Here is a 60,948-nt window from a genome sequence, read left to right as displayed (position 1 = left end):
AAACTAAAAAACAAGGAAAAAAAGCGCTGATAAAGGGAGGGGTACGAGAGCGCTTTCTAAAAAGCGCTGGTAAAGGGGGGTACGAGAGCGCTTTCTAAAAAGCGCTGGTAAAAGGGGGAGGGGTACGAGAGCGCTTTCTGAAAAGCGCTGGCGTAGGTCATTTAAATTTTTTTTTTAAAACAAATTAATTAAAAAATAAAAGAAAAGGGGACTAGGGTTATATAATGTGTCGATTGGATTTATGAAGTTCTTCTTCCTCTCAAACGACGAAGCGACGCGCTTCCTGAGCTCACCGGAAACGGCTTCGAAACGCCACCCTTCCTTCGTAACCTCCATCCCGTTTCCATCCTCAATATAGACCTCAACACAATCTCACTCTTCTCTCTAATTTGGTAACATCACAGAAAACCCTAACCTAAATCTGAAATTGAACAAAAATCTTGGAGCTAGTTCGGGGAATTCCGATGACGGTGAAGGGCTCAGTTCAGGTACTCTTCAATTCTTCATTCATCCCTTTTGTTTCTTTTCTTCTGAAACCTTTTGCAAATTAAAGAAGATGCTATTGGTTGGGTTTTGTCGTCGCCATGGTGTATGCTTCAGTTGTGCGGTTCGTTGAAGGTGCGGTTGTTACAGGTAGATGAGTTTATTGTTTGTTGATGCTGGTTTATAGGTTTATTTTGTGCTGGTTGTTGTGGTTCTGTAAATGATATGAAGGTTTATGGAAAACCATAATAAGTTTTGGTTTGGTATTGTCTCTGTGTTATTGTGTCTAATTTTTGGTGAATGTTCTTGATTTTGTGAAATGATTTTGCAGGTTTGTGTATGTTGAAGAAGGAGTTTATGGAGAGTTTTTGTATGGTTGCGTTCTTGTTGAGTTTTGTACAAGGATTTGAGGGAATGAGTTGGAGTTAAAGGACTAATTTTGTATATTCTACAGGTGAGGTTTATGTAGATTTTTTCTCTCCTTTGCTTGATTCTTAGTGCCATTTTTATAGAAGAAAGTGAGTGAACTTCTTGGATAAAAGCTGAAGGATAAAAGCAAACTTAACTATTAAGTTAAGTCGACATTATACTTACCCTGTGCTTGGCTACATTACTCCCTGTTATGCACTTTTTGTTGTTGAATGTATGTTGCATTGTATGCTTTATGTTAGTACTTCATAGTGAAAATTCAATTCTATTACATGTCAATATTCCTGATAGTTTTGTATCTACAATTTATTATTGATGATGCAGGTTGAATTTGGTGCAATTCTTGTTGGCTATAAAAACAGGGTGCAGCCAATGCAAATGTTAGGAGGATGATTGTGCTGCTGTTATGTACGGTGGATAGCTTAACTACTTGCTTAATAAAAAATTTATATGATGAGTTTATGCATTATTCTTGTTGTCTGAACTCGACTTATTCATGCTTAAAAGTGTGTATTCAATATGAAATTATGTAGTTTCTTTGACCCAACAACTTTGTTACTAGAAAATAAATACTTGTATTTTTTATTTTAGCAGAAAATAAGACATTAAAAGGCTTAACAACTTAAGGCTGCTTAGAAATTGGAGCTGCCAATTTTTGGAAGAAAAAAACGACCTAAACCAGTATACAGGTAATATCTTCTAGTTTGCCACTATAATTTGCAATGGCATTTTGAAAAAAAAAACATTCATTTATAGTTATGATTTCAAACATTCATTTACAGTTCTATATCATTATCTATATATTAAAGTGCATCTACTTGTCTTTTGGTTTCCTTGCTAGAATAATTTAGTATTATATGCCAGGTTTGAGAAACCAAAAAACGATCATTTATAGGAAAAGAATATTCTCTCTACATAGAAGGTAAAGAAATCACTGACAAACCACATTGAGCATGTCTAAACAAATCCCTTTGTGCTTTATTTTGATATTCTCTTTTGAGTAATAATATATATTTCCATCTGTTTGGTTCTTTTAAATCAAGAAATAAAATTTGTATGAAAATTTCTAGTCTTATAATCATGTTGGATGCTAAGTCTGTTAATGCTATTTATGTACCTTCAAGAAACATCATCCTTCATTTCTAGATTTTCTACACATAAGAGAAACTGAAAAAGACAGTTCTCATACAATCAATAAGCCTTTCATACTATTTGAATTTTTGATATAAATAACTCATTTAGTCAATATGTATTATACTCCGTTATTAACTTTATTTTTTTTCTTCTTCTTATTCTTATATGTATACATGCGATGGACAATTGAAGATATATTAGAAGTTGATTTGTGCATTGTTGGAAAGTCAATTATGGCCATCGAGGAGTCACGTTCGGCTGGAGAAAACTAGTTTTCTTAGTGAGCAAATCAGTATATATATATATATATATATATATATATATATATATATATATATATATATATATATATATATATATATATATATATATATATATATATATATATATATATATATATATATATTTGTATTGTATTTTGTGTTTTGAGAATTTAATTGTAAACTTAGCTTCTAGAGCACTTATAAAATTAGTGATGTTTTATTTGTATTTTGATAATAAATATATGCAATACTAATTCATAAAATGATTCATATTAAATGTATTTCTTTTAAATTTTTATTTGTTTAATATAATAAATGTATTTCTCACAATATTAGTGAGAATTTGAGATATGTCAAAATATTAAAAAAACGCAACATACGAAAGCGCTTTTGGAAAAGCGCTCTTATAGGGGGGTCTACCAGAGCGCTTTTTCCAGAAAAGCGCTCTTATAGGGGGGTCTACCAGAGCGCTTTTTCCAGAAAAGCGCTCTTATAGGGGGGTCTACCAGAGCGCTTTCAGAAGCGCTTTTGTTACCTACGCCAGCGGTGGCTTCCACAGCGCTTTTAAGCGCTTTTAAAGCCCAAAATAAGCGCTTTCGTAGGCCTTCCGTGTTGTAGTGTCATCCGATTAAATAAAGTGAATCGTTCTTGTTTGTTATTTTTCTTCTGTCCAGACCTTATTTCGGAAGTGCATTTCTGAATTCCTCCAAGGGGGGTGAATTCGGAGATGCACTTCCGAATACACCAATTTTCTGAAAAACAACTTTATTTCGGAGATGCATCTCCGCAATCAATATTTTTCATTAAAATATTCACCTTTTCGGAGATGCATTTCCGAAAACACCTTTTCAAAAAATAATTTATACTGTTTTATTTTCCAAAACGGTAAAATATTATATTTGTAAACTATATATTTAAAGAAAAATTAGCAAAACACAAATGCATGAATTAATTAAATAAAAAACAAAACAAAACAATTTTTTTTATATATATTTCAATTTCCATTATTTATTTATGTAATTTTTTTATTTCAAAAAAAATTATATTTCTCTAAACCAATTGTTTTATAAGCTAGTTTTTCATCCACTTCAAGTCCACCATGTGTCTTCTCACTCATAAGAATTTTGTATTATTAATCTTAAGAAAAACAATTCATATCTCATAAAATAGGCTGTAAATTTTTTATTAATGTTATTGTTATTAATAATAATTTTTCTCTCTTCAATTTTTTAAAAAGAATTGTAATTCATGATTCAATTCAGATTTTTTGTGTCAATACATATTATTTATTACTAATTTGTTTTGGAAAATTTATTTATTGTTTATTGAATTTAGAAACTAAGACTAATACTTTTAATTTGGCCTAATTTTTCAAATAAAAAATAATTCTTTTTTGAGGATATTTTATTCATATCCTTAAAAATTCAATTAATACTATAAAATAATTTTTAAATATAAAAGTTGAAAAATTTGGTCAAAAGACAATGTAATAATAATTAGAATATAATCAAATAATTAAAATGAATCCCCCTACTTTCTACTACTGTGCTGATGAGCACTCATTGTTTTATTTTTTAAAAAAATTAATTGAAATTAAGATAATTTATATGATTATTTAAAAGTATTATTTGATTGAATAAATTTAAATTAGGAAAAAGTATAAATATTATTCTTTTGGTTTGAAATATGTCAAAAAAAATTATTTTTTACTTAGTACTATCCATATTAATTTATTAAAATGTCAATATAATATATTAAAATAATATATTATTATACTTTTTTTAATTACTTTAATACTAGTCAATTATGAAAAAGTAGTAGGTTTTAATAATTAATAAAGGTATAATTTTATAAAAAGACTCACCATATATAAAAGTACAAATCACATAATACAAATGCAAATTCGTTTCAACTCATTCAGAGAACACAAACTAGTTGAATAGAAAAATGTTGAACAACAAAAATTCCTCTGAAAACATGGATCCCCCAGCAAATAGTGTAACTCCTCAAGTGCCAACACCATTGGTTGATAATGTTAATGATTATGAATACATTTATGTAACAGAAGAACTGTCTGCTTGTTACACTACTGAATGGGACGACATGTTTGAGAGTGCTAGAGCACCTATCTGTGATGATATGTCCTCCTATTTTTTCAATTCTCTTGAACCACAATTACCATTACACGTTCTCACACCACATGCGAGTCAAAACATTAGTGATTGTAACAACATAGATTCATCCGAATTTTTTGTTGATGAATCTTACGACAACCATGTCATGGTTGACATAGATTCATCCAAATTGGTTCTTGATGAATCTAATCTTTCTGTTGATGCTGCTGAAACTTCCAATGGAACAGTTCAGACTAAGGATTTGTCTGTCCAGGAGACAAACCTAGGCAGGCCGAAGAAGATGCGACGCGTGGCTGATGAATCTGATGATGTTGATGCATTATCATCACCATTAACGTCACAAGAGGTGAATCAAGCACCACAGCTTCCAAGTCCATTTGATCATGATATATAGTAATTTGTAATCGTGTATGTGAATTTTTTAAATCAGATGCTTATATTTATTGGTTAATTTCCTTTCATTTAAATGATATAGATTTATATATCTAGTATACATATATACATTTACTAGCAGTTGGAAGGAAGAATAAATTCAAATAATGTATCGGTATTCTTTGCCCTTTGTGTTCGGAGTTTTTTTATTTCAGAATTGTTTATCGAATTTGCATCTCAAATGATGATTTCATGGGTTTTAAAGTTGTGTTCTAATTATGTGTATACAAGTCATTACACATATTACCACCACCAATTAATTCACCAAAATAAAATTGAAATAAAATTTATTTGTTTGGACGCATTCCTTTTATTTTAATTTTTAAATCAATTTTTTTTCATTGTCAAAGATTTTAACAGTGGAAAAAAGTCACTCCGAGACATGATTTGAATTCCAGCACTAACAGTTTTATTTTTTATTCATTTTTAAATCATGTTTTCCCACATATGAGAATTCCAACAGTAGAAAAAACTTGCATTGGTCATGTGTTTGAATTTCAACACCATCAATTTTGTTTTTGTTTTTTATTTTTAAGACATCATGCTCCACGGTTGAGAATTCGAACTGTGATGAAAAGTGGCGTCTTCCTAATTTTTTTATTTTTAAATTATAAATAAATTACATTTTTAACCTGTTGAGAATTTCAACCATAGCGAAAAATCACTCAATTTTGTTTTTTCAAGATATACTGCCTCCAAACTTCATCTTTCATTTACAAAATTTTACTTTTTCATTAAAGCAAACTCGAAAACATCATTTCTTCCATTAACGAGTTTCTCCATCATCTCTTTCCAACTCGAACGAGACAAGAATTTAATATGGAATCAACTTAGCAATGTTAATTATTGTTGTTATTGCATCAGGTAAAATGTTTAATCTTGTTGTTGTTGAGATTTAATGTTTAACGATTCTAACGATTTTTTGTTTTTGTTGTTTTTTTGTTGAAATCATTACATTACTACGTAAAAGTCATATCATCAAAGTTGAAAAAGAGATACCATCACAGTTGACCAACCGTGGTGAGGTAGGGGTGACTATAAGTACGGTGTTTTCCATCACGGTTGTGTGACCGTAATTATAAACTAGGTAGCGTGCTAACTATCACAATGGTTACATTAAACAGCCGCAGTTAAATCATGAACGCTTAACATTTAATAACGGTTGTTCTTAACATTTAATAACGGTTGTTCTAAACAACCTTTATCGGACGAGCATAGTTAAGGGTGCAGGCCTAAAACTTTGGAACGTCCGCAAAAATATGAGGGCAAGGAATGCCCGTGGGCTTTGCACATTTTAGGCCTAAAAATGTAAAATTTTATGTAGATGTTAGTGCCCATAAATACCGATAAAAAATGGGATGGGACACAAAATTTTATGTAAATGTAAAATTTTATGTAAATGCCGACAAAAAATTTTATGTAAATGTTAATTTTTTTTTCTTACTAATAAGATATTAGTAGTATGAAAATTAGGTTCTAAGTTAAAATAATGACCCACAAAAATAATTAGGTTCTAAATTAAAATAATGATCCACAATTTTTTTTCTTACTAATAAGATATTAGTAGTATGAAAATTAGGTTCTGAGTTAAAATAATTTCACATGTGAACATTTCAGAAAGACGTGAAAATTTACTTTGTTCATTCAGAAAAGATATCATCTACCAGTGGTGAAAAGATTTTATTCAATTGTGCACTCCTTTCTTAGACTTTTTTCAACAGAGAAGATATCTGTGCGTCTGCACGGGTGAATTTATTTTAATTTTGACGTAATAATTATTTTAGATATACATATGAAAAACTCATTTTTATTGCGAAAGTACAATGAAAAATTATGAAATCAAAATATTACAACAAATAATATGATTATACAAAATATATAATGATAAACATGACAAATGATGTATTTAGATACATATGTTAGCTTAAATAGAATTACATAATTGTAAAATAAACAATTACTAAATAAACTCAATTGTATTAAATAATAATAAAAAACTTGTGACCCGTAAGAAAAAAAATTGACATTTGAAAATAAGAATTTTATTTTCAAATAAAGGTAATAATTTGATAGTGACCCGTAAGATAAAAAGTTAGTTGTTTGAATGACTATCAACTACCTAACTAAGAATATAACATACCACCAAACACCCTAATTTATCCTTATTGAAAAAAATAATTACTCTTACAAAAGCCCTTTATTGTAATTTACTAAATCAAAGTTTTATTCCTACCAATTACATTTCTCCATTCCTCCAAGTGGCACTCTCCTTCCAATTTTTCTATTAGATGCTTCCTAATATTCACTGGGTTTCACAGTTTAGTCTTTTAAGCGGGCAAATAATTTCCTCCATACATTTTGAATTTTGAATTTTGAAAATTATGTACTTGTCTCTCTCTTCCTCTCTTATCGTCTCTCTCTTTCCCTCCCACAACCCTAGCAAAAACCAGTACTTTCTCTTGCTTTCTGCCGTTGCCCCTTTTCTTTCCTCAAACTCTAAATCTACCGTCGCCCCCTTTTTCCTTGGTCTCAGTTTATCATTCCTTTGCTACTCTCAAAAGTATGTATTTTCCCTCTTTCTTTCTTCTCTGATTCTTGTGTTCTCTTGAGTTGCGAACTTCTGTTACTTTTGTTTCACTTTCATTCTAGCTTCAAATTCATTTTAAAAATTGAAATTGAAATGAAATTAACTATGTGAACCAACACCAACGTTTGTGTTTTGTTTGTGTTTGAGTTTGTTGTTTTGGATCTCTCAGCTATGAATCTCACTAACGATAAATGATCCATTTCTACGGTTACTACTGCAACTATTTCTATGAAATCCGGTGAAGGTTCCGATCAGTTTTCGGCGGGTCTGAGAGTTCTCGTCGTGGATGATGATCCCACGTGTCTGAAAATCCTCGAGAAGATGTTGAGGTCGTGTTATTATGAAGGTATTGAATTTGAATGAGAATTTATCTAACCGAATTTTCATTTTTTTCAACGATTAATTAGTTGGTTAGTTGAAAACCCATGAAAAAAGTAAACTTTATCTTCAATTGAAAAACCCTTAATCAAAATTCAAATAATCGATTTTTCTGTAGAATTGTTTTTTTATCAAACAAAATATGATGTATGGAACAATAGCACTAATCAAGAATTCTCAAGACTTTTTTTTTTCTCTTTGAATTTAATTGCTTTGAAATTGTTTTCTTACATCATGAATTGTATCAATAGCTTGTAGCTGGAGAAGTATTTTTTTTCAATTTCTTTTCCCCTTTTTTAAACTTGGTTTTGATTTTGAAGTACTGGTTTTTCATATTTGTTTTTGTTGTTATAGATATGATATTTTACAAATATGATTGTCTCATGAAGAAGAATTTTCATAATCTGGAGTATACAATTCTGATATTTTAAAATTATTGAAAAATTAAGTCTAGAAGTTTACATTGTATGTTAGATTTGAAATTTCACAACTATGATTCTTATTTTCGTTTGAGAAGTATGAAGTTTCTTATTGATGTTTATTGCGTTTATATATTATTGTTTTGGCTATTTTCTTGATCATATTTTGGTTTGAGAAGTATGAAGTTTCTTATTGATATTTCTTTGTGATGGAGCTTACACTTTTTCGTATTTGGTTTGATTGCTGATACGCTCCTAATATTTTTCAGGGTAATCTTTCCTGAAAATTGGAGATAGACAATGGTTCTTTTTCTGTCACGAGGATAGGAAATATCCTAACGGTGCAAGGTCTATTAGAGCAACAAGGCATGACTATTGGAAAGCTACAGGAAATGATCTTAATGTGATATTCAATTCTTGGCCAGTTGGAGTTAAAAAGACACTGGTATTATCTTTAACTACTATTTTTGTTAAAATTGTTGTTTCTGTTAGCCATCACCTTCATTATGTAATTAGGGAGAATAGCTAAGTAGGGAGAATAGCTTCCATCTTCATATGCATCTTTATGTTGGTTTAATCTTTGATTAATTACAACTAAGTAGGGTGTCACTTGGTTGAAATACTTTGATATTATTTTAAAAAAATATTAGCATTAGTGTTATTTAAAAACCAGTTGAATATTGAATTTTGAAATGCTATGCTTTTTATCATGCAGTTTCGTGCTATCATTGGCTGATGTGGATCCAAATCTCATGATGGAGGATTAAAGTATGGTGTGGACAAGCAATGACGTTGAAATTGTGCTTGAGCATCAAAATGAAAAGATTCCTTTGAGGTGGGTGAATATGATACGGATATCCACTACTTGCGAGTTGAAGATTGATGCATATTATTATTATTATAGACATTGTGGCATGTAGATGATAGAGGAAAGGTTGTAGTTTGTTTATGAGTGATTGCTAATTGCAAACATAATATGCTTATTGTAGACTCTATGGAGCATCTAGATTTTCTATACATAAACTCAACCAATTTTGTCCATTGAATCTTCATATCTTAATTCAAGACAATGACATATGTCTTCCCTTCTCCCTACACACAAAAAAAGACGCCACTGCATTCTGATTATGTTTTTAAATGTCTCTTTCTGTCTTTCTGTAGATATATTGTTGATGCAGTGAAACATAATTTCTTACATATCCGTTTCATTTAGTTCAGTCTGCTCCAAACACTGGTCACTTGTCATGCTGATTGTCTATCTGGATTTAATGTAATGACTAGAAGAACCAACTTCAAAGTCACTATGAATTATCTTGGGTTTCTGCATTATTTGTCTTTTATTTTTCTTGCGAAATTTGACATCATTCTTCATTATCTTGTTCGGCAGTTATGTTTCAGAAACACAGAGAAGGCATGTCGTCCCATTTCAAGCAGAACGTCATATATTGGCTGGCCTTGCCTCAGTGGTAGGTGGTTTAAGTGCACCATATGAGAAAGCTTCTCATGTACATGAAAGACATGTTGTGAATTGGCTTTGGGCAGCCGGTTATCACCCATTTGGACCATTTTCAAATATGTCTCATGTCAGTCAAATGCTCCTCGATGTTTCCTTTTTTGAATGTATTTATGAAGTTGAGTTTTTGGTTTTCAGGTGATTGAGAAATTGCAAAACCTTGTGAATTTGCAGGTTGCATAATACATAGGTTGCAGCATGTAAGTTTAGTCTTCACTAATGTGAGTTTCAATTAATACTATTATCATATGAATGACTACACCAATGTTGTTGTTAGTCTTCACTATAATTACAAATCTTCCTATGTTATTGTGGGCTCCGATTTACATGTTTGTCATACATTTACCTGTGTTATATCTATAACTTATGGTTATCTATTTTGGCTTATACACAATGCAGTGTTTTCGTCATTGCCGTTGGTTATCAATTGGCTTAGGGATAGAAAAGGTAATTCCGTTGGTTATCAATTGTAGCGAGTTTTCGTCATACAATGAGTTTGAAGGTGAGATTCCTGCAGAATTTGGTAACATGACAAATCTTTGATATCTTGATTTGGCTGTAGGAACTCTCAGTGGACAAATTCCACCCAAACTAGGTAAGCTCTAGAAACTCGCTACAATTTACTTATACCGAAACAAATTCACCGCGAAAATTCCACCTCAAACTGGCAACATTATGTCATTAGAATTTTTAGATTTCTCTGATAATCAGATCACGGTAGAAATACCCGAAGAACTTGCTAAGTTGGATAATTTGCAGCTTTTGAATTTAATAAACTAACTGGCCATATACCATAAAAGCTTGGTGAATTGAAAAACTTACAGGTTCTGGAATTATGGAAAAATTCTTTAAAAGGTTCTTTGCCAATGAACCTCGGAATAAATTCTCCTTTGCAGTGTTTAGACGTGTCGTCAATAGGAATTGTTTATATTATGCCTATTTCGGTTGGATTCGACAATAGGAATTGTTTACAAAGCAGAAATCCGTAAACCTCAGATAACAGTAGCAGTGAAGAAACTATGGAGGCCACTCAGAGACATAGAAATTGGGGAGATTGAGGCACAGGAATATTGTAAGACTACTAGGGTATGTTCACAATGAAAGAAATGTGAAAATGGTGTATGAGTACATGCCTAATGGAAATCTTGGAACAACACTGCATGGTGAAGAATCTGCAAGATTGCTTGTAGATTGAGTTCCAAGGTATAACCTAGCAGTTGTAGATTGGGTTTCAAGGTATAACATAGCAGTTACAGTTTTAAATTATGTTTAAGCATTTTTTCCTTTTGCTGTATCAAAGATATTTCTCTTATTAAAAACAATCTTTCATGGTGAGGGTATATTCTGGTCCGGCTTGACCGCCTTCATGATTTCTTACTTGTTTGCATTTTATGAGAAGTACATCAATGATTCTATAAGGCATTTATACTTAGTTCCATTATTAAAGTCTATAACTATACAGTTGTAACTGTATTATTTTAGTGTTTCATATAATTTGTCTTCATTTAGCAACTTCATATTACATCATAAAATATATTTGCAAACTTGTGGACCATATCATTTGCTTTTATGCCTAATAAAGCCTTTTCATAAACAATTTACCTTTTGTACAACACATTTACCTTTTGTGTAACACCAAACAATTTTCAATTCTACTGGGTTATGCAGTTCTAATTACAACTTCATTAATATAGCGATTGTATACAATATAAATTACCTTTATTTATTTATATGGTATTCATATCAAGTGTATCTTTTCTTTTATTTATAATTTGATATATTAATATAAGCTTTGATATATTGATGATATAATATAAACATCAATAGTCATAGCCTTCTAAAAATGAGATCTTAGAAACAATTTATAGCTTAATTTGTATTATACAATAAAATTTATTATTTCATATTTTATAATTGTATTTAAATAAATGCTAAATATTTGTTTTGGTTCCGTATCTCAAAAATCGGTCGCTACATTGGTAGCTAATATGACAAAAAGGACTAAAATGACACCTTTTGAAGAGTTAGGGACCAATATGAAACCTTTTGAAGTTAAGAGACTAAAATGAACCTCGAGACTAACATACGGGACCAAAAAGAGTATTTTGCCTAAATAAAATATATACTAATTAAAATTGAAAACTATTCATCTATGAAGGTTGTACGGGACACTATCACCACAATATCTTTTTATTTTAATCAATAAAGTATTATAAATATTTATAAGTAGTATAAATTCACTATTTTTACGGGACATTATCACCACAGTTCCTTTTTTATTTAAACAACAAAATAATATAAATATTTTGCCTTATCAATGATATTTGTAAATATTTATAGTTATTAGTCATACTTGTAAATATCTATAGTTATTAGACATATTAAATTTATCATGTTGGTGATTTAATAAATATTTCTTTTTAAATATTTTAAGTTATTAGTGGTTTTATAATAACAATTGTATATTATCAACAACCTAACATTATCGAATGACCTAAGATATGAATGATTATTGCATTTCCATTTTATTTATATAGCTACTATATATAAATTCATTTCATCTATATTATATTTTGTGAATCTTAAATTAATATTTCTCATTCGAATTTTTCAACTTTTTTTTTGCGTTTATAATACATTATTCATATTAAGATTTGACTTACCCGTGCGGACGCACGGGTCTTCTACTAGTGAGTCTATGTAGTATTATTCAATTTGATAAAATACATTTTTAATGATAATAAATAAAAAATATTGAATTATTACATTTTAAAATAAAGTAAGAGAGAATGGAGAAATGGTGGGGATATAATGAAGTAAGAGAGAGAATAGAGAAAAGTGAGAATGGATGGTAGAAGCTTTGATTGTACCAAGTGTTCAATACTCGTTGAAAAATAGAAAAGTGGTAGGGTGATTTTGTTAGTTACCATTTTGTCCAATTTGTAGTACAATTTTTTTTAGGAAAGGGCAATAATGGAAGTTTGGTCAATTTTCTAGTAAAGAATAGATAGTAGATAACATTTCAACATGATCTAGAAATTAATAATATGACAAATTAAGTTATATTAGAAGAACGACTTATCCACATTTCTCTCTTTAACAATTATATTTTATTTCAATGCTCTTAGTTCTTCAATCTCCCCTTCCTTCCCCTCTAGTTCAATTTGCAAAATATTATTTACTTTTCAAACAAAATTTGAGGTGGAGGAAGGGGCGAGTGAAAAACTAGAAGCATTAAACTAAGTTGTAACCGTTAAAGAGCAAAATGCAGACAATAGGCTGATTGCTGAAGAAATATTGGATAATGTGATAAGTGTAATTTATTTTCTAATATAGCTCAATATCTCATATTATAATTTTTTAATTCAACCCGAAAAGTTGTATATCCAGTAAGGGGTTGGAAAAACATTCAAACCACATAAGATATAATAAACTCAACTTCTAAACAAACCTTAACAATAACATTCATCAACAACAAGCCTTAAAAAACACACAAGATACAACAACAAACAACTTTTATCAACGACAACAACATACCAAATCATTAAATGTTTCACAAACATACCTGTCCCATAATGAAATCGATAATGAAAGGAGGGTGAAGCTGAAGTGAGAGCTGCAAATTTGTGTTAAATTTGAATGGATGTCATTTTAGATCTTTCATACAAGTTTGCAGTGCTCACTTTATCTTCATCCTCATTATATATTTCTACATAGCAACACAAATCATTTGTGAACCACACCTATAGTATGGGGTTTCTTGAGTTAATTTTTTTCATTCACCTTCCCTACCTACACTTCTATAATCCATAAACTATAACAGATGCAAAAATTTCACTTCTATAATCCATACACTTCTATAATCCATAAACTATAATAAATTTCAATCATCTTAAGTTATACATGTCATATTATCCTACAAACAGCTTGATAGAAGCAATTGAAACATAAACAACATAGTTCACTTCTTAGGTTATACATGTCAATAAAATCACTGATTTGGATACATAAACTATTGAACCATGAAAGAAACTATATTATATATTGTGAAGACTAACCTGTAATGTAACCATTTCCTAAGATTTGGTGGAGTTAAATCACATTTTATAAGCTTGGATGGAACAAAAGTAACCCTTCGAAGAAGACGAGTTTGTTGCATGAGTTGGATATTTCCATTTTTCATGTTTTTGGAGAAAGGTTGTCGAAACGTTAATGGAGATTAGGATATATGAGATAGACGGGTAAGAGAGGTGTTAGGGTTTTGTTTTGTGAGAGACGACTGTAATAGAAAATTGTTGGTGCTGGGATGCGAACCCTTACACTCCAAGAACATTTCACTACAGTTGTTAACAATGACTGTAGTGAAATGTCTTTTAGTGACTAGCAGTGGAAAAAAGCATCTAAAAATGAGGTATTATTACGGTTAACAAGCAACTACATTGTAATATGGTGTTACGAAAGGTCTATTTTATAGTTGTGTTAATATATTAGATCATAAAACTATTAGTATTTACATTGTCATATATAATATATAATTTGTAAACGTGGGTTAGAAATCTCGTATTGTTTAGAAAATTGAAGGTTAGATATACAATATTAAATTAGTGTTATACTTGCTCATAGTTTAACGTGGATGCATATCTCATAATTGAACAAAGTTATCAGAATCAGTGTTTTAACTAAGGGACATGTTTTTTATTTCAAAAGTCTTTTTGACAAGGTGGTGGTCAGGTAATGTGTCTTGTTGACAAAGTGAGTGTCAATGATGGTTCATATGTACGTAGATGAAAGAACTTTTGATTGAGGTAAGATTATAAATGGATGACTGACACTTGAGAGTAAGATAGTTGTAGTATAAATGTGAGTTAAAAATTTCACATTGTTTGAAGAAAATGAATGTTGAACAATATATAATTGAGAGGACTCATATATTTATTGTCTTAAGCTTTTTTGGTAAATACTTGATATCAAAATCATTTATGTAGTTGCTCTAAACACAATGTGGATGCTCCTTCCATTTGTCAAAATGGGTCTCAGAGTCAATGGTTCAACTAAAGGATCAATTTTTGGTGTTGAAAATCTTCTTGACAAAATGATGGCAAGGCGACGTGTCTTGTTAATAAGGTGAGTGTTGTGGTAGAGATGTGAGTTAAAAGCCTCACATTGTTTGAAAAAGTGAAGCTTGAGAAATATATAAATGAGAGGGCTTAAAAATGGGTATCAGAGTCAATGGTTCACCTAAGGTATCAATTTTATGTTGAAAGTATTCTTAATAAAGTGATGGTCGCGCGATGTGTCTCATTGATAAGGTGAATGTCGTGATATAAGTGTGAGTTAGAAGTTTTATATTGTTTAAAAATATGAAGGTTGAGAAATATATAAGCGAGAGGACTCAAAAATGTAGTTGTTCTTGCCTTATGTCTCAAACTATAGAAGTATGTCTTAAAACCTTTGAGTGATGAAGAGAAAGAAAATATTTTTCGAGATTGTCAAAAAAACAATAAGCCAAAAAGCAGCAAGAATGTCTGATTTGAGCCATTCACAAGATTCGAGTTTGATCGATTTGATTTGCCGATTCGTTCATTAATGTTAGAATATTTAATATATATTTTTAATTGATTTATAGATACTATAAATTAATATAAAAAGATATTTATAGAATTTTATTCTAATAATTAATGGATGTGTTTTGAGATTTTTTTTTTGCTTTCGCACGGGTTTCTGATCTACATAGTAGATCAACTAATTCGGCTCGTGCTACAGAGGCACGTGCACTGGCCAAGCGTTGTTTCTGTCAGGAATCGAACTCGGTATTCTCCGAATATCGTCCTTTGCGGAGACCCGTTTGCCACTCGAGCCCAAACGCTTGGTTATGTGTTTTGAGATTTTGTTATAAAGCTGTTGGATTTTAACAATTATAAATATGGATCTCTTTCTTATTGTATTTGGTGACAATCTTGAGAACTTTAGAAAAGGAAAAAGGATTAGATCCAGCATGGATACTCAAAATCTAACAATTCAAATTCTGCCCAATAATCATATAGCGGGAAACAATATCATCCATATCCAAATAAAGGTACAGGAAATTCTACCTAGTCTATCAACTACAAAAAAAAAATATAATGATGCATCCATAAAAGATGAAGAAGTAGACTTTTGCATGTGGGGTGAAGATTACATTAAAGAAGAATTCAAAGAATCCCAATAGGCTATTCTGGGAAAATTTCTATTTGAGAAACCTATGCACATGAACTCTCTATCCGGGCTTAACTAGTATATGGTGTGATCCAAAAGGGATACATATTTTTAAGGTGGAATCAGGTTACTACCGTATTTCTATGGAAACGCTTGGCTTTCTATTAAACCTTAGGCTTATGACTATATCTCCCAAAAATACCAATTTTAAAGATTTGGTTCTAATTATGGGGAATGCCCCAAAAGATTTGAACTACTCAAATGGGAGAAAAGATTGGTCAGGTGATAAAATCTAATATGTATAGTTTTCCTAACAATACCACCATTGTGAAGGTCAAAGTGATTTTTAATGTTACTAAACCCCTCAAGTTGGGCATATACATAGGAAACCAGAAAGAGGGTGCAAACTGGATTTTGTTTCGCCACGAAAAGCTTCCAATGTTTTGTTTCAATTATGGTATTGTGGGGCTGTTAGCTGGAAAAATCCACGCTAATATAAATTTGTTAGGGCAAGAAGGGTTGAGAAGATGTTTAAAAGAATCAAGTGGTATTGAGAAAGTTTTCGACTAGAAAAGTTGTGAAGAGGACTTCGACATAAAGTTAGATGTAGAGGTATTTATTTCTTTAAGACAGTGTTGGGACTTAATATATTTTGGAAGAAATCTGCTATTTTCGACACAGAAGTTTTAAAACAAGGTTAAGTAACTGCTTTTCAGCCTTATCCATTCTTAAAAGACGCATGGAAGCCAGTTGTTGAGCGAAACGCATCCAAACAAGAACGTTTCACTCCCTAAAGTAAAGACCGTTCATTACATTTATTTTTATTCTAGTATAAATAAGAGTTCTGTGATTAGGATTTGGTGTGTTACAATTACTACAAAAATACTCAAACACTCAAAGTATCTGAGCGAAGTGAGAAAAGAGTAATCGAGTTCTATGCATGTATATATTCAAACACTGCATTCAATTTATGCAAAGTCTTTTCATTATGTTTATGTCTAGCATTTATTTCCTGTCGAAAACCTTTACTCTTTCTAACATTTAATTTTAGTCTTACATTTACTTTGGAGATTTTGACCAAGTCGAAGTTTCTATCTTTGATGTAAAAAACTACATAACAATTCAACAAACTTTTAGCACATGAGTCCTACGATCAATCTAGTTGATCCTGCAAGTAACGTACTTGGAAGACTAGCGCTTGTTTACCAAATTTCACGGTAAATAGGGGCATAACGAGGAATTTTATCCTCTTGAAAGTCACAAAGATGTTATGCCTAATGGTATAAACCCTTATAGTAATTGAATTAGAGCTACGAAATTTGGAAAAAAAAATCATGGATACTACAGGGAAAAATGCTAGAAATAGTCTTATGCCTTCTCCTAACACTGTCCAGTCTTATACCTGAAACTATGATAAGAAAGTTGGGCTTGATGAAAATAACAGAGATAGATACACACCAGCAAGATGAACAAGAAAGGGACACTACCTGAGTTATATCTATGGATATCAACGGGGCAGAGAATGTTCGGAGGATGTTTCCCCACTCCCCGCCCCGCCTCCAAATTTATTCCCCATTCCCGTCCCCAATCTCCGCCATGGAGGAATATTTTCCCCCATCCCTACAGATCCCCGCGGAGATCGAATCTTAAAAAAAATTCTATACTTTTCGTTCAAAACTATGACACTGATATTTCGTAATTTTTTATTTGTTTTTTTTATAAAAAAACTATATTTTGCATTTTTCTTTTTTAAAAATAAAAATACATCTTGTATCAATAATAATATAAAAAGTAAAAGCACTTGTTATTGCTAATATTTTTTTTGTAAAAAAAAATTACAGAGCTTGTTGCTTTCATGCTTCCGCTAATTTACTACCATAATACCATTGTCGTCCAACGCAATGGTTGATTATGTGTGAGTGTGACAAATCCATAACTACTAGTTTATTAATTGAATGGAAATTATGTTACTAATTGAAATAAAGTAAATTCTAAGAGTAATTACCACAAGCACAATGAACAAAGGAGAGGTGTTGTTGTTGTGATGATGACGAGAGCAAAGGAGATGATGAATGGAGGAGACAAAGATGATTGAGTAAAGAAAAGGAAGAGACGGTGTGTACATTCTATGCATTGGGTGCATTTTTCTAGGATTGAGTACTTGGTTAGTGAAACAATACAATATACAATAAAACATAAAAATAAAATGATCCACTAATGTCTCTTCATTTTCTAATACATTAATATTATTTTTTTGTAAACATATATATTATATAATATATAAATTTAAAAATTAAATAATATGGTAAAAGTCGGGGAATCAATGGGTGGAGGGTACTTTCCCAATCCCACCCTAAAGTGTCATCGGGGGAACGTTTTCCTCCATCCCAGTCCCCGCGGGAAAAAAAATGTAGGAAACACACTACCAACTGCATTCATAAGGGCGTTATCTCAGTTGGTTATAATGACACTAGACATATTTGGTGGATCCTTCAACAAACTCTTGCATATCTCCAACGCCCATGTAACGTTGTCTTCTTTCTCACATTTGAGAAATGCAAATCCAACCGAAAATGTCTTCCCCGTATAAGTGACACCAACAATTTCTAGAAGAGGAAGCCTATACTTATTGGTCTTATACGTTGAATTAATCATAAAGACGGTTGAAAATGTGTTGAACAACATGATACTTTTTGTACGAGTCCAAAAAATGTCACAGACACTTACTTTATCATCACACACTCTGTACCTTGAAACATAATGGTTATCGTCCAAAAGTTTCAAAAGTTGTTGCATTTCGGATCTCGGACCTCTACTCGTAATGTTTTGTTTATATCGTTCGTTGTATACCTACTTGATATTTGACACATTTTGTGGTCTTTTTCGTTTCAAATCTGCAAGTATGTTTCTCTGCGCAACTTTGATTATCGACATTTCAAAAATAATTTATTTCTCCTCCGGCTTAAGTCGAGTTACAATTGGATGACCTTGTAGCTTGGTGTCCAACACATGATTATGTTTACCACAAATGACACTAAACTGCCATGTATCATTCATCCTACATGATCTGTGCAATTTAAACGAACACTCACATTTTATCGATTCTGTGTCATCATGTTTTAACCGCCGAACTCTTGAAACATATTTTCCACCTCTCTCACATATCATCGGTGCAAATGCTTGCATACTACTAGTGTCATTGTCGAACCTTCCAGTCACTGTGTCAAACCCGAGTTTGCTAGCTTCCATCTGAACATAGTCAAACTAAAACCTATGTTGACAAGCCTTGAAAACTTGATCACTTGAAAATTGTTGCCCAACATCTATCTCGACAAAAATCACTTTAGCATCGTCATTCACCTCATCCGGCTTAGCATCATCATTCAACTTGGCCAAAATAGCTTGGGAAACATGTCGGGGTGCACCATATCTAATACGAGCAAAATAGAAAATCTGTTAGAAATTCTATTTTTGTAACAGAGATATTTTTGGAAATGCACTTCGGAAATAATGTAGGTGAGTTTCAGAAATGCATTTTCGAAGCAACATAATATTTTGATCCAAAAACAACTTCAAATGAAGGAAACGAGGGATGAAATGGTGAAAGTTTATCTGAAATTGAAGTTTTCTATGCTCTCTTTGACATGATAAACCACTTGAAACTTGGTTTTATCGATTTGGTGTCATCATGTTTTAACCGCCGAACTCTTGAAACATATTTTCCACCTCTCTCGCATATCATCATTACAAATGCTTGCCTACTACTAGTGCCATTGTCGAACCTTCCAATCACTACGTCAAACCCGAGTTTGCTAGCTTCCATCCGGACATAGTCAAACATATTTTGACGAGCCTTAAAAACTTGATGACTTGAAAATTGTTGCCCAACATCTATCTCGACAACAATCGTTTTAGCATCGTCATTCACCTCACCCGACTTAGCATCATCATTCAACTTGGCCGAAGTAGCTTGGGAAACATGTCGGGGTGCACCATATCTAATACGGTCAAAACAGAAAATCTGTTAGAAATTCTATTTCTGTAACAGAGATATTTTTGGAAATACACTTCGGAAATAATGTAGGTGGATTTCAGAAATGCATTTTCGAAGCAACGCAATATTTTGATCCAAAAACAACTCCAAATGAAGGAAACAAGGGATGAAAATGGTGAAAGTTTATCTGAAATTGAAACTTTCTATGCCCTCTTTGACATAATAAACCACCTGAAACTTGGTTTGAAGTCGAAAAATGGATTGAGAATGAATGGAGTTTTTGGAGGTTTTTGGTTGTGGAGTGAAAATAGAAGAATGAAATAGTTCATCAGCAAAGTGGCCAGGCCGGCCCTGAGCCAGGGTAAGCAGGCCCACAACCCAGGGCCTCAAAAATAAAATGGGGGCCTCATTTTGGGAGGTGTAGTTAAAAAATTATGATACTGCAATATTACAATATATATTAATGACCGAAATTAATTAACAATTAAATAATTTTGGTTCAATGGTTAAGACTTTGTTTGTAGGAGTAACTAGTAACAAACCCGTGCGTTCGCACGGGTTCTGGTACGGGACGCGCATTTATTTCTAATGTATATTTTTTTTTAAAAAAAATCTGATTATCCGTGAAAATAATAATTGAATGTATAATTAATAAAAAAATATTTTGATCAGTAACTTCATGTCCCGTTAATAATTAATATTTTGATCAATAATTTCATGTTTCCGTGTACAAATATTAGTTTGTTCAATAACTTCATGTCCCCGTGTACCTTAAATAATATTTTGATCAGTAACTTCATCTCTCGTTAATAATTAATATTTTGATCAGTAACTTCATGTCCCGTTAATAATCTATATTTTGATCAATAACTTCATATTCCCTTGGACAAAAGTTTTAGTAAAACATAATCTTATTTTTGCATCACATTTTATACACTAAAACTAACTTAAAAAATATTACAAATTGTAAAATTGATCTACGTTTTAAGTTCATTCACAAAAATTATTGGCCTTAAAATCACTTACTACCAAACTCATTAAATCACTATTATGATAGTGAATGATAAAAAATTTAAAAACAATCATTAATTGTAGAAGGTAAAGTAAACCGTTTTAAGTATTAAAATCAATCTTTTAATTATTCCCCTCATAAATTATAGAAGGTAAAGTAAAAGAAATATTTGAGTATGGGTTTAGAGAAAGTTGTATAGGGAAAGTAAATGGAAGGTGTAATATCCTTTTATATAGTTTTCTTAAACTCGTGACTATGTCAGAATATTGGTATGGTAGTTTCATTTAAACTCGTGAAAATTGGTTTAGAAAAGTGATTGAGTACAAGTTAAAGGATATTGAGTAAAAGATAGTATTAAGTGTTTTAGATCAATAATAAATTTTATCCTGTATATAAATATTATTTTTATTTATGTGAGATGAAAGTTGAAGGTTGATGCGTGAGTTGAAAAATGATGAAAAGAGATTAAAGTTCCAGTCTGATGAGAAGAGAGACATGACTGCAAAAGTGATATCTAAATAGTAAACTTTTCAACACATTCAACTTATTTTGGAGGAATACCAAGACTGTTTAGGTGTACTTTCAAAGAATTTGGATTCTTAGCAGCTATAATATATGCAGCCATTTTTGCAGCAACATAATAACCATTAGATTGGTTTAAATTATTGAATTTGAAATCCAATCATTTATATTCTAAAGTTATCTTTTATTTCTTTAATTATTATTATCTCTTATGAATTAATTAAATATTATTGATTCACAATGCAATTTTTTATTTTACAAATTTATTCATAACTAATTTTGTAAAATTAAAATTATTCATTTTTTACTAAAATATTCTTCCCAATTTATTTATTCATTTTCTTCTTATCTTTTTAATTATTTATTTAATATTTATTTAAAATGTAATTGGTTAAATATTATTTAATTTTTATTACAAATTTACTCATAACTAACTTTATAGAAAAATACTATTGTTTTTTACACAATATATTTAATTATTTTAAAATTAATATTTGATTTTGAATTCTAGTAGAAATATTTTCAAATCTAAAAAATCTTAAATGTAAATAAATAATTTTCAGATCTATAAATAACTAAAAAGATCTATAATAAGAAATAAAACAAAAAATATAAGAAATAAAAAAAACAAAAAAAAGCTATAATAACAAAAATAAAAAATTTCAAATTTTGTATATATCAAATAAATCATTCATTATAATAAATAAAAAATAAAAGTAATGATAAAATTAATCCTTATTTTCATTTTAATTTAATGGTTATTTAATTACAAGATTGAGTGAAAAACCATTTTCATTGGGACCCAAAATATCATGCTTGTTGAATATTGCAAGTATAATTGTTGCTTTCGAGAAGATGAAAATGTGATGTCCTATCATAGTAGAGAATAGAGTGGCTAAATAAAACCATTATATATTTTATAGCATAGGGAATAGAAAATACAACCCTTAATATAAAATTTTGATAAAACAGAATAAATATCTTAATGTTAAGAAGTATAATAATAATAATAATAATAATAATAATAATTATTATTATTATTATTATTATTATTGTTATTATTATTATTGAAGGTTCACAACAAAAATCTACAATAAACTAATTTTCCAACATATAAATGATAGTAATTAAACTATCTTTTAATTAATATTCTTTCTTTTTTTATAAACATTAAGTATTTTTTAATCCAACCCAACATGTCATAAAAATTTCAACCAGTAACAGAAAAATATACATTTCACAAACCTGTAAATTTTATTCAAGATCTCCATGAATCTTATAACAACCATAACAATTAACTTAAATCAAACAACATTAACTCACACTAATAATATAGATCAAACAACACCAAATATCAAATTCTCACCATTATTATAGTTGAAGTTCTTTTTGCAAAAAAATAAAAGATAAAAAACAAACAGAAGGAGGAAGCAAAAGATATCCAAAACTCTTTCGTGCCGACATCGCTCACACACCTTCATGCGCTCGAAACCACAACCGCGGGTGTCTTGCTGCGAAACACAAATACGAAAAAGAATCAGAAAAATGAACACATAGTAACAACTCACTTTCAATTTTATATGGTATAATTTCATATCTGAATATTTTTGTTCCATCTCATTATAGTTCAGATCTACAAAAATTAGCACCCAAAATATTAATGAAATGAAAAAAAAAACAAAAAAGTAATAAATACATTGGTTGAATCTTCAAAGTAAGAACACAACACAAAAAAGATAGTAACTTAAAAATCATAAAAGTGAATGGAAAATATAGAGATTAGAAAGAGAATGAGAGATATGAAGAAAATATTTTCTAAGAAACCATGTTTGAGATGAAACACAACATAAAGATTGAATCTTTAAGCAAGAGGTTAGGGAAGAAAGAAGAGAGAATGTTGATATAAAAAAGAAAGAATCACTAAACAAAGAGAGAGAACAGAGAAAGAAAAATGGATGCAAAAAGAATAAAAATAAAATATTAATCCATGGTAAACATGCAAATTAAATGGTAGAAGTAACAAATGATATTGGGAAAAGGCAAGTTGTGTAAAGTTATGGAAAGGAAACAAAAAAGGAAGTAGAGGGTGTCCACGTGGACAGCTTCATTGATGAGTATTGAGAAAAAGGGCAAAAATGGTATTTTAAGAACATCTATCTTTCTTATATGATAGATATGTACTGTCATTAGTTCGATACTTGCCTTTTGAATAATTAGTTCGCTTACGTAAGCATTAGTTCGATGTTCACAGTTCATTTCATTACGTAGAGGTAATGTCACCTAATTACATGTGACCATTAACTTTTCTCAAATTTTAATTATAAACTTTTTTTTATACAATCAATAAAAGTTGAGATTTTTAATTAAATTTTATTTTTAATAGTTACTTATTATAGCTTTTATAATTTTAATTTTTTTAATATAAAATTTAGATATTATAATTTAATATTTAAAAGTTTATGATATAATTAACTTATTTATTATCAAATTTTTATGATGAAGACAAATTCATTATCATTTGTGTTTTGATTTATTATTTTTTTTCATAGAAATAAATTTCTTACTAAGACTAGTAAGAGAAGCACCACTTTCATTTTTTTGAAAAAGTGACGTGCATTGGCCAAACGTTGTTTCTGCCAGGAATCGAACTCGATATTTCCCGAATATCGTCATTTGCAGAGACTCGTTTGCCACTCGAACCCAAACGCTTAGTTTGAAAATCCCAAACATTGATCCACTAATATTCTCCATAACCCAATTGTAATATATTAAGTTGATCTATATTTGGTAAATTTCTTTTACTTTATTTTCCTTTTAGCCTATATTTTACCTTATACTGTATTTGATATTTCAATAACAAATTTCTTTTTATTATTTTTATATCATCGTATATAATTTTACAACAATCTATCCTTTAAATAACATATGACACACACATTCTCCTTTTCTTTTTTTAAATCATAAAATTTTCATTAAAACAATCACCGATTTTATAATTTTTTTAAATAAATAATTAACAAATATTAAAATTTTATGAATTTATTCAAATTTTGATTCAATTTTTTTAAAATTATATTTTAAAAATAAAATGGTTAAATATGTTTTTGATCCCTATAAATATTTTAAATTTTATTTTTAGTCTCTATAAAATTTTTATGCATGTAATTTTAGTCTCTGCTATTTTTTAAAATTTTGAAAACTGTTTAATTATCCATAAAATTTTAAATTTTTGAATAATTTTTTTCATACGTGTTTAAAATATTATAAAATATTTCTTTACTAAATTATATAATTTTTTAAATCGAGAAGAATTAAATATAAATTTTTAAATTTTTAAAAGATAATGATAAAAGTAATGCAAATCTCGACTTAGAAATCAAATTTTGAATTATGTATTTTTCAAATTTTTTTTTATAATTTTTTAAATATATCTATAAAATAATCATTCAAAAAAGCAAATTAATCATAAAATTTATGATATATTTATAAGAACTAAAAACCTACTTAATCCTTACGGTGCATTTATCCACTTTGTATATTTTTCAAAAAAATAAAATAAAAACAATAATGAAGTCTCAAGGTGAAGGTCTCACTCAACAAGTGGGTGTTCAAAGACCTATATTCAAAATTTGAAAACCCTCGCCAAACATTCATTTACCGCCAACGCCAATCCACATCTACACTTTTCAATTCCACTTCGATTCACCACTCTCCCCCGACCCCCATCGTCTTCCTACGAATCGCTTCATTTCAATTTCAACGGTACAATAAAACCTAAACCAGAACACCAAAAAAACACTTTATCTATCTCTGACCTAAATCCCCAAACCCTCCTCATTCTGCGTCAATGGAATCGCAAGGTGACTCAACTCGAGGATCAGCAGCACGTCCTAGGCTTTTCATTCAAGAAATGGTGATGCGGAATTTCAAATCTTACGCGGGCGAACAGCGCGTTGGCCCCTTTCATAAGGTTAGATAGATTCTTCCATTTTTGACTTCAATTGCTTCGATTTCACTTATGAACTTGTAAACTTGTAATTTGGCGGAATTGAACACCGAAGAAGTTCGAGAATGATGAATCTTTGTTTTTTCAGAGTTTTTCTGCTGTGGTTGGACCTAATGGGAGCGGAAAGAGTAACGTGATTGACGCTATGCTGTTTGTGTTTGGGAAGCGAGCAAAGCAGGTTTTTTTTTCTGGAATATTCTTGAAAGTAATTGCAGCTTGGATTTTTTTATAGTTGTTTGATTGGGAACTGATGCTTGCAGATGCGACTCAACAAAGTTTCGGAGCTTATACATAATTCTTCCAATCACCAGAATTTGGATAGTGCGGGGGTTTCTGTTCATTTTCAAGAGATTGTTGATTCGGTATTTTTTCTAATTAACCTTGTTTGGATGTTTTTTTTTATATTATGATTTTTATTGTTACAGTATTTAATATGCATAAGTGGAGATATAAATGGAGCAAACAATAAAGTCTTTCAATTTCATGTCCAATGTTTATTTTTCTGTTGTGAAGAATAAAAAGCTTTTAGATTTGGTTCTTTTGTTTTGTTTTAATTTTCATTTGATATATTTTCACTGTTGGCATCGTTTCTCTTTCACTTTATTTCCCGATATTAAGAATTTACAAAGGATAAACAGGAAAGAAGGTTTAAACAGAATGTAAAAGTAAAGATTGCCCAAGCCTTATAAGCACTACTTAAGCCATATCTCTAGGTACAGTTTGGGCTTAGGTATGACTCAAGCTACTGAGCCTCACAACTGATTTATAAGGTGAAGATTGCCCCAGCGTTAAGCACTACTTAAGCCATATCTCTAGGTGATGCGAGTTTAAACCCACCCCCTAACATGTAGTACAATGAAGGTCTTGAAGGCTGCAATGAAGGCAGCCTAATTCTGCAATTAAGGTGGCTAGGAGTGTGCTGCAATTAAGGTGGAAATTCCTGCAGTGACATTTAGTAGTAAAACATATCAATGGGGTATCAAGTAGGGGTGGAAATAGGCCAGGCCGATATACAGGGGCTTACAGGCTAGCCTATATAGGCTCAGGCCAGGCCACAGATTATTTTTAAATAGAAAAGGCCTAGGCTTTTTTATAAGCCTATTTAGTTAAAAAGGCTAGGCCTCAGGCCCTAAAAAAAGCCTTTTAAGCCTATCAGGCCGGCCTATTTAAGTAAATATGAATACTTTTTTTATTATCATTATGTTATGTTTTGTACTTTGAATAAAATACATTAATAAAAATTAGTTATCTTGAAGAACTTGTGAAAATAAGATGAAAACACCTGATGAACATCATTCTCATAAGTTCTTTTAGTTAGTTAGTCTATTTAAACATTACTTCAATTGCTTATTTACATATGTCTAAAACAAATAGGCTTTTATGTAGGCTAACAGGCTAACCAGGCCTTCGGAAAGGCCAGACTCAGGCCTAAACAATAAGCCTATGACAGGCTACAGGCCAGACTTAGGCTTCAGTATTTTTGACAGGCCAGGCTTAGGCTTGACAAAGCCTAGCTCGGCCCAGCCTATTTCCACCCCTAGTATCAAGGGAGGAAATAATACGCACCTTTAGTTTACTTTACTCTCTTAATGTTTGCTTTTTTTCTTCCGCATTCCTCTTTGGTTTTTTCTGGCACGAGCTTGTTTTTTAGTTGACATTATACGACACTGCCAGAAGTTAAAGAGTTTTCAGATTTACAGGTTTATGACACTTTTGTGTCAATCATCTTTGATATTTAAAAACTAGAACTAAATCGTCTATGGCTGCAGGAAGATGGAACATATGAGGTTGTTCCTGGAAGTGATTTTGTTATTACAAGGGTGGCTTTTCGGGACAACTCCTCTAAGTATTACATTAATAACCGTTCAAGTAACTTCACTGAAGTTACCAAGAAATTGAAAGGGAAAGGTGTTGACCTTGACAATAATAGGTTTCTGATCCTTCAGGTTCGTTCATTCATATACAATGCTTTCTTGTTATAGGCAGTCCTTTTTATCTTTGTTAATGCTTGAACTTTTTCTTATCAGGGAGAAGTTGAACAGATTTCACTTATGAAACCAAAATCTCAAGGACCTCATGATGAAGGCTTTCTAGAATATTTGGAAGATATCATTGGGACAAACAAATACGTAGAAAAAATTGACGAGTCATTTAAACAGTGAGCACTTTCTCCATTTCAATTCTTAAATGCTAACTTCTTGATCAACAATACAAAAGCATAGATACCATTTGTTGTTATTGCTGCCGGATTTGGTTGCTTTCCTTATAACAACTAAATTTATGGAGCTGATTCTGGCTCAACCCAACCATATCTGTCTTACAAACTGTGTGACAGCTGTCATCACTTAACTGCCTAAGCTACTAATTACAAAAGAAAGCATAAACTCCGTATACTCTCTAAGGACACTTTTCATATCTTTCTGGCACACACTGTTTAAGTAATATCTTGAATTTCAATTATAGTAGATAAATTCTAATGTCAGAAGTTTGTTGATGTTTTAGGTTAGAATCTCTTAATGAGAGAAGATCCGGGGTGGTGCAAATGGTCAAGCTATCTGAAAAAGAAAGAGACAGCTTGGAGGCATGTAAAATTGTGGTTATATGAATTACTTGACCTCGGAATAACTGCTAACAGTTCTTTTGCAACAGGATGTGAAGAATGAAGCAGAAGCATACATGCTTAAAGAGTTATCTCTGTTGAAATGGCAAGAGAAAGCCACAAAGTTAGCTGTTGAGGATACTGGTGGAAAAATGGATGAGTTACAAGTTGGTGTTGCTAGCGTAGAAGAAAATCTTAAGTCGGAAAGGTCATTCTGAATTTCATCTATAGTCTCTGTTTCTCTTTCTTTCCTAATTGTTTGGTGTTTTTATTCTTGACTCATGAAGAACTTAGTGGTCTTATTCCAGGGATAAAATCCAAGAAAGTAAACAAATCCTGAAAGAACTTGAAACCAAGCACAACAATTATATGAAAAGACAAGAGGTTTGCATGACACGGGACTTGAACTTATCAGTTTGGATGATAACACGGCAGGGCATTATATGCTTAGTGATAAGCTCATCAAGTAGTAACCATTTTTTTTCTTTTCTTATTCACATTACAGGAGCTAGATAATGATATGAGGAAGTGTAAGGAAGAATTCAAGGAGTTTGAGAGGCAGGATGTTAAGTATCAGGAAGATTTTAAGCACATGACTCAGAAAATCAAGAAGTTGGAGGATAAAGTGGAAAAGGTAATGCGAAGGCATGATTTATCACACTGAATGTTCTTTGAATTATTTTCAGGCAATATCTCATCCGATGCGAGACTCATTAACAAGTGAATGCATGAGTGAGGTGCCTAATCCATTCATTCATATTTCAGGATTCATCAAAAATTGAAGCTCTTGTGAAAGAGGGTAAAGACTCCAATGACCTGATACCAAAACTTGAAGATAAAATCCCTAAACTGCAAAAATTGTTGCTTGACGAGGAGAAGGTCTTAGAAGAAATCACAGAGAGTTCCAAAGGTGGGCCCTTGTCTTTTTTACTACTGATATATTTGAAGTTCCCTGTAATTAAATTTGATTTGCTGAATGAAATATTCATATGATACTTTTAGTCATAACCTCATTAACACTTTTCAGTTTATAAACATGCTTTCTTGAACATTGTATGTTTTCCATATTTGATCGTTAATCTTAAAATGCCCGGCTTGGTTCGGCTCTCAATTTTGATACATAGATGACTCCATGATTTTAGCTTATCCATATTAAAAATGTTAGTTTGGTTCGATATAATTGTAGACCATACCCACAGCCAGGCTCAATGAACTATGCAAATTATTTTTTCTCTTGAACCAATTGTCAACCGGTCAGTAAACTAACATATCGGTATGAATGATGTGGATAGGTTGAGTTAAAACCTATTGGTTGATTTCTTCTTAACAAATAGTAGGTTGCTTGAGGGGAGGATCTTCATTTTTGGTATTTTCATGCTTATGTTGAAATACTTACAAAAGTATGAAATTGCTAAGTTAATATGTTGAATGCTAGTTTTAGTAAGAACGTGTACCTTTGTTATTTTTCATTATGCGTGAAAAGAGAAGGTGAAGAGAGAGTTAAAATCAATTGTATTTCTCACTTCTGTTACAAGTTCATAGGCTCTCTACTGCATCTATCGTAATTAAAGAGTTACTACAGTATTAACTATTAACTTAGAAAATAAAAACTGTGCTTAATCTATTGACTAACCAATCTGATTGCATTAGTTATACATGGGTTGGCATGGGCTCTCCCCATCTTTTTCCACCCAGTACTTATCCTGTGAGGACATCATTTGTTTTGCAACCCAACTTGTCTTCTTTGGAAGATCAAGGACATGTTTCCTTTGAAAGATGAAGGTAACTTTCCTAGGGTAGATAGCCTCAATGCTGTGGAAGTACTTCAACCTCCCATGGTCCTTCATTTTGAACTAAGCTCCTAATTTATTTCTCAAAATATGTTTTTCTACTTCACCAGCTTGTCCAAGTTTTATTAAATTGATTCCTTGTACACAAGTGGAGCCAATATTCTATGAGCATTAGTGTAGATTCATAGTAGTTTTTCGTTTCTTGACACTTTCTAATAAATTTTTGGTTAATGGTAAACAGTTGAAACTGAGAAATTACGCACTGAGCTTGCTAATGCTCGTGCCGAGCTTGAACCGTGGGAAAAAGATTTGATTGAGCACAAGGGAAAGCTTGAAGTTGCATCTGGTGAGGCTAAGCTTCTAAATGAAAAGGTGATAATGATTTTTTTTAGTTTGATTATTCTTATTCTCGGCCTCAGCTTGGAAGACAACGATTATTCTTGTCTTGAAAATTTCTGCATGCATTCAAATAACTTATGGCAATTGCAGAAGGATTCATATATTTCTCTGTCTTGGCAAGAATGAGGTTGAACTATGAATGATAAACCAAAGTTTTCATATATATGGATTATGATCTATATATGCCTGATATATAATCCATAATAAATAAATTAGTTCCATGTGTGATAATCCAAAGTTTTACCTTCAGCAAAACATCAAAGGCAATCATTCTTGATGTTCGATGTTGGATCCATAATAAATAAATTAGATCAGAATCCTTGATGTCTTTTTTTTTTTTTTTGCAGCATGAAGGTGCTCGTGAAGCCTTTAAAGGTGCTCAAAATCAGCTGCAAAGTTTATCAGAAAGAATTAACTCAAAAACTGCAAGCATTTCTCAAATTAAGAAGGATTTAGAAAAGAACCAGAAAGAAGCATCAGAAGCTCACAAAGTGGAAGAAGTGAGCAATTTTTCCTTGCTTTCACCTTAACATTTTCATCCCACAGGCTTTTGGTAATAATATTCTTTTTCTTAAGGAATGTATCAAAGAACAAGATACTCAGATTCTTCTTGAACAAGGGGCTAGGCAGAAGGTTGCGGAACTGAAATCTGTTTTGGATTCACAGAAGAACCAGGGATCAGTTCTAAAAGCAATCATGCATGCTAAGGAAACCAGACAAATAGAAGGAATATATGGACGCATGGGTGACCTAGGTTCTATTGATGGTAAGATTTTAATTGCAAACTTTCTGGCTTCAGTGTTCTTTTTAAAATGTTCAAATTAGATCTCTTTGTGCTGAATAAACTGCTAGGAAACCTGGTTTGCCATGGTCCTGATTGTATCTATATATGTAGTAATGTTGGTGCCCTAAATTGTTTTTTACATTATCGGTGTTTAGAGTGTCTGCGTGTCTGTGTCTGTGTTCCGGTGTCCGTGTCGGAGTCTGTCTTTCATAGCACCTCACTAACAACCTTCTCCCTCCTATTCCTTCTAGAATACACCCTCCAAATAATAGGTCTCTCAGAGGTAAGGCCCACATCAACTTCTGGCCCGTGGTTCCTATCACATATGTAATGGAATGACTTATTTATTCATGGTTTTCTTAATAAAAATTGAAATTGATTACTTACTAGTGTCTATGAATATTTATAAAAGTTATCTAAACTTATTTTTTTATTATTATTATTATTATTGTTATTATTATTATTATTATTATTTAATATTATTTATTTATTTATTAAATTTTTAAAACTCTTAAAATTAATTTAAAAAACTATATGTAATTTTTTAGAAAAAGTAAATTTATAATTTAATATTTAATATTCTATCATGTCCCAATCATATCCTATTCTTATTCAACTTCTTTTCCTATAATGTCTATCTTGTGCACTAAACAACCCTCTAGTCTTGGCAAGAATGAGGAAATGTATGTACAAGCAGCATTTTTATGTAGTGAACATTTGAAATTAATGGAAATTATTATTTGTTACTAGTTTATACTTTCAAAATATTCTTGGCTTAGTTTTTTTTTTTACTTAGAGAATGATATTAGATTAAACAATTGTACAAAGTATTGAATTTATCTTCTAATCAATCTGGAAGCATGTGAGCACTGAATACTGATTAAATTTATCTTCTAATCAATCTGGAAGAATGTGAGCACTGAATACTGATTAAATTTATTGTTGTATCTGCATCATGTGTGATCAAAGTATATCACAGTTTTAACTTCTTAATTTTGATAACTGCAGCAAAGTATGATGTTGCAATATCAACTGCATGTTCTGGGCTTGACTATATTGTCGTGGAAACATCAAATGCAGCTCAAGCCTGTGTTGAGATGCTTCGGAGAGAGAATCTTGGTGTTGCTACTTTCATGATATTGGTATTTATTTTACTTTTATTTTATCGAATGTGATTCTCTTAAAAATAGCTGTTTTTAGATTTTGAATGGTATAAATTAGCTCACTTAACTTCTGGATACTGGACTACTCCAGTTGGATTTGTATAGGCACGACTGGATTGATTCCGTAGTTATTTTCAAGTTCAAGTGTTTTTCACATTAATTTTCAAGTTCCAGCTCCACTTAAAAGTTGCTGTCATAGGACACTTCTACTTTAATTGTTTTTTTTTACTTCAATCTGCTTATATACCTTCACAACCTAGTCCAACTAACTTTTATTTAGCAGAATTATTTATCAATATATAGTGTACATTCCTGTGTTGCAGCACATGTTGGTTGGTTTGGCAAATTAGTAAAATAGATTCCTCGGGGTTTGGGAAAATGAAAGTTGTTATCAGATGTATGAAACCATTTTGTCTAGTGGTGCCAAAATAATTTACTTTTTGGTGAATTGTTCTTGAATAGTGGATTTTGGCAGTTTTGAACTAGTTATAATTAAGGAAATAATGGTCATAACAATTGTTTAATAGGTGTTTAGGTCTACTAGAAGCCATTTCAATTCATGTAGGGAAACGCTGAAAGCAAGGCTGCTTGTATGATTTTAGTTTTATAAAAAAAATACCCTTGGTTTTCTTGAATTGGATGCAATATCCCAGCGGTTCTCTAATTTATTTTTCAATATTTTTTTAATTAGAATTATTAGATCATTTTTTTAATTTGCTTTTCAGGAGAAGCAAGTTGAACATCTTCCAATGATGAGAAAGAGTGTAAGCACTCCAGAGGGGGTTGACCGCCTTTTTGATTTAGTGAAGATTCCAGATGAAAGAATGAAACTTGCATTCTTTGCAGTACTTAGAAACACAGTTGTCGCTAATGATCTTGACCAGGTCAGTTCTAACTTCCTAGCAGAAAACTCTGTTCTGATTATAAATTCAAGATTTATTATACATCTATTTTTAACTTTTGCTTCTTACATCATAAAACTCATTTATTTTATTTAAAATATATTACTCTGGCCTGGTGCAGTTAATTTGCTAATGTTTGTATCAGAAAATGAAGCAATTAACTAGCAGCCTTTTTTTTCACTCCTGTAAATTTTAGGCAACACGGATAGCATATGGCGGAAACGTTGAGTTTCGACGAGTTGTTACTCTTGATGGTGCACTTTTTGAAAAATCTGGAACAATGAGTGGTGGGGGTGGTAAGCCCAAGAGTGGGAAGATGGGCACCTCTGTTCGAGATCCAAATGTGTCTGATAAAGCCCTTGCAAGTGCTGAGAGGGAATTGTCTGGATTGACCGATAAATTGAAAGCAATTCACCAAAGAATGATGGATGCTGTGAAACGATATCAGGTTGCGGAAAAAACTATTGCAGCTTTGGAAATGGAGCTGCGTAAAAGTGAGCAGGAGGTAATGCTTATTTCCGAGTCTAGAAAAGTACTTTTATGGAGTTATTGGTGCCAGGCATTGAGTTGTTTCCCTTTCTGCTACAGCTTGAAAGTTTGCAAGTGCAACTTGTTGATATTGAAAAACAACTTGGCTCCCTTGAAGTTGCATCAGTGCCACAAAAGGATGAGCTTGATAGGTTGAATGAGCTGAAGAAGATTATTTCTGCAGAAGAAAAAGAGATAGGTAGACTTACTGGTGGATCTAAAAAACTGAAAGAAACGGTGGGTTTTGACCTTCCTTATGTCTGTAACTTAAACTTCTTTGGAAGTTTAGTAATTCTTGACTGGTCTTGCTTGTCATCTTTATCTTTTCTTTTGATATCTAGCAGTATTTGCAGTTGACGAAGGCTATATCTTTATTTAACTTAAGTTAGCCAAACATATCCACCATTTTTAGGTTTCAGAACTTCAGAGGAATATAGAGAATTCTGGAGGTGAAAGATTAAAATCTCAGAAGTTGAAGGTTCAGAAAATTCAGTCTGTAAGTATCCTGAATATTGAGAATAGTTTTCTGTTCGATATGATACTATGTCTATACTAATGGTACCCGTTTACTAGGATATTGATAAGACCAGCTCTGAGATTAACCGTCATAAGGTCCAAATAGAGACAGGACAAAAGATGATGAAGAAGTTGACCAAGGGGATAGAGGAGTCAAGAAAGGAGAAAGAACGGTTAGCTGAGGAGCAGGAAAAGCTAAAAGGAGTCTTCAAAGAAATAGAGCTGAAAGCAATTGCTGTTCAACAGAATTATAAGAAAACACAAGAGGTTCTTTTCCTTATTTGGTTATGTAAATCATGTTCGTACATAATTCAATTGGTTAAAATGGATAGTAGAATATACCTATTCATTTTATCAAAAAAAAAAAAGAAGGAATATATATACCTAACCAAAGCTGTATATAGAAAACAGTGGAGGTGGTTGAAAGATCTTGTATTGTTTACACTCTATTACCATGTAGATGATTGACCAACACCGGGATGTCTTAGAGGAAGCAAAATCCGAGCATGATAAGATGAAAAAAGCAGTGGATGAAATGCGTGCATCTGAGGTACTTGCTGGGTGTTCATTTTTCATTTCTCTTAAAGTTGGAGTTTTCTCATTGTAGTCTTTATTTTGCAGGTTGATGCAGACTTTAAATTAAAAGACATGAAGAAAGCATACAAAGAATTGGAACTAAAGGGGAAAGGTTACAGGAAAAGACTAGATGAGTTGCAAGCTGCTGTTATCAAACATCTTGAGCAGTACGTCATTCAATATTTGTTTGAGAATACATTCTTCACTATTCTGAAATTCTTATGAGGTAAATTGGATGCAGAATTCAAAAAGATTTAGTGGATCAAGAAAAGCTACAGGCTACGTTGACCGAAGAACATCTTAATGCTGCTTGTGACCTAAAAAAAGCCTGTGAAACAGTCGCGTTGCTTGAAGCACAACTGAAAGAGATGAATCCGAACCTTGATTCAATTGCAGAGTATGACTTTTTCCAATTTGTTAACCTGAGTCCCTACTGTCTTCCTTTTTGGTGTCACACTGAAGTGTTTCTGAATTTATGATATCAGGTACCGAAAAAAGGTATCATTGTACAATGAACGAGTTGAAGAACTTAACACAGTCACTCAGGAGCGGGATGATATAAAGAAACAATATGATGATTTGAGAAAGAAGAGGTGTGCATGTTATTTATTTTTTGTCATTGACTTGTTTTATGATTTTCTATTTTGGGATAAGTGTAAGCTGAATCTTCAATTTCAGATTGGATGAGTTTATGGAAGGATTTAATGCCATATCATTGAAGTTAAAGGAAATGTATCAGGTTTGGAAATCTGCCCCTATTCCTCTCTCTCACAGACAAACACCCTTCCTTAGAAAGACATGTAAGTATTATCTTTCTTATTGTTTGCAGATGATTACACTTGGAGGTGATGCCGAGCTCGAGCTTGTGGATTCTTTAGATCCTTTCTCTGAAGGTGTTGTGTTCAGTGTTCGACCACCAAAGAAAAGTTGGAAAAATATTGCTAACTTATCTGGTGGTGAAAAGGTCTCCTCCCTCCCTCTCTTCATTAGATTTTTACCTCTACTCATGCATTATATAATTCATGAACGAATATCTTTTTCCCTATTAATACCGAGGGGTGTATTTTTGTTATTCATTCTCCAGACTCTTAGCTCGTTGGCTCTTGTATTTGCTCTTCATCATTACAAGCCTACACCGCTTTATGTAATGGATGAAATCGATGCCGCTCTGGGTACTTGCTATTAACTTTGCACCAAACTATCTTGTTGTAATTGCTGAGTTTGCAATAACACTAACCTATGTGCTATATGGTATGTGGCAGACTTCAAAAATGTATCTATCGTGGGGCATTATGTGAAAGACAGGACTAAGGATGCTCAGTTCATTATCATCAGGTATGTTTGGTACTATAAGAAAGTATTTTCCAAGTTTGTTGGTCAATTCTATGCTTAATTAATTTTTATACTTACTGTGGTATGGTCATTCTTCTTGCAGTCTAAGGAACAATATGTTTGAATTGGCTGATCGATTAGTTGGTATTTATAAAACTGATAATTGCACAAAGAGTATCACTATTGATCCGTGCACTTTTGTAGTTTGCGAGAAGGGCGCATGATAAATTTGTCGGTGAGCGTAGATGTTAAATTATAGAATGCATAGAAATAACTAGTTTCTTGTATACGTTTGATCTGGCATATTAATTGTTATTAATTTACTACCGTCTTATATATTCTGTAAATTTAATGACATCTAAACTGGACTTTTGTTGTGCCATGAACATATATAAATGAAAATTTTGTTTAACTAGTTTTATTTGTTAAGTTGGCGTTATATTTAAGAAAAAAAACTAATCTTACACCAAACAAATACATTACACTACACGGTATTTTATTGTTCATGATACAATAAACAGTGAAATATAATAAAAATAAATATTATTTTTTTATTATTAAATAAAGGGATATAGATATAAAATGTGTGATTAATCAATATTATAATTTCATTAATAAACATTTTTATATTTAATCAATTAACATTATTTTACTATAAAAAATTATTTTTAATATATGAGAATTTATTAACTAATATTTTATTTTTTATTAATCAATTTATTTTATTATAAAAAATTAATTTTAATTTTTGAATATTTATTAATAAACTTCATTATTTCATTAATCAATTTTTTTATTTTTTTTATTAATAAGTTTATTTTATTACAAAACTATTTTTAACTTTTGGACATTTATTAATCAACTTCATCACTTTATAAATCAACCTTTTATATTTTATTAATTTTGTTTTACTATTAAAAGTCATTCTTCATAAATATATACTCCCTCTGCCATAAAATAAATGTAACTAACAATTGGAATTTTTTTCCTCAAATTACTTGTCACTTTACATTACCGATACAATTTTATATTTAATCTTCTAATTGTACCCTCTAATAAACACTTTTAATTTATTGGTTTCTCACTTAATATTAATGTTATTTCAAATACACCAATATTTTATTTGGATAATTTTGTAGAGTCGCCATTCTCTCTCTTTCATTTATTACTGTTTCTTAATCTGTGTGAAGTGGGTCATTGCGACAAATAATTTGGGACGGAGGGAGTATATTTTTATTTTAAAAAGTACTATTTACTGTATAAATACGGTGAACAGTGCATACGGTGTAAATATTTGATGTAAAAAATGGGGGTAAACATAACATTGTTGTTGTTTTTTTTAAATATGCATTTTTTAATTATTATTTGTTAACCATTTTTAGTCATAAAATAATAAAAAAAATCACAAATTAAAAAAATCTGAATCTTTTCTAATTTGTTATCCCTCTTTTCGGATTGTTTGTTATTTGTCATAATTGCTTGTTAATTGGTCGCAAAGTGTCATATTTGTTTAAACGGTTGCAACGTATCATACTTGTTTCGAATTGGTTGTAATTTATCATTCTTGTTTTTTATTGGTCGTGTTCTATCACAATTTTATTTTTTCGTTTCTTAATTGACCTAAAAACCCCTATAAATAGAAACTCAATTTTTTACCAGGGAGACACGAATTTCACAATAGAAAATACTCTCTAAAATCCCCCGCTCACTAATCCCTACCGCTAATCTTCATCCAAATCTCCAAACAAAACTTCCATAATTGCATGTTGTATTTTCTTAAAAATTGGCCAAAGCGGGAGTCTGTTATTACATATGATTGACAATATTTTATAGGCAACATGTAAAGCAAGATGTTATGCCAATGTGTGAGACATCCTACCTCTATATGATTAAGACACTTCAATAAGAAAGTAACATGTTAAATATAATGTATTTAGTCTTGCTTTGGGTTGCTTCACGCGCAACCTAATAGTAATTCTCACGCATTTAAGGATTGTTTCCTTACATATATAATCAAGGATTTGACTTTTCTGCGCATTTTTGGATTAAGAAAAATTTATTCATAATCTCTTTTATTAATATTAAATTTGAAAAATCCTAATTTGTTCAAGATTTAATTAATCAGAGTTTTTCAATCAACATTATTGAAGGTTGGTTTCTTGCACTTTTAAGAAGTCCAGCCACGTTCAAGACCTAAATCCTAATAGGCTTTGAAGTTGAATTATTGTTGCTATTTAAAGAGGCATTCTCCATTATGAATATTCAGACATTGCATTACTAAGTTTGGCGTGTTGATTTGTTTTGAGTCTCGTGTTTGTTTTTATATAATACTTCACTCCTACATATTAATCCTAAGTTAGGAGAATAGAGTATTTGAGTTGTAAGTATGTTCCGTTATTCATATACTAGTGTAATTGTTCAAATCTTTGGGAGAGTGTTTGAGTGAAAGTGAGAGGGGTCTCATATTCAAGGGGAGCCTAGATCGAAATTCACAAGTAATATTAGGAAACGAGACACTGGATTAAGAGAGTTCAAATCAGACAAATTTGTACTTCTGACTATTAAGAGTAAATTTTATTTCTTTGAGTTAACGCTCTCTAGACGTAAGTGAATTTGCACAAAACTCAATTAGTAATTCCTATGTTATTTATTATTGCCTTTATTTTGTTAGCTATACATTACTCTGGCCATACACATTGTTCGAACATTGTGTCTCACATTTTATTATACTTAGAACAAAATTAAAAAAAAATTATAATCATCCCTTTTTTTATAAAAAATATAAATATTTAGAAGTTTTTTTAAAGAAATTATTAATAACTTTTTTATAAACACTGTAGATTATAGATATATAATATTTTAATTATAAATTATACCACTTTTAAGAAAGTGCTAGAACTTTCTATCAAAATATTTTTAATAAGATTTTATAATTAATTTGTTTAAAATTACTTAATAAAGTATCAAACAAACTTAAAATTGTACAATATATCTTATATCTAGTTTTGATGAAGACAAAGGCTATCAAAGAAGAAAAGGATCAAAAGTGTCATACACATCAAAGATAAAGTTGATCAAAAAGGTTGAACATAGAAATTCAAGTGAATATTTGAGACAATAGAACTCAAATAAGGTACTCATTGCAATTTATACTATACTACTTTAAATTGCTCATAATTTTATATCTCACTTCATCAAAAGACCTTCTTGCATTATCATGCATTTATTTAAAAATCGTCTTCATCTACATCTTGTGACAAGTGTTTGTACACAAAGTTGTGTGAGAATATTGTGATATTCCTTTGTCTCTATGTTGAGTACATGTTGATCATTAGCAACGAGGTGAATTGAATCTTAGAAACAAAGAGGTTTCTAGCTTCCACATTCAAGATGAAAATTCTTGAAATAGTGGATACTCTTTTCGATCAAAGTAAAGCGAAAGAGTGGGGGTTTAAAACATAGTCAAACACACTATATTGAGAAAACTTCCACATTCAAGATGAAAGATCTTGGACTAATTGACACTCTTTTGGGCATCAAAGTAAGGTGAAAATAGTGGGGGTTATGAACTTAGTCAAATACACTTTGTTGAGAAAGTTCTTGATAAGTTCAAATTGTCACATTTCAAGAAAAAGAATATTCAATTTGATCTTAGTGTCAAAATAATAATGGAAGAGTTGTGTTCATATTAGAATACACAAGTGAAATCGGTTTTCTAGTGCAATGTACTATATTCGACATAACATTTGCAATTAGTAAATGAGTAAATTTACTAGCAATCCAAATGGTGAGCATTGGAAGGCCATCACAAAGATTTAAATTATCTTTTAAAAAAACCAAAATCTTGATCTCCATTATGGTAGGTTTCCTGCCATATTAGAAGGATATACCAATATGAGTTGGATATCGAGTAAAGGAGATCATATATTTACAACTAAGTGGATATTTACACTAGTTGGGGATGAGGTTTCTTGGAAAAGCAAGAAACAAAGATGCACTCTCTTGACCATGGAGCCATAGTATGTGGATCTCGCTTCCACTGGTCAAGAAGTTGAATGGTTGAAAGACCTTCTATTGGAAGTTCCATTGGCTAAAGACAATGTTTCAAAGGTGTTAACACAATGTGATAGTCAAGCCAATTTAGCAAGAGAATTCAGATAAGTGTAAAATAAAAATTCTGGGCACTGAGGCCTTAGACATTCTTTCATGAGAAAATTGATTAAAGATGTAATCATCTCATTCACATATATACGATCGATCTATAATTTGAATGATTCATTTACTAAACTACTGGCGAAGGAATTAGTAAAGACAACCTTGAGAGTTGTGAGGTTGAAACTCCTTGAATAAGTGTTCCGACAATGATAGCAACCCAATATGAAGTTAATACATCTTAACCTAAGATTCAATGGGTAACAACAAGTCATTGATTTGGAAGTTGGTGCAACATTTTGTGCAAATGTTGACTCTTACATAATTGAGGGTTGAGTTTTTTTTAAAAGACTCTTAATGAAGTTATATATCGAGGAGGATATGTATCTCAAGGAATAGATACAAAGTGAACTTCACCTATATGAATTTCGAGATGGCGCCGTCTTAAAGTGAGAGTTGGAGTTTCTCTCATGAAAATTTCATGAAAACAGGAAAAGCACATGGCTATAAATAGTGCTAGGCGAGATATGTAGGCGAAGAACCTTTAAAGAGTGTGTGTATAGTAACTGTGAGATATTGGATCGAACTCTAGTATGGTCGAAGGGTAGCTTCTTGGTTCGACAGTTCGACAGGGTTAAGCATGACGTCGAAGGTTGCTCACATGCTGGTGTCGAAGTGTGCATGCTGTAGTCGAAGATGGGTCGAGCATGCAGGTGTCGAAGATGCTAGGGTTGTTAGCATGTTAAATTAGGTTTTAGTGTTTAAACCCTAATTTGTTAAGTTAGCTTGTTTATTAAGTTGGCTTGTGTAATGGGCCTTGCTGAAAAAGCCCATTAGTTAGTATATTAGGTTTTATTATAAATAGCATACTAGTCTTTCATCATTGCTAAGCTGCAAATTCTAATTTAGGGTGAGAGAGGTTATTTGTTATTCTTGTAAACTTGTAATATTGTTTTAAGAGAAAGTGAAAGAATATCAGTTATAACCAATTCTTGTGTTCTTCTTCTCCTCTCTAATTCCCTATTATACTTTGTTCTTGGTATCGTTTTTCACAACAGTAACGCCGGTCTGATCACATGGGATAATGGTTCAAAGCATAGCTACCTAACGTTCCGATTAGACTTTGCGTTGTCTTTATTAAGGTTAAGTTCAAATCGAAAGATACCTAACTGTATTATCACTTTTTGCTTTCTATATTCTGGAATTGGACTTGTCATTATTAGAACAAGTGGGGGATTATTGTAAATTTATTAATAATAATTAATAATATAATAGTTGTTCCAAAATGGCAAGAGAAGTGGATTTGAAAAATGGCAACACTTCATGAAGTGTTGTAAAATGAAACCATGCAACTCTTGAAATCTATCATATAAGAAAAGTCTACCATTTCCTCATCTCTTAGCTATGCCACATCAGTCTCTCTTCTCACAAAATTCAACATCATTCCTTTCCCATTGTAGGATTGAACTTTAAACCTCCAACCTCACAGCACTAATGACCTCATATAATGCTTCTGCCTTCCAAGCCCTCCACCTTCCACGTTCCAAAACACTTTTATCATTATTATATATAACCATCATACTTTTATAGTATCTATCATGTTCATCAAACCTAATCGTGGAAAATTTTGGTTTATACTATTTTTGCAATTACAGCCATTCCCACGACTATTCATGTGGAAAATTTTGGTTTATACTATTTTTGCAATTACAGCCATTCCCACGACTATTCATGGACAAACCGGAATTTAACATTTTTTTCTTTCTTTTCTTGATAGAAAATATTTTTCATGTTATTTGCAGGTTGAATTTGTAGTGTATCATTCTGAAGTACTAATTGGCGTTTAATGTTATTTGCAGGTTGAATTTGTAATGTATCATTCTGAAGTACCAATTGGCGTCACTGCATAGTATATGGTTCGTTTTTTACATGGGTTGTTTCCAATCCCTATTTTCTATTTTTTTAGTAACAATTTAAATATTGTCCTAATATGTGTTTTGGATTTTTTTCTGGTGGAGACAGTAGAAAACATCGTCTATACGATTCGTTTGAAATAAATATTCTTCTTTGACTGTCCCGAAAGTTTGAGCTGTAGAAGTAGAAATCAAGTTGGCTGGTGTCAATATACAATGGAGAATCTGCTTGAAATTACTGGGTTATGCTTGCGCAAGTTTTGTCAAAAATGTAGATATTATACTATGTAAATAACATGATATTTTATATTAATTCATAGAATGAACTTTAATTTTTTATATTTTAAGTGCAAATATTAATAAATAAATCTTAATTGATTGATTTTATGTTTGAGTGATATTTATATTAAATCTTAGTAATTATAGAAATTGTAGATATTATAATATGTAAATAAGATAATATTTTATATTAATTCATAGAACTAAAGAATATTTTAGTTAGGTCAAATTAAGAAATTGAGGTTATCAATATATACAAAGTTAGTTTTATAAAATATTATTGATATTTATTTATTATAAGGTCGAACAAAACAAAAAATAAAGATAAAATATTACAAATTAAAAATGTATACATAATTTTGAAATTTATAAGAAAATAGAATCAAAGAGTAAAGAAAAAGACATTATATTTGTTTAGGCAAATAAAGAGTTTTGAAATGAAAAGACATAAATTATTTACCTATAAAAAAATTAAATATCATAATCATTTTATTTGATTGCAACTTTAATTTTTGATATAATCTGATTGCAACTTTTGATTTATTATTTTTAATTTTTTGATTTAATGTGATTACAATTTTTAACTTCTTATCCATAATAATCCAAGCATTATGATCGATTTGAACGTGATTTTAAAGAATGGTTTGTTGAAATAATGAAGCAGCACACCTATTTTCTTGATATGAAAATAATTGGTATATTATTGCAAATTTTAATAAATAAATTTCATTGATTAATTGATTTTATCTTTGAGTGATATTTATATTAAATCTTAGTAGCTATAAAAATTATAGATATTATAATATATAAATAACATAATATTGTATATTAATTCATATAACTAAAGAATATTTTAGTTAGGTCAAATTAAAAAATTAAGTTTATCAATATATATATATATATATATATATATATATATATATATATATATATATATATATATATATATAATTTATAAAGTTAGTTTTATAAAATATTATTGATATTTATTTATTCTAAGGTCGAACAAAATAAATAAATATAGAATATAATAAAATATTACAAATTCAAAACATATACATAATTTTGAAATGTATAAGAAAATAGAATCAAAGAATAAAGAAAAAAACAGTATATTTTTTTAGGTAAATAAAAAGTTTAGAATGAAAAGACATAAATAATTTACTTATAAAAAAGTTAAATATCATAATTATCTTTAGTAATCATTGATCGATTGATTGCAACTTTTAATTTATGATTTAATGCATGTGATTGCAACTTTTGATTTCTTATTCTTTTAGTACTTACCATATGTATATTTAAATTATTAGATTTGAGAAAATATTGTACTTTTATATCTTACAAAATTATATTGTTTTTACAATATTGTATGATTTACCTAAAAATAATATAATTTTGAGTAAATATTGTACTTTTGTATGATTTACCTAAAATTATCTAACTTTGTAAGATATAAAAGCCTTTTTAACGACCCATACCTTAAAATCAGTACGTTGGGAATAATTTAATTGATATAGAATCAATACATTAAAATCATATCAATTACTTACCAATATCTTAATTGGTATAAAATAAATACGTTACAAATATATTTAGTACTCCAATTATATTGATGTTGTATCACCAAAAATTGAGTGAATCATATTATTATTAAAAATTAATAAATATAATTTATCTCACTTGATTTCCTTCAAATTATTTAATAGAAACTTTCTAAAATAATGAATTTATCAACATAATTTTGAAACCAAATTTCATATGGTTAGAAGATTTTTAACCTCTCATTTAACAAAAGGATAAATATTATTAGATACATATTTTAATAAAATGTTTTAGGCATATCATTGTTTTTATATATTGTATGGAGTTTTTTGATAAAAAATTCATAGATATTATTATAAAAATAAAGTATATTTTCAAAATATTTAAAATACAACATGTGCCATCGTCATTCTCTGTATAGAAAAACTAACTACTATTTTCTATTTTCACTTTAATAAGATTTCTTACTAATACAACTAAATTATTTAAAATATAAAATATAAAAGTTATATATATATATATATATATATATATATATATATATATATATAAATGAAATTTTTTAGAGATTATTAAATAAAATAAATATATTAGATCAATTGACTTTTTTTTTAAAAAAATATTTAAAAATAACTATGGGTGTTAATAAGCATAAGTAATCGAATGAAACATAAGTATTGTATGAATAAATAGTAATAGAATGAAACATAAGTAATGTATGAATAAGTAGTAATAGAATGAAACATAAGTAATATATGAATAAATAATATCAAAATTGTATGATATTTTTTATTAATCATACAATTTGTTTGTCATTTATAAAATTTAAAATTTAATTGAACAAGTTCATCAATAATCAATATATATATATTTATCTATATATAATATAATATAATTGAAATATTACCATTAAAATTTTAATGGGTCAATTCTATCCAAATACAAAATAATATATTACAGATACACACGGGTAATTATATGGTACGCACATATGGTACTGATATTAACACATTTAATTAAATGTAATAACGAGAATAAGTTTACAATTGATTTAAATAGTTGGCTTAATTGCAACTTTGGTCCCCCTATTTTGTCTTTTTCTCGATTTTAGTCCCCCAATTTTTAAAACCACGATTTTGGTCCCCTTTTTGAGTTTTCTAATGAAAAAGAGACAGGAATAGGGACTAATTTTGCAGAAAAAACAAAATAGAGGGACGAAAATTGCACAGAAAACTTAAAAAAGGGGCTAAAATAGTGATTTTTAAAATAGAGGGATCAACCTCAAGAAAAAGACAAAATAGGAGGATTAAAGTTGCAATTAAGCCTAAATAATTTTATAAATAATTCCAAAACAAAAATATTTATATATAGGAATAATTAACTATTGATTCAAATATTTTATATATGGAATAATATATTTGATTTGTAAATTGAGTTTAATCAATTATATTCAATATTTATTATTAATTGTATTATATAATTTGATAGAATATTTCTTCATTATAATTTGTCAATTTAAGATTTTTGTTATTATAAAAAAAATTTAATTATCATCAAATATTTTTAAACAATGTTAAAATTAATTTATTTTTGTTTCAAAAATATCATCAAAATATTGAATATTAATAGAAACATGAAGTTACTGATAAAAAAATTGAATATTAACGGGAACATGTAGTTATTAATCAAAATATTGAATATTAATATAATTTTTTTAATATTAATGGGTACATGAAGTTACTAATCAAAATATTGAATATTAAAGATGATATTAAATTACTGATCAAAATATTAAATGTATTGAATATTAACGGAAACATGAAGTTACTGATAAAAAATGGCATGTTAACGAGAGCATAAAGTTACTGATCAAAATATTGAATATTAACGAGAACACGAAGTTATTGATCAAACTATTGAATATTAACGGGAAAACAAAGTTATTGATCAAACTATATTGAATATTAACGGGAACATGAAGTTATTAATCAAAATATTGAATATTAACGAGAACATGAAGTTAGTAATCAAAATATTGAATATTAACGTGAGTATTAAATTACAGAGCAAAGTATATAATATTAACGGGAACATGGAGTTACTGCTAAAAATATTCAATAATAACGGAAACATGGCGTTATTAATCAAACTATTGAATATTAACAGGAACAAATTTGAAACATTAACAGAAACACAAAGTTAGTGATCAAAATAATGAATATTAATGGAAACTTGAAGTTATTGATCAAAATATTGAATTTTAACGGGAACATGAAGTTACTGAACAAAATATTGAATATCAACGAGAACACAAAGTTACTGATCAAAATATTAAATATTAAGGGGAACATGAAGTTACTGGTCAAAATATTGAATATTAATGGGAAATGAAGTTTATTGATCAAAATATTGAATATTAGTGGGAACACGGAGTTACTGATCAAAATATTGAATATTAACGGGAGCACGGAGTTATTGATTAAAATATTAAATATTAACGGGAGCACAAAGTTAATGATCAAAATTTTGAATATTATCGAAAACATTAAGTTACTATCCAAATTTTAAAAATTAACAGGAACAAATTTTGAATATTAACGGGAACACAAAGTTACTAATCAAAATAATAAATGTTGACGGGAACACGGAGTTATTGACAAAATATTGAATATTAACAGGAATATTAAGTTACTGATAATTTTTTTGAATATTAACGGAAACGAATTTGGAATATTAACGGGAACACGAACTTATTGATCAAAATAATGAATATTAACGGGAACAAGGAGTTACTCATCAAAATAATGAATATTAACAAGAACATGAAGTTACTGATCAAAATTTTGAAAATTAACGGGAAGAAATTTGAAATATTAACGGGAATACGAAGTTACTTATCAAAATAATGAATATTAACGGGAACATGAAGTAACTGGTCAAAGTATTTTTCTATTAATTATGCATTTTGAATGAATCATTATTATAAATGGAGTTTGTAGTGGTTTCTCATTGGCCTACAAGACAGAGCTGATAGTTTGAGATTGGGCTGATAGTTTGTAGTTATAATTGAGCCAAAATAATTAATTTTCTCCCTAGCTAGCAAAAAATAATGGATTCTCCTTAGCTGATAGTTTGAGATTGGGCTAATAGTTATCACTAATTGAATTATATAATTTGATTGAATATTTCTTCATTATAATTCGTGAATTTGCGATTTTAAAACTTTTCCTTCATTATAATTTGTTAAACAAAATATTACTATTTTTATAACCTTTTCAATTTTACCCAAATCTTAATCTTTTACTAATATCTTTTATTTTTCTCAATCACAATGCGCGAAAACGACGGGTACCCGTGCGAACGCACGGGTAAGACACTAGTGTGTTGTTGTAGGCCAATCATTGTGACTTTTGGTAAAAGAGATTATTTCACCAAGGGTACCAATGTGGCCTATAATTAATTCATTATGGATTCAGAAAATCATATCACAAATATGCAAATCCTCTAGAATAATTCCAGAGCACTCTTCGCTACATTCGAGTTTGCGCAAACTCGAGAAGGCTGAATTATCCTGGGTATTCTTGCGTAGAAACTCCAAGACAAATTGGGAGTGCTTGAAATACTATAAGGAAAGTGTTTCGTACACGATTCTAGCCTCGATTCCATTCGGTTTAAATTAATTTCTAACAATATTTAACTTTGAGGAAAATGTACCTAAAATTTAAAAATAATCTTAACAAATTTTATTTTGTTTGACAACGCTGGTCTCCATAACTAATTATTTAATAAATTTTTATATACACACATAGAACAATTCTTGCATGGACACGATCCTAAATTCACATTCTTAGAAACAACCAATAAGAAAGAATTCTTTTTAAATTTATTTTAATTTTAATTTTGTTTTTAATTGGATTCATGGGTGGTTGAGATTATGAAGGAGAGAGAAAAATCAGTATTTATTTTTTAATTAATTAAAATTCTGTAATTGGTTGTGTGTAAAACAATTTCTTAAGTATGTGTCCACCTAAGAATTTTCCAAAGGAAAAATTTAGTTAAATAATAATACTTTTGTTTTAAAAAAAATCAAATTAAACCATATTATTATCTAGCATATTCAATTTTAAAATTGTTGGTTTTCTATTGATTTATATTTTTTCTGCTCCAAATCAAGTTAAAAAAATGTATAAGAGAACAATTGGGTGGGCTGTTGTAAGAATAAAACAATATTTATTTTAAACTATTTTTAGTATATTAAAATAACTGTTAATCTAAAATATTTGGAAACAATTTTACTTTTTTTTTTTTTTAAACTTTGAGAAAAGTGTAGCAACAATTTTAAAATAATTTGCATAATTTATTTTGTGTGACACCGTCAGTTATCATAATTCATTTTTTGTGAATAAATCCAAAAATATCATTCTTACATCAATTTTTAGTACTTTTGTTGTTTTGTCATTGGATTATACCTTTTTCTGCTCCATAACAATTTGATTTTGCGTTTTTTTAATATTTCATTAATTTTTTATTTTAGGGATAAATAAGTTTTTGGTCCTTATAAATATTGCAGTTTTCATTTTTAGTCCCTTCTTGCCTTTAGGCAACGATTTTTACAAACTGTTGCCAAAACCAGCTAAAATCGTTGCCAAAACCTATGAGGGACTAAAAATGTAACTGCAGTATTTATAGGGACCAAAACCTATAAATGTCATTTTCTAATGAATTTTTGTTTATTTTTAATATTATTTCTAAAATTTTAATTAATTTTAGTTACTGTTTTATCAAAATTACTTCAAATAATTTATCATAGAAAAAAAGTCAAATGAACTATACATAACTAAGGGTGTGTTTGTTTCAAGGTTAGAAAATTATTCCTTGGAATGATATTCCCAGGATTAGTATTTCTTGAAATATTATTCCAACTTATATGTTTGGTAAGAATTTTGTTTCCTAGGAATAATAATAAAATTTGTTTAATTTAAAAATATTAAAAAAATAAAAAATAAAAATAAATGTGAGTGATAGTGGAAAGTTAAAGTTGGTTGAACTTATTCCCATGGGAATATTATATTCTCACCCTTTAAACCTTGGAATAAAAATAAAAAAGTCATGTGTAAATAAGAATCCTGGGAATAAAAAATGCCTTGGAATAATTTTTTAAAACTTGAATCAAACATGAGAATGTTGCATTTCCATGGCCATATTCCTGGGAATCTTTTTTATAACCTTAAAACAAACACACCCTAAAAATATTATAATTAAAAAAATAATTATTACATAAAAATAACAAAATTTATAAACTTTTTTTAACATGTAAAATGTTCAAAAAGGATGCTTAAAAAATAGATGGAGTAAAAATAAATAAAAATATACGTTAATAATTTGATGGACCGTTATAAAAATAAAACAACACTTATTTATAAAAGTTTATATACTCTTTTGCCAAAATTATATCGTGATTAAATAGAGTCTATACTAACTTCACACTTAAATCCTATTTAATCTATATAAGAAATTTAAGACGGGTCCTCTATGCCTTGACCATTTTAATAAGTGAGATAAATTTTTTGCAAATGCATAAATTTGTTTACACATTGAATTGATAAGTTTTACCCTTTTGTTGGGAGAATATGTTTGATCCGAAAGTACTTGATTGAGATAACATGTGTCTCTTTTAATTTAATCAGATAACTTTAGTTCGAATTCAGCCATGACAAATTTCTTAGAGAGAGTTTGCCCTCTATTATGATCTTACAAAAATAAAAAAATTGATTTTTGTAATTGTGCCAAAAATATGCCCGATTTATAAAAAAAAAAATTGCATTTTAAACAAAATATTTCCGAGCACATTTCAATAAAGAGTCTTGCTAACGAGTGCCCTCAGGGCAATGGTTAAGCATTCTAAAAAAAATAAAAATTTATAGAAAGATTAATATTTCAACTTTCAAGACATTAAATACGCATATTACCGAAATAAATTTACTATTTTGGAATGCTTAACTATTATCTTGAGGGCACTGATTAGCATTTCCCTTGAATAAATAATAGATTTCCAAGACAAAACATGCCCGATTAATTAAAAAATTATGACATAAGAACTGAACAAATATTATTAAACAGAAGGACAAAAGTTACAAAGAAAAAAATGCCACTTATTATGTTGATAGACTAGATTGTAGCTTAATTTGTCTATGCATGTTGACACAAATGACTCAAAGTCTCACTTATATAAACTCAAACGAGTTTCACATCAACTTCTCCATTATCAGCAGAAACACTAGGCACAGTCATGTAAATGCTAGATTCTCCTCTATAAGCTTTCTTTGGAAAATGATTGAGAGTTTCGTTGTTTCTTGTAGAAACAAATTTTTGGGATTTGAAGTTGGTTTCTTTCTTCTAAAACCATGCACATATGAAGGTGGTAGATGTTTGAATAAGCTACGTGCATAGGATTGAACTTGTTGTGGTGTCTTGTGGCAAACAGAGCAATTCTTGCATGGACACGGACTTAAATCCATATATTTAGGAACAACCAATAAGAAGAGAGAGAATTTAAATTTATTTAAAATTTAATTTCGTTTTTAATTGCCAACATGGAGGGTGGTTGTGATAATGGAGGAGAGAGATAATTTTAGTTTTATTATTTAATTAATAAAAAAATGTGATTGGTTGTGTGTAAATTCAGGTGGTACAGCTGTGTCCATCTAAGTATTTTCTGTGGCAAACATAGTGTTTTGCTATTTTGCTCCATTTCGCTTTTCCATATTCAATCAGCTCCATCACAAATAAGCTAACACAATAAAACAACACTTGTATTACATAATGACATTTATTAGAGAAGAAAAAATTGGTCTTTAAAAATAGATATTAGAGACGAAAATCAATAAAATTGACCATTAAATTAAACATCTTTAATATTTAGTGACAAAATCAGGGATTTTACTTTTTCGATCTATTTTTTTTTTTTTACAAAGTAAAGTGAGATCATGAAAATAAAATATAAACTAAATTTAAGGTTGAGAGATGCAATTACTCATGTTCTTCTTGAGACCAAGGGATCCTCGACCTAACTCCATTTGAATATGGGAAGGTATTTGGTCCAAGTAACGGTTGGAGAACCCTCGCAATTAGGCTACCACCGTGCATATCATGTTGGGGCATAGTTGCAACCTTGGAGGTGTTATCGTTGAATTCTGATGGTGGTGGGACCGTGAATTCTTGTGGTGATGTATATGATTGTGAAGATCAGGATTGGTTAAAACATAATCATAGTTAAGGATCAATGGTACATTAGAAGAAGATATATGTGGTGATAGAGAGGAATCATGAGATTTTGTAAGATCAATGATCTCAACAAGAGACATTTTTGTTGAAGAAAGGTATAAGAAGATCTTAAGGATAGGTGATCAAACAATGCATTGGAGTGTGCTTGAGTCTTGATTTATAGAACTCCGCAAATTTTTTTCTTCAATTTACTAAAATGCCCATAATTTTTTTTTGTTTTATTACAATTGCTTAGGTTATCGCATTAAATGTTAATTTATTTAATCTTTTGACATTATTTTGATAGATTACGTTTATCTTTGAAAGCACACAGAAACAGTGTTGTGAGTGTGTGTCTGAAGCTTAGAGTCAAACTTTTCGTCCTCCATATCATGCTACAATAAAAAGTATATTTTCAAGTATACGCAAATGACGTTTCACACACGTTATTATAGATAAGAAATAATGGTCTAGAAGAAAAACTAATTACAAATAAGAAGTAAATAAATTTTGATTCAAAATAGGAAAAATGAGAAAGTAACATCTTTTTATATTCTCGTGCAACATCATCATATAATTTCACACAAAAAATTAGTAAATTCAGATATTATAGTTTTGTGCTAAGTGTAACTTCTATTGTGAGTGCATAATACACACAACCCATATGTTCATCGGTTACCTAAATATGATTATATAAGGCTCTATTATTAATATTATTATTTTTATGCAATGCCTATGTACAATATTTTATAAGGTTGACATATCATGATGAATTGTATTTATGATTTTAAAAGTACATTTAAGTTTCGAAAGTTGTCAAAAATTATCCCCCCATTCCTAGTATAATTGTTGAGGGTGTTAATCAACCAAATTTTGAAGATGCATGGGATGAAGATAATAAAAAGAAAGTGTTATATGATAAGAAGGCCAAAATTATTATAGCATCCGCCTTAGGAATGAGCGAATTCTTCAAAGTGTCAAATTGTCAAACGGCTAAAAAAATATGAGAAATTTTAGAATCACACACAAATGAACGAAAGAAGTGAAATGATCTATACTAAACACACACACACACATACTCTCTCTCTCTCTCTCTCTCTCTCTCTCTCTCTCTCTCTCTCTCTCAAGAATATGAGATGTTTTAATACTACCAGGAAAAAAGATTTTATACTTGCAAAAGAGATTTAGCCATTTGAAAAACCATTTAACCGATCTTGAAAAAACCTTCACCAACAATGAACTAAATTTAAAGGTCCTTAGATCCTTAACAAGGGCATAGCAATCGAAAGTGATGAAGATTTTAGAAAAGAAAATTCTATCCAAGATGACATTGGTTGAATTATTCGAAAATTTACAAGAACATGAAATAAAACTTGATCGACTGGAGAAAAATATGAAGGACATGAATATAAAGTTGGATACCTTTCCTTAAAGACTAAATAAAAATATTATGATAGTGATAAAGAAGAAGAATCTCAATCTAGTAGTGACAAAAATGATAAAGATATAGAAATACTAATCAAGCAGATTGAAAAATTCTTTAAAAAAGGCAAATCAATAAAACTTGGTCAAAGAAATAAGTTTAACGAAGCATCAAGTTTAAGACACAAAATCAAGTGCTTTGAATGTGAAAACACTACTATAGAAAAGCAATATCATAACGACTGGAAGAGAGATACCACAACGACTGACTAACCGTTTTGAAGTAAGGAGTGGTTATAAGTATGATGCTTTTAATCTTTGTCGGGCGACCATGATTATAAGTCAAGTAGTGCGCTACCTACAACAACGACTATATTAAACAACCATTATTGTACGTCTTTTAATAAAATTAAAAATTGTACCAGTAGAACAACAAGAACAACAACAAGAACAACAACAACAATAAGATTAACAACAACAACAAGAAAACCAACAACAAGAACAAGAACAAGAACAACAAGAAGAAGAGCAACAACAAGAAGAAGAAGAAGAACAACAACAAGAAAAACAACAAGAACAACAATAAGAACAACAAAAAGAACAACAAAAAGAACAACAAGAACAACAATAACAATAACATCAACAACAAGAACAACAACAACAACAACAAGAATATTAACAATAACAACAAAAACAAAATCAATAAAATTGTTAAACATTAAATCTTAACAACAACAACAACATTAAATATTTTACCTAAAACAAAAACAACTAACATTACTAACTTGAATCCATGTTTTCCTTGTCACATACAAGTTGGAGAAGAGATGACGGAGTTATGAAATTTGTTAATGAAAGAAATGATGTTGTTAGTACTATTGTTTTAGGATTGACAACAATTTTGCTAAAACATGGTTCATGACAGATGCTGAGCAAGATGTCATAACATATTGATCAAGCTGATACAACATAATATGAAGGTTGCATTGAAGACAACTGTTGTGACATGCTGAACCAGAACATCAGTACAAACTATTTTAAATCTTGACAAATTTGATTTGATTTTGTGATATTTCTTTCAGATATATCTCAATAATTTTTGTAGGTTAAGAAGGAGTCATCACCAGATCCAAGGAAGTGATCATTAATATGTGTTTTATCTCTAAAATTGATGCCAAGAGTGTGAAAGAAGCCCTCAAGGATGAATAATGGATAAATTCTATGCAAGAAGAGCTTGGTCAATTTGAGAGAAATAAGATTTGGGAATCGGCCCCTAGACGCAACTTTGCCAACATTATTGGAACCAAGTGGATATACAAAAAATAATTTAGGAAAGAATGACAATGTCACAAGGAATAAAGCTCGTCTGATGGATCAAGGGTACACCCAAATATAGGGGGTAAATTTTGATGAAAATTTTGCTCTTGTTGCTCGCCTTAAAGCTATAGAGATGCTATTTTGGACATCATATCTGAAGTTCCTTTTGGATTGACTGAATTATGCAAAACAACATGAAGTTTGTTCAAGTTAATTCTGGTACAGAAGGAACACATGTGGAACCCGATGTTCCAACATGTGTGTTGAAATATCTAGTCTCTTACAACAGGCATGGGGAAGCCTAAATCATAGTTTATGGGTTGCATTAAGAAAAGAGACATTGAATTAGGAGAGTCCAAATCAAACCAATTTGTACTTCTGACTATTAAGAGTGAATTTCCTTTTCTTGGACTAGCGTCATCTAGACGTATGTGACTTTGAATCGAGCTGGATTACCAATTTCTATGATATTTATATTCTCTCTTTATTCTGTCCGTTACACTTTACGCTTGTCATACACATTTTTTACATCGGTTATCCATAGACCAAAATTTAAAAAACTTTATAATCATCCTTTATTTAAAAAAATATAAATATTTAGAAGTTATTTTTAACATTATCAATAATTTTTTAAAAAACCACACTTAAATTATAAAAATATAACTTTTTAATTATAAATTATACCACTTTTTAAAAAAAATGCTAGAACTTTCTCTCAAAATATTTTAAAAGGGTTTTTTTTAATTAATTTGTTTAAAATGATTTAATAAAGTATTAAATAAACTTAAAATTGATACAATTTGTAGAATTATATAATTTAATAAAAACTCTTGACTTGACAATAAACTGATAGAAGTTTTTAATTATAAATTATGAAATAAAATAAATTATATAGAACTAACATAATATATATATATATATATATATATATATATATATATATATATATATATATATATATATATATATATATATATATATATAAAAATATATATATATATATATATATATATATATATATATATATATATATATATATATATATATATATATATATATATATATATATATATATATATATATATATATATATATATATATATATATATATATATATATATATATATATATATATATATATATATATATCAGGGCCGATCCTGACTTTTTAGAGGCCCTGGGCAAATAAAAAAATGGACCCCTAACAACAAAAAAAAGTTTTAATCATCTCCAAAATGAAAAAAAATCTCGGAAACAATATCAAAAATATTTAATTATAACATATAAATAGTCTCTAAAATTTATACTAAAATAAATAAATATAATTGAAATACATTAACAAAATTTACACCGTGAATTAATCACAGCCGTTAATTTGTTAAAAATATTTGACTTTTATTTAATTTCTTTTAAAGTAATATAATTGAATGGGTTTAATGTATTGATAGTATAAAAAAAATTTACACTAACAGTGTATAGCAATTAAACTAACAAAAAATTAAAATAAAATTACAAGAATTATAAAAATAACCATCGAGAATAAAATTTAATTTCAAGTCTCATTATAAACTTTAATTGATTATATACAAATTATTTTATATTTAAAACTTAATAAATACTAGTTGTCACAAAAATTAAAATTATATCATAAACTTATTGAAACCTATGGAAATTCAATTAGTTGGCACTAAAGTATAAATAATTAAGTTTAACTAAGGTATAATTTTTATTTTTAAAAAAAAAAACTAAGGTATAATTTTTTTTTATCACAACTAAGGTATAATTAAATTAGTTTTTTTTTTTTTTTAAAAAGAAAGATTGAGATGTTTTTGTAAAAAATTAAAAACTAAATTTGTGTGGCCAACAAAGTTTTTTTTTAAAGAAAGATTGAAGTGATGTTTAAAAAATTACTCCCTCTGGTCCTATTTATAAGAAAAGATTATTGTCCATAAATATTACTTAACCGCTGGGATACAAGTAAACAATTGTTTATAAGTTTCGCTAAAAGCAATATATTTGATTATTTTATTATTATAAATTCTCAACTACTACTCCCAAAATTGAGACCCCTATTTTTTTGAGGCCCCTGGCCCAGGGCCGGCCCTGATATATATATATATATATATGAGACAACTCAAGTGAGAACACTTGGTTATTATGAGAAATGAGAACAATGAATCACGACCATTAAATTTTGATTTTGTTGATTTTAATGGACAAAATTGGTTTCTCTTTCTATGATCCTTAATATTTATTTTAAATCAATATAGAAAGAGAAACCAATCCAGTCCATTATAATCAACAAAATCAAAATTTAATGATCGTGATTCATTGTTCTCATTTCTCATAATAACCAAGTGTTCTCACTTAGGGGTGATCAAAACCAAACCAACCCAATTGAAAACCGCAAACCAAACCAAACCAAACCGAAACCGCAAAAAACCGCATTTGGTTCGGATTAGTTTGGGTCAGATTTTACAAAACCTCACGGTTCGGTTCGGTTTGCGGTTTGTATTTTGTAAACCGAATCAAACCGCACTATGTTACAACCTAAATTTTACTAACTCACATCCAACCCAAACTTAAACTTATTATACATTAGCATTATGATTACGAACAATTTTCTCATCCTTACACATATAATTTCAGTCCCGATCTTCTAAAATCTCTAATAGCATTATCGCACCTTCTTTGCCACATACATCTTCCCTCTTCTTCTATAATCTCTACTCTCTTATATTCTTTCTTTTTCACCTTCTCATTTTTATGTAAATGTTCCGTATTTCAGTTTCGTTTTTATCGCATATCTTCTTCTCTAATATCTCAACACTTTTTTTCTTTTTCACTTTCACTAATCTTTCGTCTCTTCTACTTTTTTGTTTCGTTATAATAATTTTTATATTGTTTTATACTATTATTTTATGTTTAATATTCCACTTTTGTTTAATTTAATTTTTACATATTAAATGAAAAATTGTTGTCAAAATATGACGAATTTTGTTGTTATTTGATAGTGTATGAATGTATAAATATAAAATTATGTTATCATCTATATGTGTATGTATGGCTCAATAAAATATTTGTAAAAAACCGAACCAACCGAACCAAACCAAACCGCATTAGTTTGGTTTGATTTGGTTCGAATTTTTTTAAAAGCCAACCGAACCAAACCAAACCGCAATATGTTTTCTCTTGCGGTTCAAATGATTTTTTTCGTCAAAACCGTCAAAACCGCACCGCGAGCACCCCTATTCTCACTTGAGTCGTCCCCATGTATATATATTTGAAAAATTGTTTTATTTTGGAATGAAACGGATAAAACTGAACTGTATGTTTTGCATATGACAACACAAGTTTCAGTACTTTATCTTATTGAGTTTGCACTTTGATTTTCTGACTCAATAACGTCTTTTACAACCAATGAAATGAAAAAGTTAAGTTGAACTTTACTTTTATTTAATTATTTTAAACTCTGAGAAAAAAAGTGTACCCAAAATTTAAAAATAATCTACATATTTTATTGTGGGAGAACACTAGTCTCCATAACTCAATTTTGTTATAAGTCCAAAAATATCATCTTTTCATAAAGAAAGAAGAATTTAATTAAATAATAATACATTTGTTTTTGATTTTTTTAAAAAAATTAAATTAAATCATATTATTATTTAATAAATTCAATTTTAAAGTTATTGGATTTTCTATTGATTAAATTTTTTGTGCTTCAAAAAATACAAAAATATACATTAATAGGACGGGACACATATATTTGAGAGTACAAAGCTAAACGTTTAACCCACTCCACACTAAAGTGCGGATACAATGAATATGTTCAACAGATCAGACTCGTTTTGCCGGCTCCCTAATTATATGTATTGTGAATAAGTTCAAAAATACTCTCTCCGTTTAAAAATGATTGTCATTTTAACAAATAAAATTTGTTTTAAAATAAATGTCATTATCCCTTTTCAATATAGAAATTATTATTATTTTTTTAATTGTGTCCTTTAATTATTATTTTGAACACTATTCCAATATATATATTATATAATTAATTTAGTAATAGTACAATATTTTTTAATAATATTATTACATTATTTAATCTTCAGACAAAAATTTTAAACGACATTAATTTTAAAACGGAGAGAATATTACAACTCCGGAGAGTTTCTTATGCTCTCTTTTACTTTAATTTTTGAATAACTCAACTTTTAATACTTGTTGTTGTCATTGGTTTATACATGTTCCGCTCTATAACAATTGGTATAATTTTTAATATTTCACCAGTTCTTTTAATAAATGTCACTTTTTAATGAATTTTTGTTTACTTAAATGTTATTTCTAAATTTTAAATTATTTTTAATTGCATTTTATCAATATTACTTCAAATAATTTATTAAAAAAAAGTCAAATTAATTATACATAACTAAGATTATTATAATTAAACAGATAATTATTATTCAAAAAGCAACAAAATTAATAAGCTTTTTTTTATCATGTATTAGATGTAATTAATAAAAATGAGATAATAAAAGTTAAAAAAATGTATAAGAAATTTAAGACGGATAAATGCTTTTTGAATGCATAAATTTGTTTACGCCTTGAATTGAACATTTGGAACAAAACATTCTCAAACACATTTGAATGAATAATCCATAATGGAGTGCAGATTTTCCAAGACAAAACACACACAATTAAATAAAAAACTATGACATCATAATTCAACAAATGTTATTATAAAGAAGACAAAAAAAATTACAAAGAAAAAGAAAAGCCACTTATTATGGTGATAGACTAAATTGTAGCTTAATTTGTCCATGCATGTTGACACACATGACGCAAAGTCTCACTTATATAAACTCAAACGAAGTTTCAGATCAACTTCTCCATTATCAGCAGAAACACTAGGCACAGTCATGGAAGTGCTAGATTCTCCTTTATAATCTTTCTTTGGAAGTGCTAGAGTTTCCTCATTTCTTCTAGAGACAGAGTTGTTGAGATTTGAAGTTGATTTCTTTCTTCTAAAACCATGCACATATGAAGGTGGTAGATGCTTGAAGAAGCTACGTGCATAGGATTGAACTTGTTGTGGTGTCTTATTGCAAACATAGTGCTTTGCTATTTTGCTCCATTTCCCTTTTCCATATTCAATCAGCCCCATCACAAATAAGCTAACACAATAAAACAACAATTGTATCACATGATGACATTTATTAAAGAAGAAAAAATTGGTCCTTAAAGATAGATATTAGAAACGGAAATCAATAAAATTGACCATTAAAATTAAACATCTTTAATATTTAGTGACAAAATCAAATATTTCACTTTTTTTGGGTCTAAATTTCAAATTTTTAATTTTAATTTTTTTTAAATAAATTGAGATCATGAAAATAAAATATAAATTAAATTTAAGGTTGAGAGATGCAATTACTCATGTTCTTCTTGAGACCAAGAGACCCTTGACCTAACTCCATTTGAATATGGGAAGGTATTTGGTTCAGGTTGGAGAACCCTCGCAATTGGGCTACCACCGTGCATACCAACTTGGGGCATAGTAGCAATCTGGGAGGTGTTATTGTTGAATCCAGATGGTGGTGGGACCCTGAATTCTTGTGGTGGTGAGACCCACACATTAGTTTGGTGTTGATGGTGATGTATATGATTGTGAAGATTAGGATTGGTAGAAACATGACCAAAGTTAAGAATCGATTGTACATTAGAAGAAGATATGTGTGGTGATGGAGAGGAATCATGAGAGTTTGTAAGATCAATGATCTCAACACGAGACATTTTTGCTGAACAATGGTAGAAGAAGATCTTAAGGATATGTGACTCAAAGTATGCATTGGAGTGTGCTTGAGTTTGAATTTATAGAGCTCTGCAATAATTTTATTTTTTCAAGTTACTAAAATGCCCATAAATTTCTTTGTTTTGTTACAATTACTTAGGTTATCGCATTAAATGTTAATTTATTTAATCTTTTGACATTATTTTTATAGATTACGTATATCTTTGAAACCACAAAAACAATGTTGTGAGTGCGTATGTATGAAGCTTTATAATATAAATTCAAACTTTTTGTCCCGCATATCATGCTACAATAAAAAGTATATTTTCAAATACACGCAAATGACATTTCATACACGTCATCATTATAGATAAGAACTAATGGTCTAAAAGAAAAGCTAATTAAAGATAACAACTAAATAAAATTTTGATTCAAAATAGAAAAAATAGAGAGTATTGTCTTTTTATATCCTTGTGCAACATCATCATATAATTTAACAAAAAAAATAGTAAATTAGGATATTATAATTTTGTGCAGTGTACCTTCTATTATGAGTGCATAATACACACTATCAATATGTTCATCGGTTACCTGAATATGATCATATAAGGCTCTCACTATGCTAAATTTGGCTTTTAGCAGCACATCTATAAAAGCGCTTTTAGGCAAAAGCGCTGCTATAGGTTTCGCTAAAAACAAAACTAAAAAACAAGGGAAAAAAGCGCTGCTATAAGGGATCCTACGAAAGCTCTTTTAAAAAGCGCTTTCTAAGGCTACTTTAAGAAAGCGCTTTATAAAAACGCTGCTATAGGGTAAGATATGAAAGTGTTTTTAAAAGCGTTGCTATAGGGGTAGGCTACGAAAGCGCTTTTAAGAAAAAAAGCGCTGGTATAGGGCTAGTTACGAAGGCATTTTTAAAGCGCTGGCGTAGCCTATTTAAAATTAAAATTTTTAAAACAAAAGTAACAAACACGGGTTTTTAAATTTTTTGAAAGATCCATACGATTTCTTCCCAGAGTTTTCTCGTATTTCCATTTTCCAGCAAGAGCTTTTGCATCGCACCCCCTTCGTCGGAGACACTTCACCCAACAATCACCACCATGATACGCCGTCGCAGTTTGACGCTGAAGTTATCCTAGTGTCCTCCGCTCCCATCGTTGGTCTCTCTCCTCCCGATACCAACC

At 29.7% G+C, this 60,948-nt stretch overlaps 2 protein-coding genes and 2 long non-coding RNA genes across 11 annotated transcripts; 3 read left to right on the top strand and 1 right to left on the bottom strand.

Moving 5' to 3' along the window:
* Positions 1-247: 247 nt before the first annotated feature.
* On the top strand, positions 248-1,097 carry LOC131609159 (uncharacterized). The gene is made up of 3 exons (XR_009285980.1): positions 248-488; positions 557-633; positions 815-1,097. It is a non-coding gene; the product is annotated as an uncharacterized LOC131609159 (long non-coding RNA).
* Positions 1,098-7,223: 6,126 nt separating this feature from the next.
* LOC131609135 (uncharacterized) lies at positions 7,224-11,207 on the top strand. Of its 8 annotated transcripts, none has more exons than XR_009285968.1 (6): positions 7,226-7,809; positions 8,530-8,705; positions 8,976-9,095; positions 9,648-9,973; positions 10,173-10,220; positions 10,336-11,207. It is a non-coding gene; the product is annotated as an uncharacterized LOC131609135 (long non-coding RNA). The 8 variants fall into 8 exon arrangements; XR_009285967.1 differs by having other exon boundaries at positions 9,648-9,994; XR_009285963.1 differs by having other exon boundaries at positions 7,228-7,809; positions 9,648-9,726; positions 9,912-9,973; positions 10,173-11,207.
* Positions 11,208-25,082: 13,875 nt separating this feature from the next.
* On the top strand, positions 25,083-36,506 carry LOC131641357 (structural maintenance of chromosomes protein 4-like). The gene is made up of 28 exons (XM_058911664.1): positions 25,083-25,466; positions 25,591-25,680; positions 25,763-25,864; positions 27,272-27,448; positions 27,530-27,660; positions 28,005-28,083; positions 28,152-28,309; positions 28,410-28,485; positions 28,607-28,735; positions 28,867-29,011; positions 30,133-30,263; positions 30,638-30,790; positions 30,867-31,056; positions 32,083-32,216; positions 32,963-33,121; positions 33,336-33,644; positions 33,728-33,904; positions 34,080-34,163; positions 34,241-34,450; positions 34,644-34,733; positions 34,805-34,926; positions 35,001-35,156; positions 35,245-35,352; positions 35,438-35,498; positions 35,589-35,723; positions 35,844-35,931; positions 36,022-36,094; positions 36,195-36,506. The coding sequence occupies exons 1-28, from the start codon at positions 25,344-25,346 to the stop codon at positions 36,313-36,315; spliced, it is 3,711 nt and encodes a 1,236-aa protein (XP_058767647.1). The 5' UTR covers positions 25,083-25,343; the 3' UTR covers positions 36,316-36,506.
* A 22,249-nt stretch (positions 36,507-58,755) lies between these two features.
* On the bottom strand, positions 58,756-59,799 carry LOC131609128 (uncharacterized). The gene is made up of 2 exons (XM_058880790.1): positions 59,408-59,799; positions 58,756-59,147 (listed from the first exon to the last, which is right to left on the bottom strand). The coding sequence occupies exons 1-2, from the start codon at positions 59,764-59,766 to the stop codon at positions 58,823-58,825; spliced, it is 684 nt and encodes a 227-aa protein (XP_058736773.1). The 5' UTR covers positions 59,767-59,799; the 3' UTR covers positions 58,756-58,822.
* Between the last annotated feature and the right edge of the window lie 1,149 nt (positions 59,800-60,948).

This window comes from Vicia villosa, linkage group LG1, assembly GCF_029867415.1.
Source record: "Vicia villosa cultivar HV-30 ecotype Madison, WI linkage group LG1, Vvil1.0, whole genome shotgun sequence".
Classification (NCBI taxonomy): Eukaryota; Viridiplantae; Streptophyta; class Magnoliopsida; order Fabales; family Fabaceae; genus Vicia; species Vicia villosa.
The sequence above is the reverse complement of the archived record's forward strand: the minus strand, read 5'-3'. Positions and strand labels throughout refer to the sequence as shown.

Bases quoted from the DNA above. Each gene is read 5' to 3' on its own strand.
- LOC131609128 (XM_058880790.1), bottom strand. From the start codon at position 59,766: ATGTCTCGTGTTGAGATCATTGATCTTACAAACTCTCATGATTCCTCT. The intron at 59,148-59,407 runs GTAATTGCATCT...TTATTGTGTTAG, and splicing joins TGGTCTCAAGAAGAACATGA to CTTATTTGTGATGGGGCTGA.
- LOC131641357 (XM_058911664.1), top strand. From the start codon at position 25,344: ATGGAATCGCAAGGTGACTCAACTCGAGGATCAGCAGCACGTCCTAGG. The intron at 28,736-28,866 runs GTAATGCGAAGG...TTCATATTTCAG, and splicing joins TGGAGGATAAAGTGGAAAAG to GATTCATCAAAAATTGAAGC. The intron at 35,499-35,588 runs GTTTGGAAATCT...TATTGTTTGCAG, and splicing joins AGTTAAAGGAAATGTATCAG to ATGATTACACTTGGAGGTGA.